The 72,089-nt window shown below is 42.1% G+C and overlaps 1 protein-coding gene across 2 annotated transcripts; it reads left to right on the top strand.

The window, feature by feature from the left end:
* Positions 1 to 36,056: 36,056 nt before the first annotated feature.
* On the top strand, positions 36,057 to 50,047 carry Tmco5a (transmembrane and coiled-coil domains 5A). 2 transcript variants are annotated; one of them, XM_057781909.1, is made up of 11 exons: positions 36,057 to 36,091; positions 36,975 to 37,124; positions 37,539 to 37,662; positions 39,120 to 39,170; positions 39,848 to 39,919; positions 43,382 to 43,438; positions 43,944 to 44,003; positions 44,427 to 44,491; positions 45,476 to 45,533; positions 47,636 to 47,676; positions 49,849 to 50,047. In XM_057781909.1, exons 1-11 carry the CDS (start codon positions 36,057 to 36,059, stop codon positions 50,045 to 50,047), a joined length of 912 nt encoding a protein of 303 aa, XP_057637892.1. The 2 variants fall into 2 exon arrangements, with proteins under 2 accessions (XP_057637892.1, XP_057637893.1); XM_057781910.1 differs by lacking the exon at positions 43,944 to 44,003.
* The last annotated feature ends 22,042 nt before the right edge of the window (positions 50,048 to 72,089 follow it).

Below are 72,089 nucleotides of genomic sequence, written 5' to 3'. Positions count from 1 at the left end.
TGACTGGTATAGCCTCAGACTCTTGCCACGAGAGTGAGTCCACCCCTGACATTGCCTGGAGTGCCAAGACCCAAAGGCTGGATGGTCCAAAAACCTAGCATATGATTAAAAACATCTGGAAAGAAAATGTCAATGTAATGATGTTTAATGGCATTCTGCTGTTTATAGATTAGTGCCTAGCCCAACTGTCATCAGAGAGGCTTCATCCAGCAGCTGATGGAAACAGATGCAGAGACTCACAACAAACATTAGACCAAGCTCAAAGAATCCTGATGAAGAGAGGATGGAGGAATTGTAGGAGCCAGAGGGGTCAAGGACATCACAAGAAAACCCACAGAATCAACTAACCTGGGCTCGTAGGGGTTTACAGACACTGAACTGACAACCAGGGAACCTGTCTGGGTCTGACTTAGGCCCTCTACCCAGATAGGACAGTGTGTAGCTTGCTCTTCCCATGGGACTCCTAACAGTGGGAGCAGGAGCTGTCTCTAACTCTTTTGCTGACTTTTGGGACCCTATTTATTCCTCATACTGGGTTGCCTTGTCCAGTCTTAACACAAGAGGGGGTGCTTAGTCTTTCTGCAACTTGGTACGCCATGTTCTGTTGATATCCATGGGAGGCCTGCCCTTTTCTGAAAAGAAACAGAAGAGGAGTGGATTGTAGGGCAAGGGGAGGCAGAGGAGAGGTGGGAAGAGGGACTGGGGGGAGAGGAGGAAGGGGAAACTGCAGTCAGAATATAAAATGAATGTGTAAATTTAAAATAAAATAATAAATTTAAAAATATTTTCAAATAAGAAAAGAAGTATTCAAACACATGAACTTGTACAGGACATTTTACATTAAAATCATAACATTTTTGCCTTAGTCTTCATGGGCTTGTGTCCATCTTGTAATACAAAATTCATTCTATGCAACTTCAAGAGTCTTCCATCCCCGTAATACTAAAAGGTAGTTTTCACTGAGACTAGAAGCAAACTCTTACCTGGAAGTTCCTGGATGGATGGATGGATAGATGGATGGATGGATGGATGGATGGATGGATGGATGGATGGATGGATGGATGGATAGATAGATAGATAGATAGATAGATAGATAGATAGATAGATAGATAGATAGATAGATAAATCGATCTCCCATTCATCCAATGACTTTAGAAAAGAGTGGAACCTGAGGACAGAAAGGAAAGATCAGATAAGATCAAAATCTGGCAGGGCATTGAGTTCTGCATCTCCCTGTCCAGACCCCTAAACATATGGCGACATCACATGGATGACAATGGAATTAGTCAGCCCTGCCTGAGGCCCTGCCGTAGGCAGCAAACATGGCCTCTCTTGAGTTTCTGCTTTCCCGGGTGGATGTGTCAGGTTCTGTGTAACAACCTGAAGTCATCACAACTCAGTCTTCATCTCCACAGATGCACAAGCAATGTCAAGAGCTCTATACAGAGAGTCTGGCTGTGCTCTGCATTGCTTGGCTGCACAAGAATTCTTCATTTGTTCCTGGCACCTTAGCATAAGCCTCCCTGAACACACCACTCTAGCATTCAGCATGGCTGCTATGCCAGTACTATGTGCACAACACCAGGCTTTTTCTGCCAGCTCAAGATGTAGCTGCCCCCTTGAGTACAACAACAGTGTTGCCTGAGCCTCTCAATTCCCAGGCAGCCCTGTTGGAGCAGAGGACCCATGGTGCAGTGCCATCTTAGACACTCTCTTTGAAAAGAATTTTTTTTCAAAGGTTTTTTGGGAATGTTAAAACTTCAAATCTTCCATGGCTGGGGCCTGGCCCTCTAGGCACCTTTCCTAAAATCCCAAGTCAAGCTCTGAGTTTCCCTGAGGTGGCACATCTATCTGTCTTGTCCACAACTTCAGTGAGCTAACGTTCCTCTCCTTGATGACGTGTCCCTTTGCACATCTTCCTGCGTTAGCTTCTTATAAAGCTGGCTAAACGTAGTGAGTAATAACCATTCCACAGGCGGAATCCAATATACTGTCTTGAAATGTCCTGTGTCAAATATATAAAGTGTCTGTTGCTTTTGAATTCAGCCTCACTCGGATTTTTCAGAACATGAGAAAAAATACAGCCATATATATATGGGATTCAGTTTCAGAGGGGAGCAAAGGAATTGGATTAGAAGCCATTCATGTTACATTCTGGTTATATATAATCCAATTCCTTTGCTCCCATCTGAAACTTCATGATCCAGGCCTTCATTGTTCATGTTTCTACCAGCATCTGGTCTCCCAAATTTCCCCCAAAATGACCCTTTAACCTTTGCTCACAGTGTACTGGGGCTTTTCCAGCCAATCATATCTAAACTTTTCCAAATTCTTTCTGCAAACGCCTGTGAGGCAACAACATGGTCAAATTTACCACAGCCGCTTCTAACCAGACATTTCTCTTGTCACTATCACAAAATAACTGAAAAATCAAGTTAAGAGAAGAAGGATTTGGGGGCAGCAGGGAGGTGGCTGATCCTCTCAGGGCATTTCAGCCCACCATGACAGAGAAACAGAGCATATCACCCCTTGCACATGCTAACAGGAGCTTGCTCCTGTTATCTTTTCTCTTGGTGATAGGCCCAGAAGCAGAAAGAACTAGATTGGAACCAGGGCTAGACTCTACCTTGAAAGGCCTCCCTCTAGCAAGCAACCTTCCTATGATGTTTCTGCAACACAATTGATAAAAACTCAGAGACAGAAATTGGGGTTCAACCCAAAGGTCAGAAAAGCAAAACAGTCAGCCACTGACTCTTACCCCTACCTCAACCTGAAATGGCGATCCTGCCTCCAGGAATCTCAGAATGAGACTGAGCTGAAAGCTGTCTCCTCCCATTTTATAATCCTCTCTAGTTCTGGGATTAAAGGTGTGCTCCACTGGGATCAAAGGTATGCACCACCCGGTTTCTATGGCAACTAATGTGGCTACTGGGATTAAACGTGTGTGTTACCACCGCCTGGTCTGTAAGGCTGACCAGTGGGGCTGTTTTACTCTCTGATCTTCAGCCAAGCTTTATTTATTAAAATACAAATGAAATGCCACTACAACCTATAGCATACAATCACTGGGGAATGAGTGTTTAGACGTGTAAGCATGTATGAGACACCTCACATTTTTTTATTATTTAAAAAAATTTAATTTTGCATACTAGCCACAGTGCCCCCTCCTTCCCTTTCGCCCACCCTCCCCCAGCTCATATTCTAACCACTATTGTCCTTAAGCAGTGAGACTCAAGTCCTTGGCATCTACATAGAGCAGATGAAACCCAAACACAGCTAGAGACAACCCAATATATGTGTAAAATTAAACCTATTTCAGTAAGATTGCAGATGGCACACTCATATCTCCTCTGTAAAGTTTAAAAAAAAAAAAAAACAATTCTTTTGACTGCTACTTTCGAGAAGAAAAATGTAATGGTATAAGTCTTGTTGCCCTAGTCTATGAATACTTTATGAAGATGTTAAGATAGAAACACAGCTTTTAAGCAGGAACTCTGGAAATGATAAAAAATAAAAAGTCAACAGAGAAAACTTAGTTATGAACACAAGCATAGATGCAAATTTTTTTTTTTTTTTTTTTTTTTTTTTTTTTTTTTTTTTTTTGGTTTTTCAAGACAGCGTTTCTCTATAGCTTTGAAGCCTGTCCTGGAACTAGCTCTTGTAGGTCAGGCTAGCCTCGAACTCACAGAGATTGGCCTGCCTCTGCCTCCCAATGCTGGGATTAAAGGTGTGTGCTACCACCACCCAGCAGAAAATGAATACCTTAATGAGATTTCAAAACATGTAAGCTTTACCTCTTTAGAGTAATATTTGAAAATGATGACTAAGCTATAATGTGACATACTGATATCATCTGATGGGTCAGAAGTCATTACTCAGTGAAAAGTTTTTAAATTTCCTAATTTTATTTTAAGTGACAAAAGATAAGAACCCCATTCATTAAAGAAGAATACTTTAAGGTGATCAGATATTTCTGCTTAAAGACTTACCTCTAAAGTATAATATTATTAAAAGTAACGTTTGAATGCACAGTAGATTAAATTTTAATATCTATGTATATCATGTATGTGTGCATAAATACAGACTTGTGGTACTTAAATATGTTTGGAGATGCACACACACACACACACACACACATACATACAGGGTGAGACAGAGAGAGAGAAGTGTACATAATCACAAAACACAGTTGTTTAGGGATTTATTCAAACCAGGAGACAAAGAGATAAATCTTTCCTGCAAAAATTATATGTTAGTCTTTTCCCTAAATGCACATTCAATAAAGCAAATGTGTGATTAAATACGATATATTTATTAACAGTTCTAGGTCCAGGTTTATAAATTTTCTCTCTGTGCCAGTGCACTTAGTACTTGATTGTCATGCATAATTGTTTAGTTAAGCAGATAAGGGAACTTTGTGAAAAACAGGCCCAGCTCTGTTGTTGTGGGGAGCTGCGGGCTGTGTTCCTGCCGCCCCAGCTCCTGGTAGCCTGGCTAACTCATGTCCCAAAATAACAACACACAAACTGTGTTCTTTTAAACACTGCTTGGCCCATTATATCTAGCCTCTTCTTGGCTAACTCTTGCACCTGGACTAGCCCATTTCTAATAATGTGTGTAGCACCCCAAGGTGCGCTTACCGGGAAGATTCTAGCCTATGTCCATCCTGGGTCGGAGCTTCATCGCATCTGCTCTGGAGAGGAGAGCATGGCATCTGTCTCTCAGAGGAGCTGCCCTGCATCTGAGCTCACTTCCTCTTCCTCCCAGCATTCTGTTCTGTTTACTCCACCCACCTATGTTCTAACCTATGAGGGCCAAGCAGTTTCTTTATTTTTAAACAATGACCTTCCTCCATCACTCTATGCTTAGCAATAAGTCAGTGGCTTGGGGTCTCCTCTGTTGCTGGATCAATCTCCCTTTCAAGAAAAGAGACAAAGTAAGAGAGGACGTTGTTCTCAGGTAAAAGTTGTCCTATCTATGCATATGTTGTTTCTAACACACATAACTGTTGTGCCAGGGATTCCTCAGGCAGCCCAGTGCAGTCTGGGCTTCCTTCCTGAGATTACTAGTGCCCGGATATATAAAGTAAAATATGAGGAGATTAAATATATTAAATGTATTTAATTTTAAAATTACAATGTGCTGCCATATAGTCTTCTTAAATTCATTATGAATCAGAATGTGATGGCTGCTTTAACACTACCATAACTTCAAAGTCACAATGAGGCTAAGAAAACTTTTGAGAGATTTGCAATGATAACAGGCTGCAAAAAAATAATTAAATAACTGTGATTTCTATTGGTGAGCAATTCATAGATGTTGTTAAAACTATCACAGTATTTTTCTTATTCCTAATTGAAAGAAATCCTATGTTTTAGTTGGAGGTTAGTGAAAAGATGTAATTTTTTTTCCATCCATGCTCACATCTTCAGAGTCCCCTGATGTAGTTTATAGTACAAATACACAGGTCTTCCGTAATATGAGCAATAATAATAATATATGCTTCTTTTTTTAAGGAAAGAAATACACCTTCAGTTCCCTGATCATTTGGGGGTCATTGATGCCATGTACATACGCTTCACAATGTCAAGCTTTTAAGGAGAGAAACAAAGTCAAATATTAGATATTTTAAGATCACACGTAGGATCATCAGGGTACAGAGTTGTTTGTAGACCATGTGACATAGAACGGAACAGAGACCTAAATGATAAAGAGAAAGAAATTAGTCAAATATATGTGCATCTTTTAGTGGTACATAGGAAGCCTAAGCTCGGCTGCTTATGAGATTGTCTTAAGATGTCAGAGTGCTCCCTTGCTATTGCATCCATTGCTCTCTCTGGACTGTCTACAGAGTCCATGGCATGCACAAAAATAGCTTATGTACTGTGGATCAGTAATGTCAAAAATTACAGCATGAATGTGGCAAAGTGACTCAGTGGATTAAGGCACCTGAATATGATCCCCAAGACCCAGATGAGAACCAATTTCTAGAACTTGTACTCTGATCTCCACGCATGCACTTGGAGTGGCTTTGCGCATGCGCACACACACATACACACATTCGAAAATAAAATGCAATAACTTACAGCTAGAATGAGATATAGATTAATTAAATGTTTGGGAGGGAAGTCAGAGAGAGACAGAAAGGGAAATGTTGCCTTGGTTTCTCCTACTTTCTTTAAGATGCTCCTCAGTAGTTATCCTGCCAAGCCAACATGTTCCAACCAACATGAACTACAGAGATAGACAAAGGCAGAACTTGAAAGCACTAGAATAAAACAAATATCAAATAGGATGAAGGGAAAACTTCTGACAACATAGCTTGAAGGAAAATGGAGGATCAGGTAAGTGAGGGTTGGAAGTGGAATTAAGGGTGAGAGAAAAGCAGCTTGAGCACCTGCCACAAGACAAATGCTTCCCACTGGACAGAAATGAGAGGCCACTGTCTTCTAGGTGGACTTTGAAGCCTTACCATTCACTGAATTCTAAACTAAGTTGTAGAGGGAAGTGAATCATCTGGTCCTGCTCCACCTCTCCTGTAATATGTTTTATCCAAATGCTAATGTAATATAAAACATACCATCTGTATTGTGTATTTGTACAAAGCTATCCCCTGAGTACCAAATGAACCCTTTAAGCTTCTCTATGAAAAAGTGGAGCAAACAGTCACATTTGCATGTCCACACTTAGCCCTGGGACAAGTCTGTACCTGGCACAGTGATAGTGGTCTTGGTGGATACATCTCCTTTGCAAAGGAATAACACAGCAATAGAGGGCTCAAGGGAACCCTAAAAGTTGCCAAGTCACTTTGATAGCTACTACCAATAAAGAAAGATGGGTAACCATTCTTCTTTTCATTCTGTAACTACATGGCCCCCCTCTACCTAGTGCTGTGCCCCCTGGCTAACCCTTACAGCAGAACCCAGACTACTAAACTAATAGGTTGTCCAAGAATTGAGAAATTTGGAGATATATATGGTGAATATCCTACCCTGATGCAGTACCTGCCATACAGAGAATTCTTGTCAGAGAACGTGATTAATTTTAAATGATTAAAATGTTTAAAATGAAGGAGGCTCTGAAGTAGATTAACATTTATATTATATTCAGAGTTGCTTTTTTTTTTTTTTTTGGTTTGCCCCCTGATCATAACAGTGTTGGCCATATTGACCTGTGTCTGTGGAGCATTTTCATAGTTAATGATTGATATGTAAAGGCCCAGGTGGTGCCACCCCCAGACAGGTAGTTCTGTGTTTATAAGAATCCAGGCTGAGCAAACCACAGGGAGGAAGCCAATAAGCAGCACTCCTCCATTGTCCTCTGCTTCAGTTCCTGCCTCCAGGTTCTTGTCTTGAGTTCCTGCCATGATTTCTCTTCATGATAGACAATAAGCCATAAGCTGGAATAAACTTTTCCTCCCCAAGTTGCTTTTGGTTACAGTGTTTATCACAGCAGCAAAAAAAACTACAAAGCCTGTGTACTGAGATTTTTCTCACTCCAGCAACTCATATCAAAAAAACAAACAAACAAACAAACAAAAAAAACCCTCAGCTTCCTCGTGTGCATTAAGAGAGTTACAACAGCACAATTCAATCAGGTTGCTATGGGAAATGTATACACGGTACATGGAAAACAGAGAAGATTCTTTTGTTCTCTAATACCTATCCAATGTCTGTTTAATTCTTTCCCTTGGACTGATGAGACAAAGTACCCACAACAATGTGTGCTAGAAAGACAGAAATTCAGCCGGGCGGTGGTGGCGCACGCCTTTAATCCCAGCACTCGGGAGGCAGAGGCAGGCGGATCTCTGTGAGTTTGAGGCCAGCCTGTTCTATAAGAACTAGTTCCAGGACAGGCTCCAAAGCTACAGAGAAACCCTGTCTCAAAAAAAAAAAAAAAAAAAAAAAAAAAAAAAACTAAAAAAGAAAAAACGAAAAGAAAAGAAGGATAGAAATTTATTGTCTTGCATTTGGAGTTCTGAAATCTGAGCATTAGATTTTGGTAGGACCATGTTCCTCTAAGCTAGGACACTAAAGGATCTATTCCAGGCCTTTCTTTGAGCTTCTTACTGTCTCTAAGCTAGGAACAGCATCACTCCAGTCTTTGTATGTGTTCTCCTGTGGCACCCGTATATTCCCCACTCACCCATCCATATACAAAGGCACCAAAACTATTGGAGCGGGAGTCCTCTCCCCTGCAGCTCACACTCACTCTAGTGTGAGCTCATCTTAGCATCTCACCTCTTTAACAACCCTGTTTCTAAAGTTACATTTGGAAGTCCTGGGGATTCTGATTTTATTAAATGAATTTGAATGATACATAGTTTAACCTACAATACCTAATTTACACCTCTGGAACTGACAGGACCGCATGAGCAAACTGCACTTAGGATGCTTGTGGTCTTCTAAGTGGAGAAATCACACGATACATGGACAAATTAATTATTTCATGAAGAGATCAAAGACCTTGAAATAAACGTAACAATGGATTAGACCTATGGTCTTCAAACATTTTGGTCTCATGATCCCTCTTGGTGCCCCAAAAGCTTGGCCCCCAAATAGCTACCAGTATTCATCAATTTTTAAATTGTACAAATTTTCAAATTAAAAAATTGGTAACACATTTAATGATTCACGTGAAAATACTAAGATTAGCATCTCACACACATACTGACAAAAATATTAAAATGTTTTATAGACACTTATAACTCAAACAGCATCACCTTTATAAACATGACAGAATATCAGTTCTAGTAGTCATTCAACATCATGCTACTGGCCAGCAGATGCCCATTCCAAACATCTGGGACTCTTTGCAATCAGTGAGGACAGTTGGGTTAGTCTCTGCAGCTGTTCTTATGCAGAGGTTAGAGGGAAACAGGACCCAGAGCAAGAAGATGGGAGAGACCCCTCTTATTCTATCATCCCCCAAAGAGCAGCCCATTTTCAAAAACTAAAGCACCTGAAGAGAGACAGAATGAGAGAGCAGGGGCAACTGGAAAGCAGATGCTTTGGAGAGATGGGCAGGATTTTCATAGCAGGCGTGTTTATCTTATTGAAAGCAGAGTCTAATTGAATAAAAAGAGTTTTTAAAATAGTGAGCCATTAATTAGGCAGCGTGGAGGAAAGTATGGTGTTCCGTAACGTATGAGGCTTCTGGGAGCCTCGGCCGGCACTTATCGATTCTGTCAGGGTGCCAGCGGAACCAGGGGCCCAGCGTTCTGGAAGCTACCTGATTCATTTGGAAGTGGCTCCCCTGCATAGCCTCTGTTCAAATCACCCCATAATTACCCTGGCACCGGGAGCTGCGAACTTGGCGGGCTCTGAGAGATATCAGATGTTTTTCTCATGCTTGCTGAACCTCTCTTAGACAAATTTTGCATTGTTTTTTGTGTCAGTTTTATCGCGGAACATCGTGTTGCCATCTGGGAAGAAAAACAACACGGCCGAGAAGCAGCTGGTGAATGGCAGTGGCCAAATAAACATTGGCAGGCACCGGCCATTAGGTGAGATAAGAGGAATGGGTAGCGGCCAGCACCAGCGCTCCCTCAACGCTGCCGCATCGGTCACTGTCCCCTTCTTGCTTATCTTCGCTCGGATTCACGGAAATTTTTCATCCAGAAGCCCAGGATGTGTCAGGGGCAAGGCCTTCCCTTCTCCGCCCTGGAAGTGCAAGATAGGAAGGCTCTCTGCCAGCTTGGATTCTCTCCTGGGTCAGACAATGGCTTTTTAAACCAAAAGGACCGCCGGTGATGCCTTCAACAGGCTCTGTCGTCCCCACCTCCCCACCCCCGCCCCCGCGTGCAAAGAATAGAGGGCACTTGTATCTTCACCCTGCCTTTCGAACAATGTGGTGGCACTTTTTGCTCAGACATAGCTTTGTCACCAGTGTCAGCCACCTGCGCATTGCTAAGTCTCTTGGGAATTCCGTGGGGTAAACAAAGTTGTCTTTGGTAGCAGGGTGGAGCGAGAGCTTACACCAGCTTGGTGGCATTTCTCCTCGAGCTTTCCTGTTAGGAAGTTTTCTTCCATTTTAACATTTCTTGTAAATTTTTTTATTAGTGTATCTGTGTATGTGCACCTGTGTGTGCCTATGTCTGTGTGCTTCTGTTTTTGTGTGTGTGCACCTATGTGTGCCTATGTCTGTGTGCTCCTGTTTCTGTGTGTGTGCACCTGTGTGTGCCTATTACTGTGTGCTTCTGTTTCTGTGTGTGTATTTGCATCTGTATCTATGTGTCTATGTCTGTGTGTTTCTCTGGGCATATGTCAATGTATATATGCGTGTGTTTGTCTGTGTGTCTATGTCTGTATCTATGTGCTTCTCCATGTATATTTGTGTCTGTGTCTGCATGTTTCTCTCTCTCTCTCTCTCTCTCTCTCTCTCTCTCTGTGTGTGTGTGTGTGTGTGTGTGGTTTGTGTATGTGTGTCTGTCTGGGAGTGCATGTGTCTGTGTATGTCTAAGTGTCTGTATATGTGTGTGTGTCTATCTGACTGTCTGTCTGTTACTGGAGATTGAACCCAGGGTCTCATGAGAACATTCCACCACTGAGCCACATTTCCAGGCCTTTTTCTTGATTCTAACTTTTTCTTCTTGAGGCAGACTCTCTCCAGGGTGCTCAGGCTGAACTCCTAAGGAAGCACGCAGGTGTTCAGATCTCCATCTGCAGGCATCAGTCCCTTGAGCAGCTGGGGCTACTCCAGGCCTTTGCAGATTCAGCTGCAAACTGGTAAACCCTTATCACCACCCTAGATGAATTATTGCTACAGATGGAAAGGCATGATTGACTTTTAAACTTAAAATCATCTAAACAAATTGAGGCTGCTACCGTGAGCACATGTGTTAGAGAGACTGATCCCCAAATGCCAAGGGACAGACCAAATTAGAGGTCATCACTAACTCTGCCTAAAATTTTAGGGGAACAAATTCTCTGAAAAAGAAAAAGCCTTACTACTGAATCAGTTTTCATTTATACATTTATGATGAAAAAGGATCAAGAAAAACATTTAATAAAACCTGATATTAAATCATAGTGAGAAGTTCTTAAAAGTCTGTTTAAATACATCTCAACATTGTTCATTTAAAAAGTCAGTTATTCTAGATGTTTCTATAAAGAACATAATTTGTGTGTAACCACATTCTCTTGCCAATATACTTTTCATTCCTCTGATATCTATCCAGGTAAAGCAATGTTATTACTCTTTGACTGAATCTCTAAAGACATTGAGTTCATCTCTTCCCCTGCTGCTGCTACTGCTGCTAATTTAGAAGTTGGGAGCACATACTCTTTTAGTTTTTAATACTGAACCTATAAATTAAATGACATATATGTATAATACATACTATATATGTTATATATTATAGTATTATATATAATACGTGATATATATTATATATAATAATATATGACATATATATATATAAATTAAATAATTGGCCAACTGGCCAGTTGTAGTTAAACCTTGTAAGTAACTGTGTCCTTGTACGGAGGGAAATATTTTACAAAAGAAATCACTCATTGGTACAAAGGAGACCCAAACTTTCCTATTCCCTGCCTAAGGATTCGCTGTGTGTAGAAATACCAGAGAGAGTCCACTGTGAGGCAGAGAATGGGAGGCTTAGCCTCAGCCCACCCGTGAGGAGACATAGTCTAGGACTCGTGGATAATTAGTACAGGGCTCAACATCTCAGAAATTCAGAGCATAACTCTGTGGCCTGTGGCCTGCAGCCCACCCGGTGCTGTGAAGCCTGGTCTTAACTCTTCCCCAGTGTCAGTCTATACCCACGTGACCCTAAAGCGAGCACAGGAAAAGCCTGGTAATACATAAGGGCTGGAAAGACAATCTCAGTAAACGTAGGGATTTTATGTTCGTTTGCTTGCTTTTTTTTTTTTTTTCTTTTTCCACAAAACTACAGTAAACAGATCAGCACAACTGAGGAGGATTCCTTGAGCACCCAGGGAGGAGTACTCAGAAGGAGCACGTGGAATGTTGCAGAAGGCCTTAAGGAGAAGAGATGAAAAATCAGACTTAAAGTGCTGACAGTGTGGTGTGAATCAATTTGTAAACGATGGATGTTCCCATTGGCTGGCTTCCAGGAAAACTGCCGGCAGGAAGTAGCCTCCCCAGATGAATAAGGCAGTGCCTTCCTGTGAAGGATAATAGCCTCACCTCTCAGTGGGGCTCAGACGACAGACAGAATACAAGAAGGTGGCGGGAGTAATATGAATGTCCCAAGATAAATTAGAACATGCTATCAAGGGAGATTTTTTTTTCACCCTCAAAGAGGGGGTCCTGTCACTTTACAGGATGGATGAGTAGGAGAACGAATCCCCTGGTCACTGAGGCCCACCCAGAACAGCAGCATCTAAGGTGTTGAGATGGGGTTGGGCTGACACAAAGACGGATTGGTAAGATGTAGCAAAGGACCCCAATCAGGTCCCAGCAAGGAAGAAAATTTCAAGAACCAGTAGAATGGTCAACTACAGTAAAACACCAGAAACTGGGTAATTTGTAAACAATGGGACTTCGTTTCTCACAGCTGTCTAGACATTGCAAATCTAAGACCTTGAACTAGCAGTTTCAGTATCCGGGAAGGGCAGGTGTCAGCCTCCAAAACAGCATCCAAAGCTATGTCCTCCAACTGGGGGGGAAATACTGTAGTCACACAGGGATGTAAAGGTAAAAGGGGATTTTAACTGGCTCTCCCTAGTCCTTGCTACAAAGTCAGCATACCAGTGAACTGTGGAGGTCATAGGAGCCATCTAAGTATAAATGGCAATCCATTTTGATCTCTCAATGGAACACTGACTGGCATTTGATGCCAAGGGCATTAGATGGTCAAAGTAGTAGTTTAAACTTGTGGGGAAAGTTTGGTGTGAAGAAAAAAAACTCTACTTGATGGTGAACTTGAGGAATGGAATATTATTTTATTTCTGCTGTCATCCCCAGGGCCAAGTATATGGCCCAGTGTTGTGAAATATTTGTGTACACTGTGTGAAGATGTATTACTGTGATTGGTTTAATAAAGAGCTCAATGGCCAATAACTAGGAGAGAATAGGCGGGACTTCCAGGGAGAGAGAATGCTGGGAAGAAGAACAAAACAAATCAGACATCCAGTATAGCGGAGAGGCAACTGAGCCATGTGATAGAGGTCTATTAATAGAAGCAGGTCAATTTGGGTTGTAAGAGCTAGTTGGGGGAAGGCCTAAGCTAAGGTCAAGCCTTCGTGGTTAGTAACAAGTGCCCATGTTTGTATTGGGGGGCTGACAATGCAAAGATAGTGCCATAAGAAAGCTTGCTACAGCCCAGTACCCACTAAGAGTTTAGTTAGTGTTTGATGAATAAACAGATGCAGGACATCCTTCTAAGAATCTGCAAACTATAACAGAGACATAATTATGGTTAAAAGAGCTAAGGGTATAGCTCAGTTAGTAAAGCATTTTTAAAGATGGGATTGGGAAAGTTGGTGTTTCCTTGTTTCCTGCTAGAAAAATAATACAATTCAACAACAAAATTTTGAATGAGTTCTTGTGTCTGGGAACCATACCTAACCCTCAAGAATGAGGATAGAAACTACACATTCGTGCACATGTAGAACAGGTTCTGGTCACACCCATCACTTTACCTCTCTCATGCTCTCTCACCCCAACACCCTTCTTCCCACCAAGTCTCCATCCCATTTTCATGTCTTTTTGTTTTGTCTTTGTTTTTGCTTTCTGAGCAGGGTAGCTCACATGGGCATGATGAAGAGGCTCACATGGGAGTGAGTGTGATCTTTCCAGGAGAGCATGAAGACAATGATTTCCTTTCCCCAGCAACTTTCTACTTCCATTGCCTTCCCTGAGCCGGACTCCTTGAGTCCCTACTCCCATCTAAGAGTGAATGTTTGTGCAAGTTCTATGCAGGCAACTGCAGCTGATGGGAATTAGTGAGTGCCACCGCCCTGTCAACCCCCTCAGAAGTGACTCACAACTCTCCTCCCAGTTAACCAGCTCTTGCATCCTTCTCATCCCTTCCTCTACAATGTTCCCTGACACTTGAAGGAGGTGATATAGGTGCCCCATCAAGGCTTACCACTCAACCGTCACTTGTTATTGGAACCTTAAACAGTCAGGAATTGACCTCTGCATTGACCCCTGTTTGCTGCACAGAGAACCTTTCTGGATCAAGGTGAAGGACCAAACTAGTTTGTGAATATAAACACAAATACTCAGCAGGCAATTTGAGAACATGTCCATTTAAGAAAACAGATAGTAGATTCCCTATGACCTCCTCAGTCATGAATCTCAGTCAAGTTCACAGTACCAGGCATGAACTCTGTCCTGAGGAGCAGTCCTCAGACACAGTCGGAAATCATTTGGTTACCCCTGTAAAAGGCATGCCCCCATTAAAGCAATAAGAACCTCTCGACAGCATGTAAAGGAGGCAGGTTTGAATCATAGCATACAATGTCCAAAGCCAGAAAGGAAAGACTTTTGCTGACTCCACCACCACCACCATTCAGCTTCCTGCATAGAAACTGACAGTAGGGAATGAACTTCCAGCTCAATTCCACCAAGGTTTCTCTGTATCCTAAAGTTAAAATATGAAGTATCTTCAATGATAGGGCCTTACTACCTTACTCTGGAAAACATCCAAGGGTATTGGCCTTAACCTGTATAGTTTTGGGTCCTCTGGAGCCTTCCTAGCCAATAACTCCTAGAAAGGTATCTTACATCTGGCAGTAAGATATTCATTTAATAACCTGTGGCTTCAGGGATTGGCATTGTTATCCCCGGGGATAGCATCTACATTCAAAGTCTTCTGTTGTCATTGTTTGGTTTGGTTTGGTTTTGAGACAGTACTTTACTATGTACCCAAGCTCACCTGAAATTCACTGAGATTCACCTGCCTTGGTTTCCCAAGTGCTGGTTTTAAATGTGTCCCACCACATCCAGTCAATCTTTTTTAAATTATATGTTTGATTAGCTTTAAATTATTGGGTGTCTGTGTGACTTATTCACACACACCCCCAGTGTGGTTTAGCCCTTTTCTCTAATCCTCATATTCTCCCCATCCCTCAACCAGATCCTTATTGAGACCTTGATGTCAACTGTCTTTCTGTCTCTAGTTTAATTCTTTTAGGATAGGAATAGCTATGGGGATTTTAGTGAACATTCTTCTCTTCCTCTAGATTAAAAAAAAATTACTAAGTATAGGGTTGTCTTGTTTTCCCAGAAGTACATTCAAGATCAAAGCTGAGGACTACAGTATGTCAAGAGAGCCACCCCCAGTATTCTGCTATAGAAAGTGGTCCTGCACAGCCTACTGAGAGATTTCTTTAGAACACACCTTCCTACTGGCCACCACCTCCTCTCCCTGGATACTTTATGAAGAGAAATGAAGGGACAGCAAAGAGGCTAACCTACTAAAGAGACACCATTCCTTGAGCAGGAGGAGAACTTGTCACTGAAAATCAAAGGACAAGAGCTTTAAGTTAATCGATTCATTTTTAAGACTAAGAGGTCATGATCTGATGACAGGATGGGCAGTCCATTCTCCAAAGGACATGATTTAGCCAGCATATTGGGAAAGAAAGGATTTGGAAGACCTGTAGGAGAGCCTACCCAGGAATAAGCTGAAAAGTATAAGCCTGCCAAACGATGATGCATTTGCTCTTGTTCCTCACTGAAAGAAAAATGGGCAAGAAGATTGGAGTAGAGAAGCCAATTCTTTGTGGGAAGAAGGGAGGAAAAGATTTTTCAAACAACATAAGACTTTTATAATAATTGAAAGTCGCTAGAACTTTCTACACTCAATTCAGTACATTACTAAGATACCTGCTAATACCTGTATATAAGTAGGTACTATGATACCTAACTGTATTGTAGTATATTGATGGATAGTAACTGGAAGCCTATACTGAATTGAAACTCTTCAATAAATATTTAGTTGTATCTTTCACTACTTCTATATTTATTTAGGATGAAGATGAACATGTTGTTATTATTTGGTATACGATCCCTTCCCCCCCCCCGTCCAAATAATATTGTGATTATATGTTCAGAATATTTATGCCTCTTGAGACTCCCCATAGAGATACAATAAAACGAAAGAGCAACTTGAGGTTCCTGAAAGGCTCCCCTACCCTACCTTTGCAGTGACAGAAATGACATACATCAGGGGCTTCTGTGTAGGATACCAGAAATGACTACAGGACCTTCAGCAAGGAGCAGACTGGATATGGTGGAAATGTGTCTAAAATAAACATTCAAAGATGGGGCTCGGTATTCCTTGGCAATATGACAGAAGGAGAGAATCATCCTGGTGGGAGAAGATGCCACCAGGGCTTGACCTATAGGACGCAATCATGTATAACATGTCCTAATGCATACCTATAAGAATTCATTCCAAATTCTACAAAGAGGAGTCCTAGACAAGAAGTGAATTAAAGTGAATTGGGAAATCAGTAGGTACCTTACGGAAATGAACTCAGTGTGGGAGATTATTAAAAAGAAAACAGGTAGGGACAGTTGACAGGAAGAACATGTACCTCCACATCATGTCACAGCCTCTCAGGGAACATTCATGTCAAGATGTGCTACCAAATGCAGTGACCAGACTGCAGTTTGCATGAAGGTTAGTCCAGCTCATCAAGAAGGACAGACAAAGAAGGGGCTGGAGATAAGAGTATAGACTAGAACCAAAAAAAAAAAAAAAATGTTCTCAATAAACCCTTATGAATGTGAAAACGAAAGGGTAGCATAAAAGGACTGCTCTCAGAGAGACCATGAACCAACTACTCCACCACACCTGTCAAGGAAAGGGAGTTCATAGGAATCTGAAAAAGATATTATCATAATACCTCAATAAGATTCCATTTTACCGCTTTGGGTATGTTGAATTTCCAGGCTAAATACGGTCTGGAAGACTCAATAATTAAGATGATTATACTAAATAAAAATGATTGGAGATTCAGCACGGTATTTAAACTGAGCTTTTCATCTTAAGTAAAAGAAACAGAAAACTCATAAGCATCCCAGGCTTTTTAATAGCAATAGGCAGTGTCTCTTGAATAGAGACATAGTTTTAAAACCCATACAATAACTTAGCTTAGAATCACGTTGAAGCATACTATTGTTCTCCAATGTTCATGTTGTCAACCCATGCAAATGCTTAGGTTTTTCTTTTCATCTTTTCTTTTGTATCCACAGATGATGAATTCTGGCTAATTGGATATAGTGCTCGAAATTTCAGGTGTCCCCTAAATAAGTAAAATAGAATCCTCACAGAGCCACGGCAACATGATGCTTGAGTCAGATGCCTGGGACTTCTTAAAGCCCAAGCTGAAGTCTCCCGTGGCCAATGTGTAAGGGAAGTATAGTTTGTGCTGAGTGATTCCTACCTCTCCACTTGCAAAGTCCTAAAGAACTGTAGAAGCCTTGAAGCGAGGACTTGTACATTTTGAACGGATTTTAGTTTCTTGGGGATAAAAGATAGCTTCTAGTCTGAGATGTAAACAGATGAAACTTAATTGCATTCAAAGCTAGGTATTACCCATAGGGAACTCAAAAGCCATCCGAATTCCGGTGCTGTCTGGGAAATGAACCGGGAACTACACTGGGGTGCCATCGCTAGCTTGACTAGAGGTGAAACAGAACTGCTAAGCCAATACTGTGCACTTTCACCCCTAAGGGTCTGGGAAATAGGCACAAGTAAAATAGTCAAGAGCTTAAAATTTAGCTGTGGGAAATTTATTGCAGCTAAATAGAGAAGGAAACAGAGGATCCCTGGGGAAGCAAGCGGGCTGTAATGCAGAATGCAATTTGGAGCCGCGGTAAAGCAATTCCCCAGTACTGTGTGCGCCACAGTCACTTCAAGGAGGGCCCCGGTACTCTCCACTCTGGCACCTGGAGAGCTCAGGGGTTCCCAGCACAAAGACCCATCAGTTGAGGGAGAAGTAAGAGAGGGTTCAGGGAGATGGGTCAGCTAATGGATGGGGGAATAAATTCTCCCAGAACACTCCATGTTCAGAACACTGGAAATGGAGTCACCCTTCAAATAATCGGTGTGCCTGTTTCTTTTTTTCCATTTTCAATTTATAATAACAATAACGACCTAGACATAGGACATTTCCTGGGCCTTAATGACTGTCTGAGGTTAATGGCCCTCAACTACACCTCAGGCCATCAACCCCTCCCAGCTGGTCATTAATCTCCAGGAAGTATCCTGTTCCAGGGTCATTACAGTTTCCGTATCAACTATACCTTAAATGCTTTATGGATTCTGCAGATACAGATCTCTTGCCAGTAGAGGCTGTAAAACCTGTTTAGAATTCCAAAATTATTTTGAGCTTGACCTCTCAAAAAAATGTTTTCTTCTAAACCAAAATTGGCCAAAGGAAATATGCAGCTTCACTTTTCCTGAGTTATTTACATTTTGGCAAGAGAGAGTTCAACTCAGTGTTATAGTGAATATGCCAAAGATCAATTAATATCGGAGGGAACTAGCAGCTTTAAAGAGGAATTCCCATTCTTCTGACGAGTATCACCATGCAGCCTTTGAGAAGGGATGCTGTCTGTGAAAATAGCTCCCTTTGATGATGCGCGTGTGTAGATGGCAAGCATTACATTTAATGGACAGACTTTTCTAAGGACATCTAATCCTAAAGCCTCTTTTTTTTTTTTTAACTTTCATCGGAAACATTCCAGTGTATACACAAATATCATAATAACCATTTGTTTTGCTACAAAATATTCTATATAAGGAGGAACTGAAACAAGAGTCAAATACAACTGCAGGAAGGGGTAGCAGCCAAGTCTCCACCTCACAGGAAACGGAAGGGTAGATTCTCAAGAAGCCTTGAGGATCGAGAGAGCTCAAGTATGGACAAAGGAGGGAGACCAGGTAAACTCAGGAATTCCAACTATTGGCAATAGGCCCATGCCCCGACTAAGCAGAAAAGCCATAGAAACATGGCAGCTGGGCATTGTAAGCCTGTGCTGGTCAGTGTTTGTCAGCTTAACACCAGCCATGGGAAGAAGGAACCTCAAATGAGTAATTGTCTCCATCAGATTGGCCTGTGGGCACGTCTGTGGACCATTTATTGATTCTAATTGACATAGGTGGTGCCATTTCTGGGTACGTGTACCTGAGCTGTGTATAAAAAGTTGTTAAAGCAAGCCAGAAAACAGTGTTTCTCTGTGTTCTCAACTTCAGTTCTTGCCTCCAGGTTCCTACCTCGGCTTCCCTCAATGACAACAGACTGCGACCTATAAGCCAAATACACCGTTTAATCACCAAATTAGTCTGAGTTGGTATTTTAGCATAGCAGTGAAAAGCAAACTAGGACCTTAGAGGTAGGTAGCTGAGGCCCAGAGTTGGGGAAGAACAGTGGAGGGATGGGGAAAGCATCAATGATACATGAACAGAAATTCTGATAAGACCCTTGTCTAATGCAGAGTGATAACTGCATTCCCAGCTCATGGGTGCAGATCCTCAAACTGAACAATGTCAGACACCTAGGGCACAGAATCAGAGCATGGGGAGATTGCTACAGTAAAAGCTGTAGGGGACCAGACTCGACAAAAATACCACTTGCCAGGGTAGGGACGTGGGGATCAGAAATGTAAAAGTACAAAGATGTGAAAATAATAAAACAGAAACCATAGAATGGTACCGGGAGAGTGGTCCACTGAATACTGAAATCGCCTGCATTTAATTTTCCATGCACTTTTATACCCCAACACAAAAGGCGGAAGAAGGCAGCAAAAGACGTCTCTGACATGGTACAAAGGACAACTCGAACAGTTAATTGCTTCAACACTTTGAGACATCAAGTCATTAGCATTCTGTTGTTTAGGCACTGAAGTTACCCTAGATCAATTATTCTGAAAGCAGCCACTCCCCAGGTAACCTCCTATTACAAAAGAAGGAACAAAAATATGCTTGCATATCCTGACCATCTATCTATCTGACAGGGCAAAGTGGATCTACCCATATGGACCATCTTAATGTCAAAAGAACCAAGTAACCACATCTTGATTCAGGATCTATAGCTCTGAGGTTGTTAGCAAAACTGAACATTTTCTAACTCTCTGACCTTCAGACAAGGTGGAAATAGGCTCACATTTTTGGGCCTCCACAAAAAGCTGGACAAATTATACAAAAGAACTATTTTCCTCTGTTTGTAAGACCAAGACCAAGTTAACCCAGTTCCTAATGAGGGTCCCAGTAAAGTCTTGATATAGTTTATTATGTCTTATAAGGATTCATGTAGAAGTCTAGTCCCAGTGGAGTGGTGTTGGGAAAGTGTGAGAACCTTGAGGGGTGGCACCTACAGGGAAGACATTATGCCATTGGGGTAACTGCCTTCAGCAAGACCAATCCTGGTCTCATAGAGTAAGTTCTTATGAGTATGGGTTCTTAAAAAGTAAAGATACTTCAAGAACTTGGCCTCTTCTTAATTTAACAGCTTTCTTGCCTTTTCTTTACAATGTAATGATGAAGTAAGAGGAAACTTAGACAAAGGGTGAAAAAAACAGTGGTAATTATGGGTTTTCAGGCTCTGAAACTGTTACTTTCCTAAATAAACCTTTGTAAAATATGAGTTCCCAGGTTCAAGTATTTTGTTATAACATCAGAAATATGATTAAGGCCCTCTTCCTAGTTTTCAGGGTGCCTCTTTCTTGCCACATTCTTACTTGAAAAAAAAAACACATATCTCTATGTTTTAAAAAGACTATAGTTAATATTGTCACTATGGAATTTGTTTAGAGGATTTTAAGAAAATTAAATATAGAGCTACCATATGAGTTACATATGGTATATAGCTAAAGGAATCAAAGTTAGCAGATCACAGTTATGCCCTCACATCTCTGTTTACTGCAGCACTGCACACTACAGCGGCAGTGAATGCATATGTGTATATATATGCATGTGTGTATGTAATAAGCCCAGCCACCCAACAGATGAGCTGGTAAAGAAAATGTAGTATGTCATGCTAGGAATGATAGGCTCAAGGCATGTGAACAGCAAGTATTAAAAGTATTTACCAGAACTGATAGGAAAAGAAACTTTATAAAGAAAAATTCCATATCTATCACCCTGCAGAAAACTCAGCTCCAAATGGATCCAGGGCCTCAACATAAGGTCAGATATCCTGAATCTCATAGAATCTTACTTGTGGAAAATAGCCTTGACCTCACTGGCACAGGAAAAGGCTTTCTGAACAGAACACCATTAGCACAGGAACTAAGAAAACCATGAATAAATGGAACCTCGAGAAACAGAAATACTCCTGTACAGCAAAGGACACCATCATTTAGGTATAGCAGCAACCTAGAGAATGGGGGAAGATTTTTGTTGTTGTTGTTGTTTTATTGATTTTATTGAGCTATACATTTTTATCTGTTCCCCTCCCTTCCTCTCCCCTCTCCTTCAACCCTCTTCCATGGTCCCCATGCTCCCAATTTACTCAGGAGATCTTGTCTTTTTCTACCTCCCATGTAGATTAGATCCATGTATGTCTCTCATAGGATCTTCATTGTTGTCTAGGTTCTCTGGGATTGTGAATTATAGGCTAGTTTTCTTTGCTTTATGTCTAAAAGCCACTTATGAGTGAGTAAATATGATATTTTCTTTTTGGGTCTGGATTACCTCACTCAATATGATGTTTTCTAGATCCATCCATTTGCCTGAAAATTTCAAGATGTCATTATTTTTTTCCTGCGGTGTAATATTCCATTGTATAAATATACCACATCTTCTTTATCCATTCTTCGGTCAAGGGGCATTTAGGTTGTTTCTAGGTTTTGGCTGTGACAAACAATATTCTGATATGAACATAGTTGAGTACATGTCATTGTGGCATGATTGAGCATCCTTTGGGTATATACCCAAAAGTGGTATTGCTGCGTCTTGAGGAAGGTTGTTTCCTAATTTTCCGAGAAATCGCCATACTGATATCTAAAGTAGCTGTACCAGTTTGCACTCCCACCAGCAATGCAGGAACTGTTCCCTTTACCCCACAACCTCTCCAGCATAAATTGTCATCAGTTTTTTTGATCTTGGCCATTCTTACAGGTGTAAAATGGAATCTCAGAGTTGTTTTGATTTGTATTTCTCTGATGGCTAAGGATGTTGAACATTTCCATAAGTGTCTTTCAGCCATTTTGGATTCCTCTGTTGACAATTCTAAGTTTATATCTGTACCCCATTTTTTATTGGATTATTTGTTCTTTTGATGACCAATTTCCTTAATTTTTTTGTGTATTTTGGAGATCAGCCCTCTGTCCGATGTGAAGATCTTCTCCCATTCTGTAGGTTGCCGTTTTGTCTTATTGAATGTGTCTTTTGCTTTACAAAAGCTTCTCAGTTTCAGGAGGTCCCATTTATTAACTGTTTCAGTGTCTGTTCTACTGGGATTATATTTAGGAAGTGCTCTGTGCCAATGCATTCAAGTGTACTTCCCACTTTCTCTTCTATAAGGTTCAGTATGGCTGGCTTTATGTTGTGGTCTTTGATCCATTTGGACTTGAGTTTTGTGCATGGTGATAGATATGGATCTATTTTCATTCTTGTACATGCTGATATCCAATTATGCCAGCACCATTTGTTAAATATGCATTCCTTTTTCTATTTTATATACATATATATATATTTTTTTTTGCTTCTTTGTCAGATATCAGGTGTTCCTAGATGTGTAGATTGATATCTGGGTTTTCAATTTGGTTTCGTTGGTCCTCCTGTCTGTTTTTATGCCCATACCAGGCTGTTTTCAGTACTGTAGCTCTGTAGTAGAGTTTGAAGTCAGGGACTGTGATGTCTCCAGAAGTTCCTTTATTGTACAGGATTGTTTTAGCTATCCTGGATTTTTTGTTTGTTTGTTTTCCCATATGAAGTTGAGTACCGTTCTTTCTAGATCTGTGAAGAATTTTGCTGGGATTTTGAAGGGCATTGCATTGAAGCTGTAGATTGCTTTTGGTAAGATTGCCATTTTTACTATGTTAATTCTCCCTATCCAAGAGCATGGGAGATCTTTCCATTTTCTGGTGTCTTCTTCAATTTCTTTCTTCAAAGATTTAAAATTCTTCTCATACAGGTCTTCCACTTGTTTGGTTAGAGTTACTTTGAGATATTTTATGCTATTTGTGGAGGGTGATGTTTCTCTGATTTCTTTCTCAGTCCATTTATTATCGATGTAAAGGAAGGCTACTGATTTTTTTACTTAATCTTGTATTTTGCTACATTACTGAAAGTGTTTATGAGTTGTAGAAGTTCCTTGGTAGAAGTTTTGGGGTCACTTATGTAAACTATCATATCATCAGCAAATAGTGAGAGTTTGACTTTTTTCTTTTGATTTGTATCCCCTTGATCTCCTTTTGGTGTCTTATTGCTCTAGCTAGGACCTCAAGAACTACATTAAATAGATATGGAGAGAGTGGACAACTTGTCTTGTTCCTGATTTCAGTGGGATCACTGGGAGTTTCTTACCATTTAGTTTGATGTTAGCTGTTTTCTTACTGTATGCTGCCTTTATTATGTTTAGGCATGTTTCTTGTATCCCTACTTTCTCCAAGCCCTTTATCATGAAGGGATATTGTATTTTTCAAGGTTTTTTTTTCAGCATCTAATGAGATGATCATGTGGTTTTTATTTTTCAGTTTGTTTATATGGTGGATTACATTGATAGATTTTCATATGTTGAACCATCCCTGCATCTCTGGGATGAAGCTGACTTGGTCATGGCGGATGATTTTTCTGATGTATTCTTGAATTCAATTTGCCAGTATTTTATTTTTTGCATCAAAGTTCATGAGTGAGATTGGTCTGTAATTCTCTTTCTTAGTAATATCTTTATGTGGTTTAGGTATCAGGGTAATTGTAGCCTTGTTAAAAAAAATGTTTGGCAATGTTCCTTCTGTTTCTATTGTGTGGAACAATTTGAGGAGTATTGGTGCTAATTCTTCTTTGAAAGTCTTGTAGAATTCTGAGCTGAAACCATCTGGTCCTGGGCTTTTTATGGTTGGGAGACTTTTGATGACTGTTTTTATTTCTTTAGCAATTATCTGATCTTGATTTAATTTTGGTAAGTCATATTTATCCAGAAAGTTGTCCATTTCCTTTAAGTTTTCCAATTTTGTGGAGTACAGGTTTTTGAAGTATGACCTGATGATTCTTTGGATTTTCTTCACATCTGTTATTATGGTACCCTTTTCATTCCTGATTTTGTTAATTTGGATACTCTCTCTCTGCCTTTTGGTTAGTTTGGATAAAGGTTTGTCTATTTGGCTGATTCTCTCAAAGATCCAACTTTTCATAGTGAGACAATTTCTTCGTAGTTATACTGTTAGCCACAGCTCCCTATTTACTTTCTACTGCTTGTATAAACTCATGATCCAAAGCAACTTAAAGGAAAGGGCTACTTTATCTTACAGCTCACAGTCCATCACCAAGGAAAGCCAGGGCAGGAACCTGGAGGCAGGAACTGGATACTGCTTAGTGGCTTGTTCTTCATGGTGTATTCGGCTTGCTTTCTTAGACCTCACAGGACTACCTGCACAAAAGGTGGCACCACTCATAGTGGGATGGACTTTCCCACATCAATCATCAATCAAGAATTATGACCACTTCCTCTTCTCAGATGACTCCAGCTGGGCCAGTTAACAAAAAACTAAAGTACATCAACACTTACTCCATAGGCAGGGCTCTCTAGACAAACAGAACCAACAGAGTGTGTGTGTGTGTGTGTGTGTGTGTGTATACTAAAATGGTTTATACCTGTAGGTGTTGGGCAGTCCAACAATGGTTGTCTGAATACAGGAGAGTCTGAAAACCCAGTAGGTACTTACCCCATGAGGTTGAATGCCTTAACTATCACAATCTGATCCTAAAGGCCCGAAAGGCTCCTAAAGAATAGTTGGGCTTCAGTCCATACTGGACATTTGAAGAATCTGGGATCTAGTGCTAATGGAAGGTGGCAATAGTAATGGGGCCAGACACGAAGCAAGGCTGTTCCTCAGACCACTTCATATCTAAGCCACTACCTGTCAGAAGGTGCTGCCAATCTAGGGAACATCTTTTCCTCTTAGTTAACCCTTCCTGGAAACGTCCTCATAGACCCATCCAGAGGCCTGCCTCTTAATTGATTTCAGACCTTGTCCAGTTGACAGTCAAGAACCACCACAAGTCCACCCCTTGTCAACTTGACACTTAACCAGATCTTCTTGTGCAATGTTTAATATATACATGAAGACAGTCACAAAGTCGTAAATTCACCTAATAGAACATTCTACATCCAACTATCCCACAGCCCCATAGACTTCTCCTCCCACGCATCATGGGATGGAAGTACCAGTGGAAAAATAACAATAACTGTACCTTTCTACACCTTGTACAAGCCAAGTGAGCTAAATGAAGACCCTCCAAAAATACCTCTGTCCTAACTCTCACAACCTGTAAATGCATCACCCTAAAGGCAAAAGTTCTTAACAGTTGTGATTAAACCTCTTAAAGGGGAGATTATTTCCAACCACATATATTTACTGATCTTTACAAGAAATAGAGACATGCGGATCAGAATGGAAAAGGGCAATTGCTGCGGGAGCTGCTTCTGCTACTTCAGCCAATAGACTTTAAGATATGAGCCCACTTGGGCGTGGTCTTGTTTGCTTTAAAAAGTAGCCTTGTGCTTGCTCTCTTGCTTCCAGCTCTGCTTCAGGCTACTAGACTCATTTCCTGATTGTGCAGAGGGCTGTTGTCTGGGACGGTGATCTGTAAGCTTTTCCCCTTTAAATAAATAACCCTTCTATTAATCATAATTCCAAACTGGTATGGGATTGTTTGTGACTTTCACCTTCAGGCAATGGCCAACACAAACAAAAGCTAGACAGTCCAAATACTTGAAGATTCTATGTTCTTGGCTTTGGAGATGGAGGAAGAAGATATGAACCTAGGAATACAGGTGACCCTAAGAAGCCAGAAGAGATAAGAAATAGTCCTTCTGGGATCCCTAAGACATGTCCACATCTTGATTTTTGACCCACAGAGAATCATGTCCAACTTCTAATTTGTACATTATAATTCATGTTAGGTTACACCCAAAACTTTGTGGTAATTTTGCACAACGATAAAAAAAAAAAAAAAAACCAATGCAGTAAGAGTCCAATAAGGGGTCTCACTACAGATTCTCTAAACCCAAATGTATAATAGGGATTACTGTGAACTCTCCTCTGGAAAAATAGAGAGTATGGCATAGGTTAGCTAACTGTGTTATAGGCTGAGCAAAAATCTGGATGCTAGATGTGCTCCTATTCAATCCAAAAGCACAGGAAAGTACTCTAACTACAAAGGTTGTATTAGCTGAAGAGCTACCTGTAGAGTGGACATGTGCACAGAAATGTATGTTTTCCACAGAGATCTGCATTCCGAAGAAATGTCTGTTTGACTTGATGCTATTCTGTCTCCAGGTTGATTAATTTTCCTTTGCAATGCAGGAGATTGAATCCAGGGCCTCATGTATTCTAGGGTAGCACTTCACTACCTCTGAACTGTATATGCTTTGGGCAAGCCCAGCGTGTCCAGAGCAGTAACTGAGGAGTGTTCGTGAGAACGTTGCTAGTTTCTTTCAAGAAGTGCATTGCTAATTTGAACTTGCCTGTCCTGCTATTTTCTTAGTCCACAGTTCCCACCTTTATAAGAGTAAGGAAGATCTGCTGTGTGAATATAAAACCAAAGAACCAGTACCTCTCTTAAAGCTTTCCGATCTGAGACCTGCCCCGGGAGCTAGACAGTCCCTGGAAAGAGTGGACCCTGAGTTGCTGGCTGTCGAACAACCACAACAACTGTGTAAAGAGCAATATCTGAATGACTCCTCAGACTTTAGAGATCAGCAATAGCTGTGTGACAGGGAGATGTTTGCTCCAAATGACAGAAAAGAGAGTTAGCTGTTCGCAGGACCCTGCAGTTTCTGAGGAAGAAATAGAAAAGAAAACAAAGAGACAATTACATTTAAGGATGTAGCTAGGGACCTCACCCAGAAAGAATGGCAGAAAATGGCACTTGCTGAGAGGAAATCACAACCAAAATGTGATGCTGAAGAACCATAGCAATCTCCTCATAGTAGATTGACAGGTCACCAAACAGATGGAATCTTCTAATGGGACAAGAAGAGGCCTGCAAAAAAGTAAACACTACAGCTGAAGACAGTGGCTGGCTTCTCTCTGCATGTGGAGCATTGACTTCTCTACAAGCAACTGGGCAGGATTCCAGATAGCTACAGGAGAGAAGAGAGAAGAACTTGAAAGCTCTACTTGACTGATATTGGGAACCAGTACCCTCATTCCTGGGGTCTGGGTGGATGAGATATACTACATAGTTGGCACATTCTTGCTAGACACTTGTCTATAGTTTTCCCATTTTAAGTAACACCCAGAAGAGAGGGCAGTTCCCTTGGTGTATCAGATCACTTGGCTCTTTTGATGGAAAGTGGGAGGAGGGGGAGATTTTACTCTTTTCCTTTACAGATTCTGATTTTATGAAACAATGTTTCAATTTTTATCAATCAAGGTGAATTTTTCCAACTTGGACACCCCTGGCCTTTTGTTTCCTTTAACGTTATATGATATTGGATCCATTCGTCTGTATCTTATCCTTAAATGAGAGCATTTTCTCCTAGACCCCGCCCCCATCCTTACCAACTATGCCTGACCCTCCTGACACTTTATAAATAAGTTCCTATGTAGGCCTGGTTGGTCCTTCCCCTCTGCCTAGGTCAGGGTGCTTTTAGAACACTATTCCACATACGTCATTCACTGAAATACCACCCTCATGGTGCTTGCGACCCTCTCATTCCCTGAGAATAATTACCAGCATAAGACTTTTCTATAAGACAAATATTATTTATACAAAGGAATTGTTCTGGTGGACTGGAGAGATGGCTCAGAGGTTAAGAGCACTGACTGCTCTTCCAGAGGTCCTGAGTTCATCCCCAGCAACCACATGGTGGTTCACAGCCATCTGTAATGAGATCTGGTGCCCTCTTCTGGCCAGCAAGCATGCAGATAGACAGAACACTGTATATATAATAAATAAATAAAAATTAAAAAAAAAGAATTGTCCTAAGCAATATCTTTACATTTGACATAGTGCTTGTAGTTTTACTATGTATTTAACTGTAACTAGTGTTTAATTATGTGTATGCATGTATGTCTATGGGGGTTATATTCATATCCAGGAATGCAGATGCTTGCAGAGACCAAAGGAGAATGTCAGGTTCCCAAGAAATGGAGGTGCAGGCAGTGATAAGCCACCTGACCTGGGTGCTGGGAGCCTAGCTTAGATCCTCTGCAACAGCATGAAGCACTCTTTTTTATTTTATCTTATTTTATTTTGTCTTGAGACAGGGTTTCTTTGTGTACCCCTGGCTGTCCTAGAACTCACTCTGTAGACCAGGCTAACTTCAAACTCAACAGAGTTCTGCCTGCCTCTGCCTCCTGAGTGTTAGCATTAAAGGCGTGTACTCTTAACCATGGGACCATAGCTCCAACCCAATTACTGCTATTAAAATTTGTTTTAAAGTTAAGAACAGTTTGTGGGCTTGTGGTGGTTTGAATAAGAATGGCCCCCATAGGCTCCTAGATCTGAACGCTTGATCACCAGGTAGTGACACTCTTAGGAGGTGTGATCTTAATAAAATAGGTGTGGCCTCATTGGAGAAGAAGTGTCATTTGGGAGTGGGCTTTGAGGTTTCAAATGTTCAAACCAGGCCCAGTGTCTCTTTCTCTTCCTGCTGCCTGCAGATCCAGATGTAGAACTCTCAGCTGCCTCTCCAATACCATGCCTGTCTGCTTGCCTTCTATGCTCCCTGCCATGATGACAATGGACTAAACCTCCAAAAATGTAAGCAAGCCCCAATTAAATGTTTTCCTCGATGAGTATATAATAAATTCCAGAGGACCTGGGTTTGAGTCCCAGCATCCACTATCTATAATTTCAGTTTCAGGGGACCTAATGCCTTCTTCTGGCCCCTGAGGGAACCAGGCATTCATGTGATATACAAACAAACCTGCAGGCATAGCGCCAACGCATATAATATTTTTAAATGAACATTTTTAAATCTTTAAATTAATAGTTTTCTTTCTTTTTCCAATTTAAAATCATGTTAGACCCTCACTTTTCTTGTGACACATCTACCAATGTTCTGTAAGAAATGACAGTAAATTTTGCCCCTCCCAGGTGTATTATGCCTTCAAAGCCACTGTTCCCTTCTGCTTATAATATCTTTGCATTATTTGGTAAAGTTGTTTCTTTACATTAGGATTCTAGTCAACAGGAAGTTACTGCCCTGTTGAAGCTCACTGAAGTCACCAAAATTACAGACTGTTCATCTGCATCCCAAAGCACTTTCTATCTCCCTCCACCAGAAAGTCTCCTACATCACAGGCGAGTGTATGCCCATGTTTGCCTCCCTGACAATGCTTAATACTGTAATCATCTTGGGTCACCCCATTATCTGGATCACAACATACTTACGTGTTCAGCGTTTTCATTACTGAAATGAATAATGATAGAACATGTAGCCTCAACTAATGACAAGCCACTTAAGAACATAAACATCCAAGGCATGATGTTACTTTTATTAAACAAGAAATACTCCAAACTCGCAGTGTTTAGAAAACTTCTCTGTCCACTGGGACTAACAAAAGATTTAAACAACGGTGTTTTCACAAGTGACAAAAAAAAAAAACATCGAGTTATATGACTTTGGAAAAGAGCATGAAGTCACATCAGGGTTTGTGTGAACTTTATGAGTTCACATGCAGAGAACTCTGGTCACTCTGTTTAGGATCCTCATAATTAATGTTCACTCTCTGACTGCAAATATGGGAAATAAAGCTGTAGACACAAACGTGAAATAAACAAAGAGACTAAGGAAATGCCCAAGCACTTGCTTCACAAACGTGAGAACCAGAGTTCAGATCCCGGCACCCACGTAAATGCTGGGGGGGGGGGCAGCACACCTGTAATACAGAGCTCAGAAGATGGGCGCAGGAGATCCTCAGAGCAAGCTGGCTAGCTTGGGGGTCATCTGAGAAACCTTGCCTCAATGGATAACATGGAGAACAATAGGGGAAACCTTTAGTCTCACATGTACACACACAGATGTATGTGCATTTAACACATGAGCGTTCACACACATTTAAACAATGCATATGCCCCATGCAGAGACAGATGAATATAAATAAATTTGGCTAAAATGCCTACCAAGCATGGGTTTATCTCAGAAGAAAATTAGCACATTGAAAACAAAAGTACATCGCCAAATATGAAGGGTGCATTGAATGGCATCCATGATATCATATCTGCATCAAAACTATGGGAATTCCCTAGTTCATGGTACAGTTAAAGAAATCCCTTTTCCTCTTTCACATGTTCAGAGTCACAGAAAAATTAACTAGAGCTCATCAAGCCTGTCATATGTGGTGGAGATTTTAAAAGCCCCTCTAACCCAATGAGAGTCAATCTTTCTTGTTTTCCTCTTCTTCATAATCTAATTATACATATTCAAAATAGTTAAAGATAATTATATGGTTGTCATCTGGTTATACTGGAGAAAACCCAGTGATTCTATGAACGTGTTCCTTGAGGGAAGAGGATGTGTGTGTGTATCCAAAACTAAACCCAGGACCTCGCAGAAGCTCAGCATCTATTTTCTCATTAAGCTGTAGCCATAGCCCCTTTGATATGACTTTGTGAGGAAGGAGAGGAGACGAGAATGCTCACAAGCTCTGCCACAAAATAGCATCCCTTGAGTGCCTGGGTGTACCGGTCACGGACAGCAGAAAGGTGATGTTTAGGTACTCTTACAGATGGAGCTATACCCTCCCCAATGTTTCTGTTGAAATTCTAGCTTCAGTTCTTCAGAATAGGACTGTGCTTGATGAGAGAGCCATAGGCAAAAGACAAAAATTAAATGTCATTGGAGTGCTCATATGTATGATACAAATATCTCATTTTACATATAGTATACATATCTGTGAGATAGATAGGTAGATAGATAGATAGATAGATAGATAGATAGATAGATACATACATACATACATACATACATACATACATAGATACATAGATAGATAGATAGATAGATAGATAGATAGATAGATAGATAGATAGATAGATTCCTCCCCAAGGCTCAGAGATCATCACTAAATGGGGAGCTGAAGGATTACAAAAGCCAGATATCAGGGATGACAGGATCGAAACTGTCTTCTGTACATGACAGCACTACTGAACTCGCGAATTCATGATATCTGTACCAAGATTTGCACAAGATCAAGACAGTTGGCATTCTAGCACAGACTGAGGAGGAGCTGCCACCCCTAACTCAGGAGCTATGGATAACGGATGGCTTCCTAGTTTTCTTTAGGGATATGCCTCCTGGTGTGTTGAACGCAGCTCAGTAGATGGAGTATATAAGCAGCAAAAATGGAGTTGATGAGTTATTGTTTTTTTTTTTTTTAAAGATACAGAGTTGGGGAGTAGAGGAATGGGGATAGATCTAGAAGGGATTAAGCAACAGACTTTATCAAAATAAATTATATGAGAGACTGGAGAGATACCTCAGGGATCAAGAGCACCCGTGGCTCTCACAGAAGATCTGGGTTTGGTTCCCAGAACCCACCGAGCAGCTCGCAACCATCTGTAACTTCCGTTTCAGGGAATCTGACTCCCTCTTCTGGCTGTGACAGTCACAGACACACACATGGTGTGTGCAGACATACATATGGACAAAATACCTGCACAGATGACTAAATCTAAAATTAATAATTTAAAAACAAGTTCTATGAGATTATTGAATAATTAATGACACATTTTGAAAAACAGAGTTATTGCTATGAGGTAAAATCCATGATAATTTTTTTTAGTTGTTTACTGTTGCTATAATAGCAATGGCTCAGTAAATTTCATGTTAAAAGAAATGTATAGCTCTTTTGTCAGCTGAAACTCGATGTATTGGATGTTAAACTGTATTGCACTGAAATTTGATTTGTATATAATTAAAAGGGGAAGAAACAGTCTGGATCAAATGAGAGTGTTATCCTCCCCCATACACATATGTGTATATGATATATAGAGACAATTGTGTGTGTGTGTGTGTGTGCACAGAGAGAGAGTCTATCTCTATCACTGTCTCTTTTCAGTAGTTCAAATATATGCTTTTCTGAGTACTAGAAATGTATTCTGAAGGGAAATTCAAAGAGATTTTATAAATAAACCTAGAATCTATGTGATAATTGTAACTACAAATACAAAAACGCCCAAGGGTTACAATGTATTTGAGGAACCGTTTTCTAAAAGATACCCTAGCCCCTCCCCCAGCAATGAGCCTCCAAGCCAGCCTTACTCATAAGAGCGTCCAGCACACATTTAGCGACCTTCAGAGAAAGGACAAGCAAGGCGAGCAGACAAGATAGCTTTTCCATTCCCCGCCGGCCTCACCAAACAGCTGGAGGCGCCCCGCAGCTTCCACCGAGGGCCCAGGCGCACCTACCTGGCCAGCCCCCACAGCAAATGGGCAGAGACCCAGCAAATCCAGCGGGGGCTCCAGCCTGCAATCAGGGCAAGCGTTTCCCAACAGTTACTCACAAAAACAGAGGCAGTTCTGACAGCGGGGAGTAGCGGAGAAATGAATCTCGGCCGTTCTTCCCACTGGAGAGGGAGGGCATAGAAACTTTACCACGGAGAACAGCTGCTCCGGATGCTGCACTGGGTGTTAATCAAGCCATCTGTGATCTGCAGGAAGAGGCTTGTATCAAAAACCTTAACTTGCCCCCAAGGCCCTGTTTCCACCTTGATTTAATGATTCTCATTGGTAGCAATCTGCTGTCCTCTCCCGTGCAGGGTCCCAAGCGCGGGTCCTGCGGCTCCATCAACTAGCTGGGGTGGCCCCTCAAGGAGAAAGGCTCCCCTGGCAGGAGACACGGCTTTTTTTTATCCCAGTTAAAGTCCCTGTCCACTCCATTAACAGCTGCAATAACCTTGGTCCCGGGCATCTCCTGGTGAAGCTACAGCCAGCTGGGGTTAATGAACTCTCGCGACCATCAATTCCTGGGAGAGGCCATTGGCCTGAATTGTTACTTAATTACTCTTCTGTGTACAGCTTCATAAAGCAATGAGAAGCCTTCTTTCAGGAGATGGTAATGGGGGTCATCAGAGGTCGTTAATTTTACAAATAGTTTGCTAGAAACTTCAGTATGTTAAGAAGTCGGCCTGGCTCACAAATCACCTCAAGGTGGTCTCCTCTGAGGAGAGACCTGAAACCTGACAGGTTTCTGTGGCTGCCACCCTGGAAGTTATCAGCTGTGGCTGTGCCTAAGTCCTGAGACCCCAAAGAAGATCACCACGGAGCCACACTCTTGCAAATGCAAAAGCAAGGTCTCGTTTATTATATATTGTCTAACACTGGTCCCCTTCCTCACAGTCTGACGTGGCAGATGGAGGGAAGAGGACCTCAGCTACTATGGTAAGGGATTTTTAAAGACAAAATCCACAAAGCAGTCAGTCCCAAGATTACAGTTTCAAAGTACAAAGTTGCTTGTCTGTATCACAATTGGCCAAAGGTTAGGTAAAGTTCAGCTGTTTTTCTCTGATAGGCTGTCCTTGCCTAAGGGGGTTTGTTCTCCCATAGTAACTGTCCCCTGGTCACTTCCTCTGGACATCTGCTGGCCCTTTGCTAACCACAGGGGCTATCTGGAAACTTATCTGATTAGTCCATTGTTACTCAATCGACAAGGGAAGTTAGGTGGTGAACATCTTTTGTGTAACCACGGGTGGGGGTATGGATGGCAGTCAGGAGTTTTGTGTATCTAGGGTTTTCCATTAACTAATACTTCCCCTCACGGCTCCTGGCTTTTCTCAGGGGTTGGGGTGAAGTTCGAAGTCCCAAAGGATCCCAGAACAAAAATGGAATCTTTTTCGGCCTCAGTTTGTCTGGTCTCACACAGTAAGAGCTGACATGCACGCACACACACACACACACACACATACGTGTTCCAGTATAGACAACGAGTATTTTTTATTTTCTGTGAATGATTTTTCCCTTAAAGCTTGCAAAAGAAGACATTGTGGGACTAATCCAAGACAATCACGGCCATTGTCAACGAACGTTAAAATCTCTTGTAATTTCTGTTTTATGGCTGGGGCTCTTAATCTCCGAAACTCTCACCGTAGCAAGCCTGCATGGACCAATAAGCCTCTGCAGGCAAAACTGGGCCTTGGTGTCCCTTGCTGGTATTGCTAGACCTGCTGGACTCTGCAGTTATCTCAGCACACCCCAAGTTCTCCTCTTGTCCATCAAACCTCTTCACACACCAACACACTGCTTTCAAACATGAGGAGACTCCATGGCTTTCTCTGCGCCACCTAATTTAAAACTGTCATATTCTCCCTTTGTCACACACTGGATGCCTTCCCTCATTCCCTTCACCTGCTCATGTTTTCCCTATGGGGGCCTGTGGGGGCCAGCCATGATAATCTAAGTCTGGGCAGGTCACCCAAAGGAAGTTCTTTACTTCCAACCATTATCACCTGGGACTCTGGCCATCAGTAAATTTAAATAAGAGGCTTGAGTCTCTGTAGTTTACTCTGAAGCAATACCTGGTAGCAGGAAAACACCACAAGCTGAGATCACCCAACTCCCACCCACCCAAGAGCAGACCATTCAAAGGAACCGCTGTAGATAGGATCACATGCCAGTGCACCTCACCAGGACACCCCTAGACGAATGTCGGCCAATCAGGGGTTCTGAACCTCAGAGCCCCCTTACCCCCACCTTTACTATTTATTATAAAAACTCAATTCTAATTGAACTCGGGGCTCTCCAGATATTTCAATACATTGGACATGCAGAGAGACCGAGTTTGCAAACTTGATTAAAATAAAGGCTCTTTGCTTTTACATATGGGACTCGGTCTCCTTTGTTGGCGTTTGGGCATAACATTCCCATTCTTTTTTCATATGAAATAAAATCAATATAACCCCCTACACACACACACACACACACCTCAGCATGTCAACTCTATGCTTGAATTGGCTCATTCCCTCTTGAAGACACTGGCACTTTTACTCTTCAATACCCATAGGACAAATGGATCATCAGTTGGTCATATGACAGCATCACTGTGGCCACAAGATCAAATTTCCCATCTTCTTCCCACTTGGGGAAGAAGCAAGCCCTATTTATCAGAGAGACATGATTAGAAAGGCTGTCCCCTCATACTTTCTAGAAACAAGATTCCCTGAAGATTGTCCCTGCTTAGGGCAGACTTCGCCACAGAGCCCACACATCTATAGAGGTTCTGACTTCTTAAAGATTAACAAGAGCCTGTTATCAGCACCACTGTGACACGGCGCCCTGACCATCCTATGTCAATTGTGGAGTCATAACCCCATGGAAGGTTGTGAAATTCTGGTTCCACTGGGAAGAGATGAGAGTCTTCCAGAAGCTAATTGACTAGGGCAGGATTAGGAAGCCACAGCACATCAATAGAAGGGAGGTAAAGTTTGGGGAAGCAGCTAGAGGGCAGAGAGGGAGTTGTCTTCCCCTTCCTTATCTCATCCCTGATTGGCATTGACACACTTCCCACCCAGTTTGCAGTGGGGGCTAGAGAACTAGAGAACAGCCCATAACTTTCCAGGGCAGCGATGCCCCTACATCTGTATCCTGAGACCTTTAAGAGAGCTGCTGGTCAGAAAGAAAGATGACTTGAGAAAAACTTAGTACCTCTGTTTCTTCCTAGTATTTTGTCTAGGTTTCCAACTCGCATTATTATGGCAAACAGCCTCTAGGTGTGTTTGCTTGCGAGACAGCTTATGGAATTTTCTAGTGGATCTCTGCACCCTTACTTCCTGATGCAGAGTCAGAGGAGGAGCTTCAGAAAAAGCTGAGGGTTTTGTCATATCCAGCCAAGGGGCTCTGAAGGGAGAGAACCAGTTCATTGACTTTCTATTTGGGAGATTAATGGGCCCATTTCTGCAGTCCATAACCATATCTCTGCTGACATTTCAGGCGTCTACAATGGAAGAACAGAAGGAAAGTCAGCTAGATTACGAGTAAGTAACAGAGACTACAAAGGCTGCATCCAGGCATCAGGTGTGAGGCAGGTCGCTGGCCATACCTTCTCTACCTTCTAGCCACCTCTCCTTCCTCCCCCCTCAACCCATCTCCCAAGCATTCCACTCCTACAGGGAGTGGTCACCACTATAAATTCCCCACCCAAGCCATGATATTTTCCAATGCCATGCTTCATGTCTCTCAAAACAAAATCCTTGGGCAATACTACCCTATTCCCAATTAAGAACTCCAAAGACAAGTCAATGAAATCTTTTCCAGGCTAGTAAAAGTTTAGTGTGGGCCTCCCTTGACTTCAGTACTCTTCCTAAAGTTATCATTTCATTCAGTTGTTATTTTCAAAACAGACATCTGTGCTCTTGAATGACATTCCTGGAATATAAGTATGTAGTCACTGAAATGGCCCTCATATGAGAATCTCAAACATTATAATCAGAAATCAAAGAGAAGGGGAACCATGGGTGGAAGGAGTGAAGCCCTATTATGGTAGTAGAAACTTCTGTCTCTGAATAAAGCAGACTCACTCAGAAGTGATGAAGCAGGCGCCTAGATAAAAATAGTCAACAAAAGTGTATTGCATAAGCATGTTTCGAGAACAATTTAGGAAAAGGTTGCCATGGGAAACAGTTCTCTCCAGCACGAGGCTATTTAAGGAAGTGAAGCTTCTCTTGAAATCAGAATGGAGGTGCATCTCAAGATGGCCCTCGCTGGGTTGAGAATTACTGAGACAGTTTAGGGTGTGATTAAGTTGTGTGCATGCTCCCAGCGGATGAATCACCTTTCTTCTAGAGAGCCCACCTAACCTGGTGAGTTTTTGCTCTTGAGACAACCAACCCTTGTTCATTTGGGGGGCTGTGCCTATAGGTCAGAAAAGATGGAAATCTTAAGATTGGCCCAATCCAAGAAGAACATTATCAGTTTGAACATGGATCTTGAAAGGGATATGCAGAGAATTGATGAGGCCAACCAGGAACTTCTTCTCAAAATACAAGAAAAAGAAAATGAAATCCAGAGGTCAGTCTAAAGTTTCATGATGGAAGTTCTCAACCTGAAAGAAGAGGGGCGGTGACAGGAAGAGGAAAAAAATCCTCAACTTCTCTACTTTCTGTAGAGAACTCTATCCCATGTAGCAAACAACTATCCTTCGCTCCGTGATGGTTCCCCCCAGCTAGGACATTCAGACACAGCAAGCTTAAAAATACACTTACTTAAAAAATTAGGCTGAGCTTTCCTTGAGTTGAAGAACACTGGAGTGTTTGGCCTGGTATAAGGTTGTTCTTTTTTTATGACTTGGAAACAGCCTGAGTCTGTAGACCTGGGAAAGAAGTATTTCCACCCTGAGATGCACATGTAGTCGTCAACCCCTGATTTTACCACTTCTGAACCTGTTCATCACAATTCCTTCCATTTTACCCCTGCGTCATCCAGGCTGGAGAGTGAGATCACCCAGACTAGAGACCCTGCAGAAGATGAGGACTGGGAGAAGGAAAACTACGCTGTGATGGAAAGAGAACGGGTTCTGCAGGAGCTGGAGGAAGAAACAGCCAGACTTGTGAGCATGACACTGGAGAAAGCGAGTCCATGACATCATCCTGGCCATATGTGCACCATAGAGCATGGCCCCCCTTCAGCTAAGCTAGTCTTTTTAAATCCTAACTTGATGAGGTCTTGAATCCCACATAGCTGAAATATCATTTCAATATAAAGTCAATATAAGCATATAGTTAGCATATTTTCCTTCTTTTGTCAATGTTTTTTAAATTATAATTACATCATTTCCCTCTTCCCTTCCCTCCCTGCCAGCCCTTACATACATTCCACTCTGCGCTCTTTTCATAATTGTTGTCACATATATGTGTGTGGATATTACTAAATACATAAATATAACCTGCTCAGTCCGTATCTCGTTACTTGGATGCATTTTTCCAAGGCTGACCATTTGGTATTGGATGACTAATCAGTGTGCTCTTTTCTGGGTGAAACGGTTTCTCTCCAGTATTTCTTAGCAGACTGTAATATTGTGTAGGGTCGAGGGCCTCATTGACATTAGTGTGTCTCTTGGTGTCATCCCCCTTCAAGTCATATTTAGATATCCATGTTGTTGAGATGTTACATGTGTAGCTTCTGACATTTCTGAAAGACACAACCTCACAAAAACGTTCTTGTTCTTCTGGCTATTACAATTTTTGCTCCTCCTTCTTGACAAGATCCCCGAGCCTTAGGTGCAGGAATTGTTTTAAAGATATATCAGATGGGACTAGGTTCAAACTTCTGCATTTTGGTGGGTTTTGGTTGTTGTTGTTGTTGTTGTTTTATAATGCCCTCTGTTTCGTAGAGAAGCTTCCTTGATTTAGGGAAAGGACTACACTTGTCTGTGGGTAGAAAGACAAACATTTAGAAGATGATCGTGCTGGTTTAGCAAAGGGGTGCTCAACTCTCTCTCAAGATCCATGCCTTCACTAGCCCTGGGTATTTGGCTAGGTTTCTGTACCTGGCGTGATTTCCCTTTGGCTGAGCAAGTCTTGAGTTCAATTAGAGAGCTACCACCAAAGTGTAAGTGTCACGACTGAACCTTTGGAGCTATCCTGCCATGCTGATTGGTGGTGTGATTCACAGAAAGCACAGATGGATAGACTGTTGGTGGTTGCTTCCCTCATTTGGAAGCTTCCATGGAGCCTTCTGGTACCAAGAAACCTAGTCCTCAGGGAGGAGGCTTTTAAGCAATTCTTTTGCATAGAAAGACTATGTCCGTGCATGGGAGGGAATTGGGGAGAGTAGGGTTTCTTGGGTAATATTTAGTGCTGGGATCATAAATATCTATATCCCTTGTATGCTACTGATTATTTCACCTATGATTTGATTTCAAGATCTCCTTACAACTTACGTTGTTCAAATAAGCCCAAACTTGTGCAAGGAAACGCTGTTTGATGAAATGGGAATACCAACCGAATAGAAGTAGTCAATGTTACTGTGATTCCAGACTTACACTCTGGTCCTTTCTCTCTCCAGGAGAGGAAGAATGAGGCTCTGGTTCACAGCATCTCAGAACTTCAGAGGAAGGTAGGATGGGGCTCTGTGGTCCTCAGTACCTCCACAGCACTGTTATTCTCAAAGAGGCAAGATAAGGAAAGTGTCAAAAAGGCTTCAGCTTGGCATGGATCCCACTCTCTGATCCATTCTCCTGAGCCTAAGGCTCATGTCAAAAAGCCATGAATATTTCTGTAAACGTGGAGTGGAAGGAGCAGTGGATGAGGTGTTTAAGGATCTCACTAGTTCTCCTTTCTATCACAAGTCAATAGATTCTAATAGACACTCTGTTGAAGTGCTTAGCCAGAACCTTAACGAGAAGTTAACTGTACCTTCAACTGAGACTGTAGCTCACACACAACTACCCTTAATCCCCAAAGATTTCCTCTTCACCCCTCTTCATATTACAGAGAACTGATACCCCCTCTGAGTCACCCTGAAACCCTGTGTAGCCCAACTTGAATTGGGGCTAGAAAGAAGTATTTGCTTGCCCTGACTAGGTCACATGACAAGAAGAGACACGTAGAATAAAGTTGGCTACATAGGACATCAAGGATCTTCCAAAGATCATGTCCTTGAAGTTTTCACATAGCCCTGACTCTTACCCATACACACCAGAGGATATCTTTCCTCTCAGATTATTTTTATGAGTATCAGTTGTTTCATTTATGTCCATATTTGAAATGTGTTTTTTTTATTTGAAACTGTAGCTTGCATGGAAATCACAAAAGATAGTCAAGTGTGAACAAGATGATCCAAAAATAACCCAAGAAGAGTCCAAGGTAAGTGCCAAAGCAACGGAGAGTGAGTGTGAACCGCATGGCCAGGAAAACAGCTGACCGGTTGGACACAATCATTGCAGGCGCTGCAAATTCTCTGTGCTTTGGCCTTTATCCGACTTGACATAGCCAAAGTCACTGAGGTCTTCATCACTTTCCTCAGCCCTTACTCAACAGTTTCTCTCTGCAGCAGATTCTATTCTGTCTTCTGTCTGGAAGAACGGAGCATATATGAGTTCAAACTATTGAGGGAGTGAAGTCCCCCATCTAAACGCTGGCTCCGGTACTTAATCTAAACATGTGGTTAGGCTGTTTCATGGCTCTCTCGCAGTGTCTGCTTGAGGACAGATGAGATGGTGCATATGGAAGATTCTTTCCTCCTTTTGCTATCTGAATGCTCACAGAGTTATCTAGCAATTCTGAAGTTGTTACTTAGAAGCCTGCCTGAAGTTATGCATAGAGGCACACCTAGGATCGGTATTGTCATCTGAAGGTCAAATAAGATATATTTATTTATTGCAATCCAAAAAGGGCTTATTCATTAGACCCTAAATTATTTAATGATCTCATTTTATAAACACATCGTGAATGTGAAGCATTTCTCTAATTATGTTCCAGATCTAAGGATCCAAAACCAACCACAAGCTTATCTAATCAAAAGTACAAGAGTTGGAGACTTTTTTTTTTTTACTGAGAAAGCAGATAAAATTCTCTTGACATTTTTTTTTCTAGAATCACATCTTTGTCCTAATCCAACTTCCCTATGCATTTAAAAACCAAAACTATTTGAAGCCTCTGAAGAAATGGAGATGCTGAAGGTAGCAAACAGAGAGCAAGGATATAGAATTCATATCCCATCTTCTGCTGACCAGTTTAGTACTAGAGACCACTGGGGGCCACACACACAGGCAGTCCAAAGTCAGCAAGCAAACCTGCTTGACTGTGCTCCTGTAGAAAGCATCTAGGGAAGAAGGAAATGGTGGGTCTGAGGCTGCATCAGGAAGAAGTTGGAGATAAGACCAGAAAGGGTTTAAAAAACAAAACAAAACAAAAAAGACCCTGACTGTGCTTGCTGGCTAAGCAGTCAAGAGATCGGTATTCTCCAGAGACCCTTCCTTTTGCAGAACAAGTTTTGCTGCAGATAACCCAGCCATAACCAATAGGAAACACATGGGGTCTGGCGGTGGCGGCTGTCAGCTTCTCAGCCTTTGTAAGAACTACCACCACCCTTTGTTATAAAATGTCACTAGGCCTGGGAGCTGTCTGTTCCGGTGCATTCTGGTTTAATTATTGCGTGATGCACAGCATCTCTTTTGCTTCTTTTCCCCTGGCATGGTAGGACTCAGGCCAGCCGCTGAAGGAGGTATCTGCTCCCCAACCTTATGATACACACCCCTGGCCTGAAGGAACAGCTCTCGGAGCATCTGGATGACTGGCCTTGGTGTCATTAGCTGCAGGGAGAAGTAACTGTGCAGAGCGCAGGTGTCAGATCATAGCATCTGGACGGAAGAAGGAAAATAAAGCCAAGTATAGAAGTGGGGCGATTCTGCTCTGCCTCCAACACATACCCCAAATGCAACCCTCCTCTCCCTCTGTTATCCTGTTACTCCCTGCTTCTAAAGTCACCAGGACACAGGCAGTTTAAATAGCCTCCGACACTATTCTCTTGGCTTCTCATTTTACTCCTAAACCATCCATTTTCTATACCAGGAGAAAATTGTTTTTTTCAAATAACAAATTGACTTTGTTCCCCGCCCCCTCCCCAGATTCACGCTGTAATCAGAATAAACATCCAAACTCCATCTACGATCTCCAGGGTCCTATAATACAACCTAGACAACTCCTTCAGAACTCTATGGAAATATTTCTTAACCTTCCTAATACTCTTGACTCCTGAATACAGTTCCTCACGTTGTGGTGACCTTAACCATTGAATTATGTTGTTGCTGTTTCATAACTGTATTATCGTGAATCATAATATAAATACCTGATAGGCAGATGGGTATAAGCAACCCCGTGAAAGGGTCATTCGACACCTTTAAAGAGGTCATAACCCACGGGACGAGAGCTACAGGGTTCTAGAAGTCCTTCTAGAAGCTACGAGGACCCATAATCCAGGCTATTTAGTTGCCTTTCCTACCTGTTCTATCTGCCGTACACATCTACCTGCTCATGGTCACCAAATGTGCACCTACTTCCTGACCTTAGCCTTCTCAATAACTTCCGCATAAAACACATTTCTTCCAACTTTCTATCAGGCTAAGATTTATTATGTAGGCCTCCCCTCAAGCATCATCTCACTACAGAGGCCTTTCCAGCCACCTCTCTCTCACATCACCCTCCCACACCTCTAACACACTGCTGCTCACGTTCTGGTTTTAGTGCCTTTTCTTACATAGACCATTATAGTAATGACTTTTTTGTTATGTCCCCAACCATAATGAAAGCTCCTCATGGAGACAAAGGGCTTACCAATCTTTGCTCTCCACAGAGAGAGTGAGTGTGTGTGTGTGTTAGTTTATTATAGTGGCCAATATAAAAGAGTGTTCTCCAAGGCCGGGCGGTGGTGGTGCACGCCTTTAATCCCAGCACTCGGGAGGCAGAGGCAGGTGGATCTCTGTGAGTTCGAGACCAGCCTGGTCTACAAGAGCTAGTTCCAGGACAGGCTCCAAAGCCACAGAGAAACCCTGTCTCGAAAAACCAAAAAAAAAAAAAAAAAAAAGAGTGTTCTCCAAATAGTTAAGGAGATAAAACAGGGAAGAAAGTATAGTGATATTTTATTTGTATTTTAATAAATAAAGCTGAAGATTAGAGTGCAAAACTAATCACACTAGTCAGTCATACAGGCCAGGCAGTGGTGGCCACACCTTTAATCCCGGCAGCCGCACTATAACTAGTTAGCCAGAGAGGGCAGGCGGTGGTGGTGCACACCCTTAATCCCAGCACTAGAGAGGAACAGAAGGCAGATGAGACAGGAACTGGCTCTCTTTTCTGTCTGAAGATTTCAAAAGTAAGAGCTCTCTAGTGGCTTGGTTGCTTTACTTTTCTGATCTTCAGCTTGAATCCCAATATCTCTCTCTAGGTTTTTATTATTCATACTACAGAAAGAATACAGTGAAGGATAAAATACTGAGCAAAAGTCCTGGACCAAACTAACTGCAGAGCTAGTTTCAGGACAGCAAGGCCTACACAGAGAAATGCTATCTCCAAAAAAGAGGGAGGGGCAAGTTCTTCAGGACTCATAATTTTTGAGAAAATCCATTTTAAAACTATATAATTCAGAGGCAAAATTAAAAGATGAAGGCTCCATGCAGAGAATTCTGTTCAGCCACAAAGCTCTGGATGCTGTAAGGCCCCCATGGATGGTAAACGGATGCGTCAAGAGCCAGCAGAGCATCTCTGAGATGCTGTGCCTGCCTTGTGTATTTTCATCTGTGAAGGCTTTTGATCCTTTTCTTTCAACAGGTTAAGTTACAACAGTTGGAATCTTCCTGTGAAGACCAAGAAAAGGAACTTAGCAAGGTAAGAGCAGGACTTCAAAGTTCTTCCCAAGGAGAAACATAACACACACACAGAGAGAGAGAGAGAGAGAGAGAGAGAGAGAGAGAGAGAGAGAGAGAAGAGAGAGAGGAGAGAGAGAGAGAGCAACCTAGTGTATCCCTCAAAAGACTGATGATTCATCAGCTTCCAGACTCAGGACCAGAATGGGTCTAAACAGTGGTTTGTTTGTTTGTTTTTAAGAAGATAAACCCAATCCTCTATGTTTTCTTCAATTGAACATTTTTACAAAACATACCCCAACACCTGTGTCTAACACATACTTGTATATACTTCTTTTCCAAATTTCCTGAAATAATTCCCTTTTGGACTATAAAATATGATTTATTTGTGCTCAAAAATGAAATGAATTAATACATACAGCAAAAGTTTACATTGTGGGTCTAGAAACAGGGGCGGGGGGACATAGGTACTTCTGCTCTCACCGCAGTAAACTGAGAAAATTTTAAGATTCCACTTTGGTTTCCAGATAATGGAAGACTATATGTTTGTGTCTCAGCTCTGCGAAGATCAAGCTCTCTGCATAAAGGTACAGCTTCTGATGCAAGGGACAGAAAAGGGATTGTTCATGGGCAGGATGAAACGGAGCCAGGCTGCCCAAGGAATAATTACCTAGAAAAAAATTATCTCAGTATGGTACTAGGGAGAAACTGTATGGTCATCAATCCCTGGCACATATCACCCTACTGCTCCTTGATTCTTGGTAACTGCTGGTAGGCCATCTCAGTGTCTGTGTCCTTAAATTAATAACAAGCATGTCTCCGTGTCTCACCCCAGTTACTCTTGGGAACCTATCCACCACTGAGGAGTAAGGGGAGAGAAGGTCAGTGGGTTGAGTGGCTGTGGGAATACCAAGTATTCATTGTATAGTCTGGTGAAAAGTGCTTGTATGTTTAGAAAAATCGTTAAGTGCCCAAATAGTAACTGTGGCTCCCTTCAATTCTCTTTAAAGAAGTACCAGGAAGCATTAAAGAGAATAGAAGAAGAGCTAGAGACCGGATTCCTTGAAAGAGAAGTGTGAGCATTGACGGAGGGACATGCTGGTTTGGTGGTAACCCCTTCTCAGCTTCGAAGTCAACTCTGCCCAGGTCCCCTCTAGAACGGGAGGAGCCCCTCCTTTTGTGCTCTCATTAGAATCACAGTCTTAAAAGACTACAGAAACACGTCTCCATAACTTTATCCCACGGTTACATTATCATTTGAGTTAATATTAAGAGCATAAGCACGCATTTTAAAAAGTGCTGGTGTCTGAAATTCTTGGTACTTGGGGTAGTCCTTACTGATCACAGGATGAACTTCAAACCATCGGCTTCCTCAGTTCTGACTATAAAATCCCAGTCATGCTAGAGTCATGAGTCACACCCCTGGAGGCACTGACGAGATGTGTTCCAAAACTTAGAACTCTACTGAGCGCTGAACACTGAAAACTAGAAAGGTCACGGCCCTTTCTCTCCTTCTCAAGAGAATGGAGCACAGAACCAAAACAACGAGCCTTGTCTCCATCCCTTCACCCTCTTCGGGAGCTAGTCTTAATGAATATGCATTTCTGTTTATTAAATTTCCGGGGAGTCTTTGGCTCAACAACAGGAAGCCAAAACTGCTTAATCCTCTAAATCAGCCACTTACAAATGGCAGCCTTTTCTCCAGAAGCCAGGTCCTAGGACATGGAGGCTCTTGATCCTGAAGAAAACCCTCTGGTCTTTCTAGATGCTTGTTGGACATTAGACTGGGACCTCATTGTTAAGCTGAGGTTCTGGAACAGAGTTTTCTGGTAGATCTTTCTATGCCTCCTATTGGAGGCCTCTATCCACCACTGACTGACTTCTGAGTACTTGGAAATGGGTAATGTGTTTAAGGAGCTGACTTTCTGTTTAAATTTATTTAAACAACTATAGGTAATGGCGACAGTATGGGATAAGGCGCCTTTTAAATAACCGTCCTCTATGTTATGAATATTTGAATACTTTGCTCAATCTCTTTTATGGTTCCTTTTCTTCCTAGATCAAAAGTATTAAGCATGGATTCTGCGAGAGAAAAGACTAACCGCCTAGCTAATAAGGTAAGAATTCCACTCCTTCTGCTCAGTGCCTTCGCCTACCAAGGGAGTTTCTAGGAACTGTGAGTCACCAAATAGATGCCCAGTTTTCTCACTGCCCTTTGCAAACATTTGCAAGTCTACCCACCCCCAACCAAGATGCAAAGGAGCAATTGTCTGTTCCCGTTTTTACCCACTCAAAAGACAGAGTCTCAAAAGCTAACCTAAGACGGAAGAGTTCCATTCGAAAGCTGGAAGAAACATTAACGGAACATGAATTACTGTATAGAGGAGGTAGACACAGCACACACCCTTTCTCTCCTATAATCACAAAATGCTCTCTGTTCCTCCCAGCACAGTCTTGACTCTTCCACAACACGGGGCACCAGGTGTCTAACAGCGTGTGGCTGCAGTAGTTCTGCAAGTTAAAACACGGGAAGTCAGACTTGTGTAGGTCCCACTTCAGTGTCTGCTCGTAGTCAGCATCATGAAGTCACCAGCTCACAAGCCAAGCTTGGTCTGAAATCGCAGACCTTTTCGGAAGGAGGTTACCAGTCCTTTCAGCCTTCTCGCTGTCTCACGCCAACAGGCGTACTGGGTTACACTGGCCTTAAGGCCAAGGTTGACCATCAATGAAGTTTTCATGTAGTCAAGATAAATGGGGCTTTGTTTGTATGTTCGCTTTAAGATTTATTTATTTTATGTATATATGAGTGCTCTATCTGCACAAACACCTGCAGGCCAGAAGAGGGCATCAGATCCCACTATAGACGGTTGTGAACCACCATGCGGTTGCTGGGTATTGAACTCAGTGCCGTTTGTTTGGTTTTGAATCTCAGAAACAAAAGGCCATCTCTTTCCATAAGAGAGACTATTACTATGGTCCTGGGATTCACCAGATACTTGTTTCTGTTGAACCACGCTCACATGTCCTATACAATCTCAGAAGTCTATCGGTGAACTCTTTCTTAGCAACCATCAGAGAAAAACAGATTTGTCTTCCCAAAGCCCATATAATCCCATGAGGGTCCACTGGCCAGCGATGTTTAAATTCCTTCATGCAGGAAAGGCTGCCCAAGAGGTAGGTGCCCTGAGCACCTACCAGGACCCTCCAGCATCCTCAGGCTACAGAACCCATTTCCGGTTTCTGATTCCAGTTCTATTGGCTTCAAAATGTGGGCAAAACTTCTCTCACTCTTGATATCAAAGAGACTTTATAAAGGCAATAAAAGAGTTGAGAAAATATTTTGGGAGCGAGACATCAAAAAAATCCTGCCAGGCAAGTGGTGGCGCATACTTTTAATCCCAGTACTTAGGAGGCAGAAGCAGGTGGATCTCTGTGAGTTTGAGGTCAGCCTGGTCTACAGAGGAAGTTCCAGAACAGGTAGGGCAGAGAAACCTTGTCTCGAAAAAGAAAAATAAAAGAAAATAGAAGGAAAAAATCAAAAAAAAAAGAAAGAAAGAAAAGAAAAGAAAGAAATCCAGAAAGCCTCATTTTGAGATTACTCTTTTTGAAACTTCTCTATTAGAACATGTCTGTATGACTTCCATGGGCTATAAATTCCCCCTTGGCTAAGTAGAAGGCAAATGAGCAATTTAAAGAGCTGGAAATGTGGGCTCAGAGGCACCAGCTTGTCGGTCATTTAACAGCTATAATATTTCCTCATTAATAATTATCTTTCTCTAGTTTATATCAGTTTCGTGTATGTGTGGTGTGTGTGTGTGTGTGTGTGTGTGTGTGTGTGTGTGTGTGTGTGTGTAAAAACCAAGGCCGAAAAGATGGCTCAGCTTTCTGTCCTTGCAGAGGACCCAAGTTCAGTTCTCAGCACCCACCCAAGTCATTCAGTTCAAAACCATCTGGAAGGCCAAGCTCTAGGGGGTTTGACACATCTTCTGGCCACCATGAACACCCAAACCTACATATACATATCCACACATAGACAGAAGTTTAAAAAGAAACAAAATAAATCTTTAAAACAAAGTAACTTTCATCTTTGAAAATTACATGTGTTTGTGTGGATATCAAGAATTTGTCAGATTTATGTAAATAAACATTCAACCGCTGGTCGCTAATGTTATCTGGCAACTTCCAGAAATTGCTTATTTACTGTTGGTATTTCTTCCAGGGTGGCGCCATCGCCAAAAAGGCTTTGAGATTCAGTAAAAGGTAAGCCAGGCCTCTTCCAGTAAACTTCCTGAAAAGCTGAGGCGCCAGGATCTATGCTGGCATAGGGCAAAATATAAACAAGAAGAACCTGATACACACACGTTTGCACACACACATGCGTGCACACGTGCATGCAAACACACACATCAGCAGACTAGTATCACTGGCTGTGTATCACAGTTCTAACGCTATGAGACTTGCGACCCAGAGGCGACTGATAAACTCAGCTCTGCAGTGTCAGAGTTAGCAGCTTAGCTGTGACGAGGACCAGAAGTCTTCTCCCTCAATCAAGACGAAGTAGCTCTCACTTTACTCCCTGACTCCCTTTTGTGGTTTGAAGTAGCTTGTTGCACAGTTTCCCGGTAGCTACGATAGACAGGAAGTGGGGGGACCGAACCCCTGGATGGAATTGCACCACTGTCTAACAGCAGACCTGTTAAACAGGAAACATCTGGGGAAAGAAACCCCTAATTAGTGTCCAGCACAGAATACAATTTTTAAACTTTTTCAATGAAGAAGGATTCCAGATTGAACACCTGAGTACATATTAGTCCTGAGGGAGACACCGTGACAGCAAGGAACAAATAGTATTCAGTAAGCCCTTTCCACGTGCAGGAAAAGGCCAAATTATGTCCCATGTGATCCACTTAAGAAGACATAAAGAAACATATTCAAAGTGGTGTGAAATGGGGTTTACAAAGCGTCTCATCAGGACAGTTAAAATTATTGGTACTTAAAAGTCAACTCCGATCACCTGGGAAGTTTGCTTAAAGAGAACACACTTTCCTACCACATACATGAAGTATTACATGTTCCTGTGTCCCTAGCTAGGACATCCCTGAAACAATGAGCAGAGTGCTCCCAGAACCCCAGGCCGCCCTCTAAGCCATAACACCAAAGCTCAGCAAGATTCGCTCTGTTTGCTGCCATGTTTAATTCCTTAGCAGTGACAAATTAAGTCCTCCACACTGCAGTACATGCATGCAGTACATGCATGCAGTACATGCATGAAGTACATGCATACAGTACATGCATGTTTAATTCCTTAGCAGTGACCCATTAGGTCCCCCACACTGCAGTACATGCATGAAGGGCATGCATGCAGTACATGCATGTTTAATTCCTTAGCAGTGACCCATTAGGTCCCCCACACTGCAGTACATGCATGAAGGGCATGCATGCGGTACATGCATGTTTAATTCCTTAACAGTGACCCATTAGGCCCCCCCACACTGCAGTACATGCATGAAGGGCATGCATGCGGTACATGCATGTTTAATTCCTTAGCAGTGACCCATTAGGCCCCCCACACTGCAGTACATGCATGAAGGGCTACCTAAGAATGAGCTTGCAGATACTTAGAAAACCTACAAGGACTTTGAATAGAAAAATGGGAGTACCTCTCTAGACTTCCTTTTATTTTTCTGCTTAGCCTTTTGAAACAGGAGTTCACTCTGATGGTTTCCCATTCATAACCTTCCTGCCTCGCCTCCCAAGTGCCAGAGCTACAAACATATGCCATCACACTCAAACATTGATTCTAGATAAATAAAAGGGTGACAGACAAGCTCCTATTAAAATTAGGAGTATTTGTTCTCTGACACCTGAGAACCAGAGGACGTTATAAAGGTGGGAGGGTGTAGATCATCACATACGATGGAGAGGTGTCTACATCCACAATACATAAAGAGTTCCTGTAAGTCAACAAGCACAAACTACCTACCTAAGAGGTAAATGGGCAAGAGGAAGGAAACACGTGAGACCAACTCGCCTAGGGACTACTGTTCAGCTTCAGTGTTCTTCATCATGGAAATGGGAATTGAGGCCAAATGAGTTCTTATTTTATAACTGTTTGACTGGCAAAATCTAAGCATCTGATAAAATTGTGCTGGCGGAGTTGGGAGCCCACAGACATGCATACTTAGAGGCAGCTAACTACTTTGGAAAATAATTGGAAAAAAAGCTAAGGGAACAAAATGAAGTCTCATGGTGATAAATGGCACAACGAAAATAAAATAAAATAGTGTATGGAAGGAATAATTGAGTAGGCAAACGGGGGTGTTAGGGAATGACGGCGGTGTACGGAAATGTCAGGGGCTCTCAGGTCTGCGTTTCTATTCTCTCCTGGGTTTCGTAACCCCCAATTAACAGTTTCTGGGATTTCTCTTTCAGGGTTTTCCGCCCCCTCTTGTTTACCACACTGTTTTTCATCAGACTGCTGGGTTACCTGATCTTCCATTTAAGCTTTATAAACCCCGACCTCCTCATCAACGCGCTGCCCAAGATCCTGAGCAGGAACGTCTTGTGGAAGCTGCGATGCTTCCTCTTCCCGTCCCTCACACTTGAGACAGGAGACATGTTACCGCACTGACCCCAAGTGTCCATAGGCAGCAGAAGGCAAGAGGGACACAGGCTTGGAGACGGGAGGTGGCAAGATTGTGGAGGGTAGAGGTATTCCTCAGTTCTCCCCCTGGTGCTGGCCTGCTTGGTGATCATTTGTCTCCGTGTTACTTTTTCAAGATTAGCCTTGCCCAGTAAAGAACTCTGTCAATGAATCTCTGGATGAGTGGATAAAATGAATGAACGGTACACTGTGCTGATAAACCTGGCTAATTTCAGAATTCTATAGATACTTGTAAAGTTAGAACTGACCAATGAGTTCTGTGAATCTCCAAAATCTAATGACCGGTATCCCTGAAATGCAGAAGACCTCCACACAATACATGACTCAAGAGTTGATCTTCTATCAGAATCGAAAGCAGTGTCCACTGACCTAGAGGGTGTATCCATCAACACGCTGGGCTGTGCTGTCCCACCTGTCCCATCAGATACTCAGGGACAGGGCAGGAAGACCAGGAGCTCGAGATGGGCAGAGGCACTATAGGAAAGCCCTCTCTCCAGAATAATAATAATAGTAAAAACAACCGTCAAACACCAGAATCTGGGACTGTAAGAGATTATAACAGGCAAGGCTGGAAGAAACCTCAAAACGTCATCGGGGTTTCATGTGCCTTTCTTTCTCTTTGATCATCCCCCTTTTAATTTGACTGTCAGCACCTGAAATTCCACACTACCCAATTAGCAACCTCAGCAAAAGGAAACTATCTTTACCAATATCTCTAGTTGCAAAACCCAGAGAACACGGACTGGCCCATCTGAGGGAAATCACCTACCTCCTGTCTCACCATCACTGTGGCCAGCAGGACAGACTCTCTGATTGGTCAGTCCTAAAGTGCCTGTCCAATTCCTTGTTAGGGAATATGGGAGGAGGTAAAAAGGGGAAGAGGCATTGGGAACTGGCTCAATGGGTAAGAGAATTTTGCTGTGGACGAGTGAGGACCAGTTCAAATCCCTGACCCCCCCCTCCCCCATGCCTGTAAGCTCAGTGTTGAAGAAGAGAGACAGACAAATCCTGGGAGCTGCCAAGCAGCTGAGCCAAAGGAGTGGGCTTCGGAGTAGCTGACTGGAACTTCAGAGTTCCTGGCTGGAGGAAGCAGGAGATTAATAGAGCAGGACATTGGACCCTCTCCCCTGTCCTCCATCAGAGCCCGTGTGTGAGAAACAGCTGAGGGAACCAGCCCAGAGACATTGTACACAGTGTGTTTCCCACAGGAAAAGAGTCTGTGTTTCCAGAAATGGGGAGAGGAATGCTTGACAAGCAAAGGCAGACATTCCCAGAATCACGCAACTCCAGCAGTTAAACAAACCTAAAGCCGGAGCCCCATCTGTCTTCCCACAAGGAAACATAGACGGCCGCAAGATCATAGACCGAGATACTGAGAATTCCTACAGACCGAGCAAGATAAGAATCGCGTCGTTAATCAGGTCTCTAGAGCGGCAATAAACAAGGACTCTAAACCGCACACAACCCACTTCTGAAGCTCAGGACCATCTCCACATGGCCACAGCCCTTACTTTTCCAGAACCGCCAAAGCACTTGAGTGCCTTACAACAGGGTGGCTATGTTCAGACTCCCTCCTAAAGTGCGCCCCCCCCCAGCGTGTCCGCACTCCCCCCCCCCCCGGCCCCGTGTCCGCACCCCCCCCCCGCCCCCGTGTCCGCACCCCTGAGAGTTCTGAAGAGCTCACTGCTGGCCAGGAATGAACTGGAACCAGCACAGGCCACTGCTATTGCAGTTTGAGACCACATGATGTCACTGTTGAAAAGGGAGCTACACGAGGTGCAGGAATCCTTTGATAAACAAAGACGCACCGGATAGTAAGTAGAAAAAGATGCCTACTGACAAGGCAAGGAGAGAAAGACATGCCTATGCGGAAACCTTAGAGAAGCCTAAGGTCCCATCCTCTGTGTGCCCTGCAGAGACAGGTGAGTACATCCCTCTGCGCCACACCTTCACAGACAGACCAGGAAACAAGGCGCTCACTCAGGGGCTCCACTGGAGGAACCCCCTCCCTCTACCCAAATCATTAGCACCAAGGTCAAGCTCTTAGAATAAAGATGGCTTTTAACTTTTAGTCTATCAGGGAAACTTTTGGTGACTAAAGCCAGCCTGTTCTCAAGAGACCACCAAACACCTCCCCGCCCCTGTTTCCTTCCTGTAGTCAGGATCCTTTCCTCTTAGGCCCTTGGAACCCAAAGGGTCCGCGCGGTCACCTAAGCCAGGCCCCAAGGTGCATGTCTTTCCTGCATCCACTTTCCGCTTTTGTGACGCTAAGGTTGGAGATTCCGACAAGGGAGGCACAGCGTCTGTCCTTGAGGAGAGGAGAGAGGGAAACAGATAGAAGGGGTCGTGACGGGGAGGGGAGTAACTTCCCGTGACGATGCCCATTGGGCGGTGATATCAGATCCATGGGCTAGGCTGGACCATGAGGTCAGCTGCCACTGTCAGTGACCCGCTTACCAAAGGATTAAAAACAAGTCATTAGGTACACAAACTGGCCTTCCTGGGGGCTTGGATAGAATAATAAAACTCTAGTTGGGTGGAAGAGTGGTATGGGAGAAGCTTGGGGGATACGTAGGATCAAATACACTATGTAAAACGAAATTCTCAAGAAATTCATTTAAAAAAATATTTTTGAAATCTAAGGCTGAGGGGATGGCTCAGTGGTAAAATTCCCACCGTGAAAGCATGAGGACCTGAGTTCAAATCCCTGGCCTAGCACCTGTGTTACCTGTCGGTGACCCCAAGGCTGAGCAATCGAAGGCAAGCAGATCCCGGAGGCTTGGTGGCCAGTCTAGCCGAAACTGTGAGCTCCTGGTTCTTATTTGGGGTTCATATTTTGGGTATATATATTGTGTATACACACACACACATTATATATTGGTTTTCCCAGTAGCTTTGGAACCTGTCCTGGAACTAGCTCTTGTAGACCAGGCTGGCCTCGAACTCACAGAGATTTGCCTGCCTCTGCCTCCGGAGTGCTGGGGTTAAAGCCATGTGACACCACCGCCCAGCCTGGGCTAATGTTTTCAGTGGAAGGGACCACACAGTACTAAAAGACTGAAGCACAAGCAAGCATATCTCCATGAGTTCGAGGCCAGTAAGTTTCAGGCTAGCCAGCTACACAGTGAGGTCCTGTCCTAAATGAGAGTGGGCAGCTTAACCTGTTAAACTGTATGGGGCTGTAACTTTGACTTGTATCCTAAATGGTAAGGCCAAACACCATGCTGAGCCCTGGAGGGTCTTGCATTACACACCACACTGCTCCTTCCCTCCCTGAGCCTGGTACTTTGCTCCCACGGGGCTGCCCGTGTTGTGTTCCAGACTCCCTTCTTGGCATACAGAAAGGCGATGTGAGGGAACCCTCTACCAGAGTTCTTCCCGGTGAGGGGAGTCGGCACTCTCTAACCTCATACATAGGAAACTCGGAAGTGGAAAAGAAAAAGCACTTCCACACATTGCGACTTCAGAATCCTTAAAAGAAAACGTTAAGAATTCCTTCCCCTTTAGTGACCGTTCCATCGTTCTAGTTTCTCTGCTGTGGCTAAGTGGGAGGACGCTGAGGAAACAGCTCGGAGCCACAGCACCAGCTTGGCATCTCTAGAGTCGTCTCATATTGTTTAAAAATAAAGCTGGGTGCTGAGTGCATTGCTTGGGGTTGGAACACAGTAGCTGAGGATTAAGATGAACTGCTGCTCCTATGACGACCGCTACGCTGCCTTTAAGCGGCTTGAAATCTTAACGCTGTGATGTTCAGAAGCAGAGATGTTAAGGTAGAGTTAAGGTGCAGTGGTTAGCGTCACTGCTTAAAAAAAACAAAAAACAAAAACCAGAGGCTACGTACAACATGACCAGAGAGCTGCATCTGCTGGCTAGCTGGTCTCTGCAGCATTTTTTTCCTGAGATCTAGACACTGCCTTTCCAAATGGTGTCTCCATCACAGCAGGCAGCTGGGTAGCACGTCTGAGCCTTTGCAGCTGGGAGGCCTTTGAATTGGCGCACAGCTGCAGGTATTCTGTGTGAACAGTAGATGGCACTGTTCCCCGGCACACGGAACTCTCTGTGGCCCTCTTGTTCCTAGGATGCTTTTCAAAGGATGGTCTGTAGGCTAGAACGCCAAGGGTGCAAGCGACAAAGTACCTGACTACGAAGACCCGTCAATACCTCGAGTTAGAATCACTCTAATCCCCAGACTGTGTGCCCTGAGCAGACCCCCGCCGCCCTGACGTTATGCTTAAAGTGCACCTTGAAGTAGGACTTGCTGCTTTGATAACCCTGCGTGCAGTAAGATAAACAGAAAGCTCTCTCGTTTTGTGGAGACAGGGGACAGATACATGACTCGACCCACTGCAGCAGCTCCTTGTACTCAGTGAAGCTTCTTTCCTCTCCTTCCACACATGGGAAAAATGGAACCGAGGCTTCTGCCCAGAGCGTTCACTTCTTCCTCTCAGATTATTTTTTCCACATAGAAAAACCAAAGTTTGGATCTTGGTGTAGCAGTGCTCACCTGTGATTTCAGTACACAGGAGATAGAGGCGGGAGGATCAAGGAGATCAAGGACATTGTGGGCTACAGAGTGAGTTTAAGGCCAGCCTGGGGTACCTGAGTCCTTGCCTGGGAAGCTGAAGCTGAGTGACCCGACTTCATTCCGATACATCAGTGAGGTCTTCCTGCAGTCCTAATGCTGGCTATGAAACAGCCCCTCACAGCAGATGGGATGTTCATGGTCACCAGTTACACGCAGTTACAGACAATGTTCTGTTTCTTGTGCATCAAGCAGCATTGCATTAGATGCAATCTCCCGTGATAAATGTCATTATGCCCAATTTATAAGCAAACCTTTTTCTAGAAATAAATAACATTGATTTCCAAGGTTTTTGGTTTGAAATTCTGGGAACCATGTTTGGCTCTCACTCTACCTACAATTTGGTTCCTAAACTCTCTAATTCTTCTGAAGATAGGTAGACCAGATGTCCAGCCAGGGAGAGACTGGAGCACTTCCAAGGAAAGGGGATGTTTACCTACGTCTGTACAGGAAAACCGCAGTCTTTGGTTGTATTTATAGATAATGTAGATGCCAGAGAGACTCTGAGACTAGCCATGGAGTCATAGAACCGAAAGAGAAGTTAGAGGCTTCTCCTTCCAGAGTTTAACTATGAGGTAGAAGGGAGGGTAGTGTTAAAATTTAAATTCTCTTGAAGTGATTTTTTTTCCCTAGATTGTATCCTTGGATTCCAAGTTTTTTTTTCAAAAAGAAATTTTAATCCAAATGATCGGATTTGCATAATTTTGGGTATCGCACAGAATACACAAGCTCTCCAGATGTCCCCCGAGGTCTAGCAATGTTTCACGGTCTCCTCCCTCCCCCAAAGGCTGCCTGGAAGTCTGTGAGATCTGGAATCTGCATCTCCCATCAGCAGCCCAGTAGCATTTTGTCTTACCTAGTTCAAAAAAAGACAGTCTCCTGCAGAGAAGAGCCTTGTACCGTGTCCACAAACATCCCTCCAGATCATCACCAACCCATTTTCAGTCACAAGAAGCTAACCTAACCTATGGGAATGTTCAGATATGCTGTGGGATCCAGGCTATGACTGTGGGAGCCAGGCTAGGCATGGGGAAGACTTTCTTTTTTAATTGTTTTATTGTTGTTTCAGGCAGACATGGTCTCATATAGCACAGGCTAGCATCAAAGTCACTATTTAGTCAAGGAAGACCTTGAATTTTTGATACTCCTCCACTGACCCCACCCACCTCCAGGACTCCTGGTTTTATTCAGTGGTGGGGACCAGGTGTAGGTCCTCCATACCTGGCAGATATTTCCAGCCCTTTTCGATATTTTCCTATCACTTCAGCACCTCATTAAAGGGAGATGTAAGTGCTTCAATTTCTTTTTTTTTTTTTATTCCTCAGATTTCTAGTGCAGTGTGTACTGTGGTAAATACTTGTAAAACCCTTTCCTTTAGGGTTGGGGAGGCCTCCAAAGAAAGCAGGACTTGGGAGGCAGAGGTAGGTGGATCTCTGGGAGTTTGAGGCCAGCCTGGTCTACAAGAGCTAGTTCCAGGACAGGCACCAAAAGCTACAGAGAAACCCTGTCTTGAAAAACCAAAAAAAAAAAAGAAAGAAAGAAAGAAAGAAAGAAAGAAAGAAAGAAAGCAAGCAGGAGTGCTGAGCAGTGCTGTGTCGGATGCTGAACCGTGAGCGACAAGCAGTGGCTCCTTGCACCTCCACTAATTTGAAATCAACTCCCAACATCACACACCAAACAGTTTTGAAAAGATTAAAGGTACCCAGGAGGCTGTGGTGCAAGAGCTGAGGCAGGAGAATTATCAGGAGTTGAAGGGCAGCCTGGACTGCATTGTGAGTTTCAGGCAAGCCTGGGTTACAGAGTGCTTAAGACAGAAGCACGGGGTGAGGGGGTCTTTGAGAGAGGCAAGTGGGGCCCTCCAGCAGGGGTCATTTGCCGTCGCCACCAGGATGAACTATGAGGTTTGCTCAAATTCTTCTGTGTTCTGGAACCAGATTTGATTTCTCTTCCTTTCCACTGACTCACCCTGTATCCCTTAGGCAACAGAGGTCTGAAGGTAGCCTAGGTGACAGTCAAAACCGTCATCCTCCACGGAAAAGCCCTGTGGACAATGCACAGGGTGCCTGTGATTTGCAGGGTGTCTTATGCCCAGATACTCAGATGCCGCGGGTCTCTTCCGCCGTCATCTTCCTGCAGTTCAGTCCGGCATTTTGTAGAGGAAAAAGATCCTCGCGAGCTCGGCAGTATATAGCACTGCTGAAAAACTTATTTTTATCACTAAGTTTTCTCCGCAGTGACTCAGAAGGGATGTAAGAAATAGAAGAGAAAAAAGACGGGAAAGGCAGATGCTTGTTATGCAACTTAAAGGCGGCTGTACCCATTTCTTCCACACGGTGGCGCGAGCTCCCTAAGAAATGGTCTCAGCTCGGAGAATGGAAACTTTCTCACTGCTGAGAAAAGCCCCAGTGGTTCTGCCGCCATTCACAGACCACCTCCCGGGGAGAAATCAAACTCACTGGTTCAGGCTGTGCTGACTCTGGGTCTAGAAAGCCACCCTCAGTGGTAGGCGGAGTCGTGTGCTTTCCTGGTCCAAAGTCTAAAACCTGTGAGAATTCAGATGGCTTGCAGATCTTGCGGGAAATGCCATCTCAGGCTCTCCTTGGGATTCTTGCTAGTGCAAAAGGGCAGACAAGCAGGCGGTTTACGGCTATGGCTGCATCAAGGAAACGAATTTTGTTGGGGTACCTTTCCAGCCAGTTGGCGGAGATGCTACCTATCACGACCAAGACTTCCTGGCTGCTGTCTCTGTGGCGACCTAAAGCTTTCCTTTAAACGTTCTTAGCACCTAGGGGAATGTCATTGAGAATGTTAAATTAGGGAGAGATGGCTGGGGGGCGGATGCTTACTGCTCTGGGAAAGGACCCAGTTTGGTACCCAGCACCCATATGGCAGTTCGCAACAGCCTATAACTCCACTTCCAGGAGATATGTCTACCCTCTTCTGGTCTCCACAGGCTCTGCACACACTTGGTGCACATGGACTCATACTGGCTCACATAAGGCACAGAAATATATATATATATTTCTGTATATTTCTGTATATTTCTGTATACACACACACACACAAAGAAAAAGGAATGCTAAAATAGGGGGAGACAGCCCAGTCTTAATGTGCTTGCTTGTTCTCAAGCACGAATTCCAGAACTGGTCCCCCAGATCTACATTAAGAAGTTGGGCACGGTGACATTGTTGAGTGTTTGTAATCCCAAAGCTAGGCAGCAGGTTCAGCAGGATCCCTGGGCTCATGCATAGCCAGCCTAGGCAAACTGGTGAATTCCAGGCCAATCAGAGGCCTTGTCTCAAAACAAAAACAAAAACATTGAGAACAGCTCCTGAGGAAAGACCCCTTTGGTGATCTGAAAGGGAACTGTCTTCCATATGCTCCGGTATTTGAGTCCTTCATCACCAGTAGGTGGCACTGTTTGGAGAGATTATGGAATGTGAAGGAAGTATAGTCTTAATGGAGGAAGTACGTCAGTAGGGGTGAGTTTTAAGGGTCCGTGGCCTCCTCCCACTTCCGGTTTCCTTTCTCTGCTGTGTGTGCGCGCGCGTGAGTGAAAATATGTCTTAACAGTTTCGAGCTCTTACCCGCCTGCGGCCCTGCCTCCTCCGCCCTTAAGGACTTTCTTCTGGAGCCAAGAACCCAATTTGTTCTTGACTCCAAAAGATTTGCTTTGGTCATGGTGCTTTATCTCAGCAACAAAGAATAACTGATACAACCCCTGAAGTTGTACTATGACATCCACAGGTACACATACAGGTACACATGCACACACGTGTACACACACTTACACACACACACACACACACACACACAGAATGTTAAATTTGGTGCCCAGCCCACACATGCACCCAAAGAATATTAAACATAAACAGTAGAAAATGCCAAGTGGAACCAATTGCCAGGTATATGAACCATGGATCATGGTCCCAGTCAACAACAGAAGCTGCTGTCGACTTCAGGAAGGGGGAAATGGCCTTCCACGGTGCTGGAACTGAAAGCAGTGGTTGCTATGAGCAGGTGACAGAGGCATCTGTCAGTTCAACGGCCTCGTGACTCACCGGACAACTCAAGGCCCTGCTAACATCTGTACCCCAATATCTCACTCTGGCTGAGAAGGAAGGCAATACCCACGGGCAGTTCCCATCAGGTGAACACATCCATTAGGTTGGATGGTGGGTGTCAATTAAATGTCAGCCAAAACAAAAAGGTTGCCAGTGATGGGCTCTAGGACCAAAAAATAGAAGTGACACTGAGTTTGGAAGGATTTTTCTGTTTGTCTCAAATCAGATCTAGAAAGCTGGTGAACCGTGAGCCTGACACAGCTCACAGATGAACCATGCAGATTCCACTGCATTGGTCTCAGAGCTGCTTTTGTTTGGGTTTGCCTTCTTTTTCCTGGTAACTGGGGGGTGGGGTGGGGGTGTCTTAAGATGAAATATGAATAGATTTGAGAAGGTCTGGTTCCTACACTGATCATGGTTCAAACAGAAACTATGTCATGCTTTCAGGTCTACATGGTCTGCTTAGCATGTGCTGTGACATCCCTTTAACAACTTACTGATATTCTATATGTGACCAGGTGGTCTAGGAATTCAGGCCACACTGACACTTCAGCCCTATGTAGATTGAAGCTCCCAACTGATGAATCTCTCCTCCAAAGGTATTTTTTTTTCCTCCTGGAAAGGAAATTTAAGGCAGTATAGGTGTCACGATGCAGCTAAAAGCTATTTCTGGAACCTTTGCTTTCTTTTGTTATGGCTTTAATGATGGCACGATCACCCCTCTGACCCGCGTGACAGGCCTGAGCAGGTGTGCAGATGGTCTGAAGGCTCAGGAGTTGGGGCTTCTATGGCAGATGGCAATGCCTTGTCATGGTTCCAGCTACAGTTTGAACATTCTGTTCTTCCTCCGACACGCATCATCCCTTCTGGTGGCAACCTCACTTGGATGTGATTGTTCCCAGCTGGGATTTTCATGTTGGAGTTGTCCTGGTGTCTGGCACCAACGGAGATATATTGGTTTCATTTCTATCCTAGAGATATCAGGGGCCTATTGGGCTTCAGTGAATGCTTTGTCATATTGACTTTACAAATAAAAGCTGCAGAGACCATTTAATGTAATTGAATTCCACCAAGATTACCCAGCAGCAATGTTACTCACCTTGCACCAACATCTCACCAGTGACAGTTATTCTTGTGGCAGGGAGTTCTAGAGCCCAGTGCATCGAACTGTTTTGTAAAGAAAGTCGTTAGAGGTCAAGCAAGTTGAGAAAACAACGCCCCCATTCACTCCTCATCCTAGAGCCGATACCTTTTAAAGGCAGTTTTCAAATTATGATTAATTTTTAGTTAAGACACAATAGGTTTCATTACCACGTTCCCGTACGCACATCCTTGTCCCTTGCTCTCATCCCTTCCCCATCCTTCTCCCCCCTTTCACTCGTTCCCCTCCATCACCTGAATGATCCCATTTTCGCTCTCATGCCAAATGCATGTTGATTTCAGTCTAAACTCTGTGTATGCGAGGAATACGAGTGTGTGGTGCTTTGTGTTCCTTCTCCCTTCACCTTTTCTTGTACACCATCTTCTCTTTAGATCCCCCTCTCCCTTTATCCCCTCTTCTGTGTTCATGTCCCATGTACATATCTGCTTATATCATGGTTCTACGTAGGAGAGAAAACATGGCACTTTATCTTTCTGAGTCTGGCTTATCTGCGTAATGTGGGGACCTCCGGTCCCCTCCTATTTCCTGAAAACGACACTTTCATTCTTCTCCATGGCTGAATGAGACTCCATTGTGAAGATATGCTGCATTCTCTGTGTCTATTTACCTGCTCATAGGCGTCCAGGCTGGTTCTGTTTTTGGTCATTGCGCATATAGCATGGCAATAAATGTAAACGCATAATCATGTCTGTGTTAGGGGGACTTAATTCCTTGTGCTTAGTTCCTTCCTTAATTCAACCCTTGTCTTTGCTTAAGGGCGTTCTTCACACTCTGGAAGCTTCTGGGATCCCTCTTAGTATGACTTAGGTTGCAGAAGGTTGCCAGCAGAGTTCAGGTACTGTTGCTTACAGCTGTAACTTCACCAACATGACCTCTTCTCATGGCTGGAGATGCCTGGAAGCCCTATGGTTTCCTCTCAGCCCACTAGGAGTGGTCTCCACACTACCTCCGGGTCTGTCTCCATCCTGGCCAGCGGGATCTCACTGTCTTCGGAAGGCTGTCTATCTTTGTTTCTCTCCCTATACCACTGGCACCACCATGTTCCTTTTGAAGATCCGTTCTCTAGGCGCCCCTTAGGAAGGCAAACCCAAACAAAAGCAGCTCTGAGACCAATGCAGTAAGTTCTCACAGAAAGCCTTGCACATGAGGGACAGCTTGGCCCTTCGGGCCTTCAGTCCTTCAGCTAGAGATGTAGAATGCTATAAAATGCATAGTCCTGCCCAGGGTGCTTTAGGAAGATATTTCCTCTACTTAGTGGATCTCCTCTAGAAACAGGGTCTTCCATTCTGAATATTACAAAAGGTCTCCCCAGCTCAAGATGAATCCCCTTAAGAATAACTAAATGATTGACCACCATACTAGGTAACAAAGCAAATCTCAGATACAAAAAAAAAAGGAATAACCTCATGTATCTTATCTGATCATTATGGTTTAAACTTAGAATTCAACAGTAACACCAATTTCAGAAAGCCCACAAACACGTGGAAATTAAACAATGCTCACCTGAATGGATCAAAGAAGAAATAAAGGAAGAAATTAGAGACTTCCTAAAATTCAACGAATATGACCACAACATACCCAAATTTATGGGACATAATGAAAGCAGAAAAGAGGAAAGTTCATAGCACTAAATGCCTACATAAAGAAGCTGGAAAAATCCTACAATAGTGAATTAACAGAACACATGAAAACTCTAACACAAAAAGAAGCAAATTCACCCAGGAGGACTAGACAGCAGGAAATAATCAAATTGAGAGCTGAAATCAACAAAATAGAAACAAAGAAAACAATAAAAAGAATCGATGAGACCAAATTAGTTATTTTAAAAACTCAACAAAATAGGCAAATCTTTATCCAAACTAACCAAAAGGCAGAGAGAGAAAATCCAAATTAACAAAATCAGAAATGAAAAGGGGGACATAACAACAGACATGGAGGAAATCCAAAGAATCATTAGGACATACTGTACTCCACAAAATTGGAAAACTTAAAGGAAATGGACAGCTTTCTTGATAAATACCACTTACCAAAATTAAACCAAGACCAGATAAACAAATTAAAAGAAATAAAAAACAGTCATCAAAAGTCTCCCAACCAAAAAAAGCCCAGGACCAGATGGTTTCAGCTCAGAATTTTCAAGACTTTCAAAGAAGATAATACCAATACTCCTCAAATTGTTCCACACAATAGAATCAGAAAGAACATTGCCAAACTCTTTTCATGAGGTTACAATTACCCTGGTATGCAAACCACATTGAGACATTACTAAGAAAGAGAATTACAGACCAATCTCACTCATGAACATTGATCCAAAAGTATTCAATAAAATACTGGCAAGTCGAATCCAAGAATACATCATAAAAATCATCTACCATGACCATGTAGGTTTCATCCCAGAGATGCAGGGATGGTTCGACATATAAAAATTTGTTAATGTAATCCACTATATAAACAAACTGAAAAAAAAACATGATTATCTCATTAGATGCTGAAAAAGACTTCAACAGAATACAACATCCCTTCATGATAAAGGTCTTGGAGCAGGGATACAAGGAGCATACCTAAACATAATAAAGACAATATACAGCAAGCCTGAGCCAACATCAAACTAAATGGAGAGAAACTCCCAGTGATCCCACTGAAATCAGGAACAAGATAAGGTTGTTCACTCTTTCCATATCTACCATATCTATTCAATAAAGTACTTGAGGATCTAGCTAAAACAATAAGACAATCAAAGGAGACCAAGAAGATACAAATCAGAAATGAAGAAGTTAAATTCTCACTATTTGCTGATGATATGATAATTTACATAAGAGATGCCAAAAAAAATGTCAATGAACTGCTACAACTCATAAACACCTTCAGTAATGGAGCAGGATACAAAATTACCTCAAAAAATCAGTAGACCTCTTTTATATAGATGATAAAGGTATGGAGAAAGAAATCAGAAAAACATCAGCCTTGACAATAGCCACAAATAACATGAAATATCTTGGAGTAACTCTAACCAAACAAGTGGAAGACTTGTATGACAAGAACTTTAAATCTTTGAAGAAGGAAATTAAAGAAGACACCAGAAAATGGAAAGATCTTTTATGGTTTTGGATAGGTAGAATTAACATAGTAAAAATGGCAATCTTACCAAATGCAATCTACAGATTCAATGTAATGTCCATCAAAATCTCAACAAAATTCTTCACAGACCTTGAAAGAACAATACCCAACTTCATATGAAAAAAACAAAAAAAACCCAAGATAGCCAAAAACAATCCTGTACAATAAAGGAACTTCTGGAGGCATCACAATCCCTGACTTCAAACTCTACTACAGAGATAGGGTACTGAGAACAGTCTGGTATTGGCATAGAAACAGACAGGAGGACCAATGGAATTGATTCAAAGACCCAGATATCAATATACACACCTACAAACACCTGATTTTTGACAAAGAAGGCAAAAAATTGACATGGACAAAAGAAAGCATATTCAACAAATGGTGCTGGCATAACTGGTTATGCCATGTTATCAACATGTAGATCCATATCTATCACCATGCACAAATATTAGTCCAAATGGATCAAAGACCTCAACATAAAACCAACCACACTGAACCTCATAGAAGAGAACGTGGGAAGTACACTTGAACACATTGGCACAAAAGACCACTTCCTAAATATAACCCCAGTAGCACAGACACTGAGAGACACAATTAATAAATGGAACCTCCTGAAACTGAGAAGCTTCTGTAAAGCAAAGAACATGGTCAACAAGACAAAATGGCAGCCTACAGAATGGGAAAAAAATCTTCATTAATCCCATATGTGACAGAGGACTGATCTCCAAAATATACAAAGAACTGAAGAAATTGATCATCAAAAGAACAAATAATCCAATAAAAAAAAAGTGTGGTACAGATCTAAATAGAGAACTTTCAACAGAGGAATCTAAAATGACTGGAAAAAAATGTTCAACATCCTTAGCCATAACAGAAATGCAAATCAAAACAACTCTGAGATTCCATCTTTCATCTGTCAGAATGGCCAAGATCAAAAACACTAATGACAACTTATGCTGGAAAGGATGTAGGATAAAAGGAACACTCCTTCATTGTTGGTGGGAGTGCAAACTGGTACAGTCTCTTTGGAAATCAATATGGTGATTTCTCAGAAAATTAGGAAGCAACCTATCTCAAAACCCAGCAATACCACTTTTGGGTATGTACCCAAAGAATGCTCAATCGTACCACAAGGACATATACTCAACTATATTCATAGCAACATTGTTTGTCATAGCCAGAATCTAGAAACAACCAAAATGCCCCTCAACCAAAGAATGGATAAAGAAGATGTGATACATTTACACAATGGTGTACTAAACAGCAGAAAAAAATAATAACATCTTGAAATTTGAGGGCTAATGGATGGATCTAGGAAATATCATATTGAGTGAGGTAACCCAGACCCAGAAAGACAAAGATAATATGTACTCACTCATAAGTGGCTTTTAGACATAAAGCAAAGAAAAATCAGCCTACAATTCACAAGCTCAGAGAACCTAGACAACAATGAGGACCCTAAGAGAGACATACATGGATCTAATCTACATAGTAAGAAGAAAAAGACAAGATCTCTTGAGTAAATTGGGAGCATGGGGATCATGGGAGAGGGCAGAAGGGAAGGGGGAGGAAGAGAGGGGATCAGAGAAAAATATATAGCTCAATAAAAATTTAAAAAGTGGGTTCTTAGTTTCCCCCTGCCAAAAAAGAGTAACTGAGTGTTCTATTAACTTGAGCATCGGAGAGATACAACAGATATGCTACTTGTAAAGATTCATTGAAATTTTTATACAAATGGTAATATATAGCACTTCTCTAATCACCTTAAGTGTTTGATACAAAGACAATACAGCAGGTCATGCTCTCTGAAGTCAGCTTGCTGAGGTTACCATATTTGCCTATGTAACCTGAGCCATGTCCCTCAAGCTTCCTAAGATGTTCTTGTGTATAAATGGAGTAATAACACACATAAATCAATGCATATAAGTGAAAAAACACATGAAGTATCTTTTTTGATATCTAGAGCATAGTAAGATTGGGAAATTATAGCTGCTTGTAATAGGCAAATAAAAACAAATGGTTCCTCCAAGAACCACTGGACCCTAGAAATGTTGTCCAATATGGCACAAGTATCTTTGATCATTTAACTACGCTAATGATCATTAGATGGAAGAGGGGAGTTAGGGTCTTGATTATCAAAGTGCACCCTAATGCAATTGCAGGTCTATTTATGAGGAGGGCAGAGAACCAGCATACGTACACCCACAGGCACACTCACATTCACACAAACAGGCTCACACACACACGTGGGCACACATACTCACACAGAGGTCATGGGAAGATGGGAACAGACAGAGGTATAAAGTTATGGCCTTGAAGCCTAAAATATTATCACAGACTAAGGCACTTCTGGAAAAGAAAGAAAAAGAGTCTGGAGTTGTGGTCCAGCCAAGACTCTGATTTCAGCTTCATAATATTGATTTTTGAACCTAGCCACTCCAGAACTGCAAGAGAATAAATTTCTGTCATTTTGAGTCATGCAGCTTAATGTTACAACATCCTTGGAAACTAACATAACATTAGGAATGGTGTTCTTAGATATTTGTATTCAGCATCTGCTAATGCATGGGGTAACAGACACAAACATACCTGGGTAAGGAATTTAATCTGTTGTGTGACTTTTCCTGGGGATGAACAAACCAATGCTCACCCTAGATAAGGTACAGGCAACACATCAAAACACACACACACACACCATAATTTCTGGCTGAATGACTGTCCTGGAACTCACAAACTCACTCTATAGACCAGGATGACCTCAAACTCAGAGATCCATCTGCCTCTGACACCCAAGTGCTGGAATTAAAGGCATGAAGTAAAGAAATTTAGAGACCTCCGGAAGCTTTCCAAACTTTCAAAATCCATAAAGACCTGCTCTGAGGTTACATTTGCAGTAACTTTAGCTGGAGAGAGGAGGTTGTCCCACCTACACTGCTGCCAAGCTCCGTGGGAGTTCCAGGGATGTTCCTTCCATGAGCAGTCATCCATGCTGGGCTGGGCCTTTTGGTGAAACAGCTGACTTGGAGTCAACCACGTTCATGTAAGTAAACATTCACCCATTCTTCCATATGTCACCCCAATCTACTTCATGAACCCTGAAAGTTTTATATACTTCCCTCTGGAAAAGGATGCTCCCATTTAGGGGATATAGCCATACAGCATAGGCATAGTTCATCTGTGTGTCTCTGCCTCAAGATGCAAGTCTGCGATCAAGCAGGCTCAGGGCTGAGTTCTCATCCTGAGGCTTGACTGAGAAAGAATCTAAGCAAGATTCCAGTTGTCACAAGTCACTGGGTTGAGGACCTCTGATTACAGTGGATGTTGCCAAATCCACCCTTAGTTCCTTGTGTCCTATACCTCTCCATAGAACTCTCCATAAGGACACTGGCAGCCTCGGTGTGTGAGGGAATGAAGGTACAGTCAACTGCTTTTGTGACTTCATCCCAGACTTCCCACATTTTCTTCTTTTTTTTCCTTTGCACCATATGAATACAGAGAAAGTGGGGTACATAACTAATGCTAGGTCACTCCAAGATTCTAAAAAGGAAGAAAGTTGTCAGTTAGAGGAGAGCATACCTCATGAATCTAGGAGGCAATGGCTATGACTTATTAGAAAGGCAAAACCCCATCACACTGGCAGTGACAACTGCCAACAAGAAGCCATGGGAACTTTCATTCATCACAAATTGTAACAGAAAATGGTTCTGCCCAGTCAAATGCCTTTGTTGGGGTTTCTATTGCTGTGGCAATATGCCATGACCAAAAGCAACTTGTGAAGAAAAGAGTTTATTTGGCTTACACTTACTGAGCTGGCTATTTTTACATCAACTTGACATAAGCCAGAGTCATTTTGGAAGAGAGAACCTCGAGTGAGGAAATGGCCCCACAAGATTGTCTTGTGCATTGTGGTACATTCTCTTGATTGATGATTGATAGGGGAGGGCTCAGCTCACTATAGATGGTGTCATCCCTGGATTGGTGGTCCTAGGTGCTATAAGAAAGCAGGCTGAGTACAGTGGTATATTCTTTGTTTTTTAATAAATAAAGCTTGCCTGAAGATCAGTGCAAAGCAGCCACACTAGTCAGTCATACAAACCAGGCAGTGGTTGCACACACCTTTAATCCCAGCAGCCACACTAGTTAGCTATAGAGGCTGGGCAGTGGTGGTGCACAGCTTTAATCCCAGCACTAGAGAGGGCTATAAAACAAGAAGAGGAGACAGGTCTCACTCTGAGGATTTAGGAAGGCAGGATTGATGATTTTCAGTCTGAGGTAGAGGTAAGAGCCAGTGATTGGCTGCTTTGTTTTTCTGATCTTCAGGTTGAACCCCAATGTCAGTCTCTGGGTTTTTAATTAATCATGCTATATTTGGTTGCCCAAAATTTTGGGTACAAATTCACGAAAAAGCCATTTGCCTGTGACGTTACAACCACCAGCATAGGCCAGAACTAACACGGTCAGAGTCACTAACATACTGGCTAGGTTTTTATTTTTTCTCTCCTGATGGGCTCTCCCTGAACCTATTTTGGACTGCTGCCAAACTAGCTATCTGCCTTGAAATCCAGTCAGGCGTTTACTGTTGTACACAGCAGCAATAAGCCTTATATCTTCTTCAACATCAGCAGCAGATTTGGTAAGACAATCGGGAATTCTTAAAGGGAAGAATTAGTTTAAAAAGAGAGTTTTCCCACATTAAAAAAAATAGGAAATGCCATTATATTAGAGGTACATGTATCTCTGTATGATATTATGCTAGACAGTTTGAAAATGGAATGATTAAAAAGAAGATTACTAATTTAGATGAATTTATGTAATGTCAATTGTAAACATTATCAGCATTATCATTTTGTTGTATCACTAAAAAAACATAAAACAGATCACAAAAATATTCAAATCCAGACAGAGGAATTTAGTGGAGAATCAATTTCAGCATTGCATTATAAGAATAGAGAGGAACAGCCTAAGGATTTCAAACAACCAACCTTAATATATCCTGTAACCATACAGGAGTTGCCAAATGATAGAGTAAGAGCCAAATGGACTCCTGTGTCAATGTTAGATTTAAGGAAATTCAAGGAAGCAATCATCTCATATGGCATACATTCACCTTTTGTGAAGCAAATGTTAAACTCATGGTCAGTTTGTAAAAGAATTATCCCTAATGACTGGATAGAGTTGGTTAAAACTGTATTAGAGCCTGGTTCACAATTACAATGGAGTAGCTAGTTTGGAGAAGAGGCCAAGACTAATAAACAATAGAGTACAGCTAGTAGTATGGAAATCTCTCAAGATCAAATTCTCAGAGAAGAAAATTATGCTACTGTAGAAAGGTAACCTCTATATGATGGTCACATCCTGGCTTTATGCAATGCAGCAGCTCTGGATGTTTGGGACAGAACTGACAAAGTAGTAAAGAAGATTGAATCATTTACTAAAGTCAGACAGGGTCTAAGAGAAACCTTCATAAATTTCATACAAAGATTGATATCAGCAGTAAATAGAATAATACCATATTCAGAAGCTAGACATATAATAATTGAATCTGTTTTGTTGTTGTTGTTTTTTGTTTTTGTTTTTGTTTTTGTTTTTTGGTTTTTCGAGACAGGGTTTCTCTGCAGCTTTGGTGCCCGTCCCAGAACTAGCTCTTGTAGACCAGGCTGACCTCGAACTCCCAGAAATCCACCTGCCTCTGCCTCTGCCTCCTGAGTGCTGGGATTAAAGGTGTGCACCACCACCGCCCGGCTTGAATCTCTGGTTTTAAAAAACGCCAATTTTCTATGCAAAAAGATAATTGCACCATTAAAAGCAAGGTCAGAACCTTTGGAGGAATGGATCCAAGATACTATTAATATTGAATCGCATGACCATGATGACATTTGGATAGGAGAGGCGATTTCCAGAGACTTGAAGAAAAATCAAAATGTTAAATGTTTCAATTGTGGCAAACAAGGTCACCTTAAAAGGGACTGTAAACAGAGCAGTCCTAGAAACAATGTTTTTATAAGCATAATCCATTCAGAACACCCCACCCTTCTGTATTATGTAGAAGGTGAGGCAAAGGCAGGCATTGAACTAATGAATATAGGTCAATGAAGAAAATGCAGGGTAATCCTTTGTCTTTGGAAAAGTCCATGTGGGGCCTCTTGCAGGTCCCTATCCCAAATCTGGTTCAGTCATTCTCTGCCATCATAGAGGAAACTTCTTCCCAGAGCTATTAAGGAACCTAATGCCTATTTACAAAACCATACTGCTTTGAATAATAGAAAAGCTATAGAAGAGAGAACAAAAATTTCAGGAGAAACCATAAACTTCTATAAATTAACAAAAACCAAAATTAAAAACACAAATAAATCATATTGTCATTGAATGTCCGGTAGACACAGGTGCAGATATAACAATAATTTCATCAGAAGCCTAGCATCCAAATTGGCCTCTTTAGGATGTAAATGTGCAGTGTTTAGGGATCAGAACTTTATCTCAGGTAAGGTAGAACATAAGATGGGTCAAATGCATAGGGCCAGAAAGACAGAGAAGAATATTAAAACCATATGTGGCTAGCATAGCAATGAATTTGTGGGAACATGATTTGTTAGAGCAATGGAATACTCAGATTAGCACTCCCCCAATCTTAGAAATGAACCATAAATTAATGTGTAATTCTGGGAAAAAATTAGAAGGTTTTATAAAGAATAGTCACTGACCATTCAACTTGTACAAGAACAGGGTACAACAGCTGTCAATATTCCAAAGGCATCAACAGCACTATCTTTAAAATGGTTGGCAGACAAGCCTATATGGGTTGCACAATGGTCTTTAACAAGAGAGAAACTGAAGGCTTTAGAACAGATAATACAGGAGCAACTAAATGCCCAGCATGTTGAAGAATCAACCAGCCCTTGGAATTCTCTGGTATTTGTTGTTAAAAAGAAATTTGGAAATTGGAGAATGGTAACAGATCTAAGAGCTGTTAATAAGGTGATTCAGCCAATGGGCTCTCTATAGTCAGTCATTCCTTTGCCTTCTCAATTACCTAAAGGATGGCCTCATATAGTTATTGATTTAAAGGTTGCTTCTTCACTATACCTTTACAAGAAAAAGACAGAAAAATTTGCCTTCATGGTGCCTATTTATATTAATTCTCGGCCTGTTAAGAGATATCAATGAAAGATTCTCCCATAGAGAATGTTAAATAGCCCTACACTGTGCCAATATTTTGTAAGTCAGACAATGGAAATGATACACAAGCAATTTCTTCAGTCTAAAGTTTACCATTACATGGATAACATTTTATTATCTGTTTCAAATGTAGATATTTTACAAAGAATGTTTGAAGAAGTAAAGAAAGTTTTGCACTGTTGTAGATTACAACTTGCTCCTGGAAAAAAAATGCAAAGAGGAGATATTAATTATTTAGGTTATAAAATAGTTGTACCAAAAACTTAGATCCAAAAAAAAGTATAAATTAGGAGAGATCAATTGCAAACTCTTCTTTATGACTTCTAAAGATTGCTAGGAAGACATTTCCCATCTAGGGCACATTATTGGGACAAAACCTTAGATGGTGACAAGGACTTAAATAGTCCCAGGAAATTATCAGCTGAAGCTGAGAGAGAATTGGCTTTGATTGAAAAGAAATTACAGAAGGTACATGTGGATTGGGTGGATCCGAATCTTAACTGCATTCTGGTCATGTTATACTCCATTCATTCCCCTACAGGAATTTTAATGCAGAGGGAAGATACTATCTTAGAATGTATCTTTTTACCACAAAAAGAGAGTAAAAAATTAAAAACTTATGTACAAAAGGTCTCTGAGTTAATTCTAAAAGGAAAATTAAGACTTTGTCAATTAGCAGGAATAGACCCAGCAGAAATCACAGAACCTTTTAATAATGATGAAAATGACAAATTATGGGAAGAAAGTGAACCCTGGCAAAAATCTTACAGTAATTTTTCAGGAGAGATTAAGAACAACCATCCCAAAAGCTAGAGAATTCAACTTATAAAGAGAATTAATTTGATCCTTCCTCACATTGTATGACACACACCAATAACTGGAGCCCCTACATTCTATACTAATGTAAATAAATTGAGAAAATCAGGTTACAAATCATAAAATTTAAGTAAAGTGGATCTAACCCCTTATGATTCTGTCCAAAAGTCAGAATTATATGCTATTCTATAGTATTAAGGAATGTTAAAGAACCTCTCAACATAGTTACCAATTCACAACATACAGAAAGAGTTGTTTTGCATATTGAATCACTGAATTTATACCAGGTGATACATAATTGACTTTATTATTTAATCAGTTACAAAACACAATCAGGAATAAGAATCATCCCAGACATATAACACACATCAGATCCCATACTGGTCTGCCAGATCCTCTAGAACAGAAGTAAATGTAGAAATCGTTCAATTATTGATTGGAAATGTGCTGAAGACCACAGAATTTTATTTTAAAAATGTCAATAGCAAAGCTTTTAAAAAAGACTTTACCATCACATGGCAACAAGCCAAAGAAATTATAAGAAAATGTCCTACTTGTTCTTTATACAACCAAACATGACTGCTTGCATGAAGTAACCCAAAGGATACTCAAAGGAATTAAATCTGGCAAATGGATGTGTTCCATTTTGTAGAATTTGGAAATTAAAATATGTGCACCACATGATTGATAGCTATGCAGGTTTTCAATGAGTAAGTGCTTTGAGCTCAGAAAAGGCCAATTCAATAATCACAGATTTAGCTAGAAGTTATGGCCATCATGAGTACACATAAAGACAGACATTGCTTCATTATATGTCCATAAGAAAATAAAAGTTTTTGCTTATTGTAATTAAAGCATATTATAGGTATATCAAATAATCCTACAGGGTAGGCAGTTACGAAAAGATCAAATCAAACTCTAAAGGATATGTTAAGTAAACAGAAAGGAATAATAAAGATCCCCAGAAATAGATTGTATAATGTTTTCTTAACTTTGAATTTTCTAAATGCTAATGAGAAAGGAACAACAGTTACAGAGAAACATTAGATAGTAGAAAAAGCTACAGAATTAAATTAGCCAATACACTTTAAA

Source organism: Chionomys nivalis, chromosome 9 (genome assembly GCF_950005125.1).
Source record: "Chionomys nivalis chromosome 9, mChiNiv1.1, whole genome shotgun sequence".
NCBI lineage: Eukaryota > Metazoa > Chordata > Mammalia > Rodentia > Cricetidae > Chionomys > Chionomys nivalis.
Note: the sequence above shows the minus strand (reverse complement) of the source record. Positions and strands in the feature narration are given on the sequence as shown.

What these genes read in the sequence shown, in the direction of transcription:
- Tmco5a (XM_057781909.1), top strand. Translation starts at nt 36,057, where the DNA reads ATGGAAGAACAGAAGGAAAGTCAGCTAGATTACGA. An exon ending in AAAGAAAATGAAATCCAGAG is followed by an intron (nt 37,125 to 37,538) that starts GTCAGTCTAAAG and finishes TGCGTCATCCAG; the next exon opens with GCTGGAGAGTGAGATCACCC. An exon ending in AAGAAAAGGAACTTAGCAAG is followed by an intron (nt 43,439 to 43,943) that starts GTAAGAGCAGGA and finishes TTTGGTTTCCAG; the next exon opens with ATAATGGAAGACTATATGTT.